We start from the raw sequence: 72,089 nt of genomic DNA, 5'->3' as shown, positions 1-72,089 counted from the left end.
CACTTGTAGGTCAACGTCGTTTTCATTGCTTAACTTGCTCTAAATTAGCAGTAATATCTATTTTTTTATATAGTACTCCCTTCATTCCACTTTTATTGTCATACTTTTCATTTTGGGAGAATTTAAGAAATATGGATAAATTTACAATTATATTCGTTTAATCATGAAGAGTAGGGGGACAATGTCATTTTAATAAGGGAAGTGATAGTTAAAAGATTACAGACAGTGTCATATTAAAATGACATTGTCCCCCTACTCTTCATGAGTAAAATAAAGTATGTAAATAAAATTTGGGATAAAAATGACAATAAAATTTTGGAAAAAAAATGACAATGAAAGTGGAGCATATAAAATATACAATGTCATATTAGAGATAATATCACATAACGAAACTGAAAGTATTCAAAACCCTTGAATTCGGTATTGTATCTCATAGCATATATATATCATATTTACAAAATATAGTTAGCTATATTCTAGGCTAAAATCAATATGAAAAACTGACTAAGATATTTACATGCTAAACAGGAAAAATACATATCATATAAAATATTGACTAATACTCCCCCGCAGTCGGAGCGGGAGCCGGGCAAACGCTAAGACTGGAACGAAAACGATTAAACAGATGCTTCGGGAGGCCTTTAGTAAAAATGTCCGCATACTGGTATTCGGCGGGAACGTGTAAGACCTTGACTAAACCAAGACAGACCTTTTCGCGAACAAAATGAATGTCAATCTCGATATGCTTGGTTCGCTGATGTTGAACAGGATTGCCGGACAAATAAACCGCGGATACATTGTCACAAAAAACGAGACTGGCACGAGTAAGAGGAACATGGAGTTCTAATAATAAGTTCCGTAACCATCTTGTCTCGGCAACCGCATTGGCAACACCCCGATATTCGGCTTCCGCACTAGACTTGGATAGAGTAGGTTGGCGTTTTGAAGACCAAGATACTAAATTATTCCCGAGAAAAACACAATAGCCGGAAGTCGATCGTCGTGAGTCAGGACAACCCGCCCAATCAGCATCAGAATATGCAGTAAGATTATAGGAGGCGGATTTAGAAATGGTTAGCCCATGGTCAATAGTACCTTTGACATACCGCAGGATACGCTTGAGAAATTGAAAATGGGGCTCACGAGGGGCTTGCATAAATAAACATACTTGTTGCACGGCGTATGTGATATCAGGCCTAGTAATTGTGAGATATTGAAGGGCACCTGCTAGGCTACGATACAAGGTTGAGTCCGCTATTAAAGGACCAGCCGTGGAGGAGAGTTTCGCACCAGGCTCAACTGGTGTACTGACGGGATTGCACGAGCTCATGTTAGCTCTTTGAAGAATATCACGGGCATACTGTTGCTGTGATAAAAACAGACCCGAGGCATTGCGGTGTACTTTAATTCCAAGAAAATGATTAAGACGTCCAAGATCCGTCATAGCAAACTCAGATGAAAGAGCTCGAATAATGCGTCAAAGAAGGAGAGCAGATGATGCGGTTAAAACAATGTCATCGACATATAGTAGAAGATAAGCCATATGAGCACCATCCCGATAAATGAACAAAGACTGATCACACACACTACTTCTAAAACCCCGAGACTGAATGAAGGTCGCAAAACGATGATACCAAGCCCGTGGAGCTTGCTTTAAACCATATAAGGATTTAAGAAGGCGACACACATGATGCGGGACAGAGGGGTTAACGAAACCAGGCGGTTGATGCATAAAAACCGTTTCAACAAGATCGCCATGGAGGAAAGCATTCTTGACATCTAAATGATGTATGGGCCAAGAACGGGAAGTAGCGAGACTAAGCACTGTACGAATTATGGTAGGCTTCACGACCGGACTAAATGTCTCCTCACAATCTATACCGACTTGCTGACATTTTCCATTGACCACAAGACAAGCCTTATAGCGTTGTAAAGTCCCATCAGACCGGTACTTATGTCGAAACAACCATAGGCAACGGATGACAGGAGCGTTGGTAGGACGCGGGACCAACTCCCATGTTTCATTGTCAATTAAAGCGCGATATTCATCGGTCAAGGCAGCGCGCCAGTGAGGGTCCTGGAGGGCTAGTTTAGGGGACTTTGGGAGAGGGGAGATGGTAGGGGAAGACGTGGCAACGAGGTTAGGAGGAATGCGAGGTTTGAATATCCCGTGCATAGCGCGGGTACTCATATTGTATGCACGGGTATGTGGAGGGGGAGGTGGGGGAGGTGGTGGGGGAGGGGGAGGGGGAGGTGGGGGAGGGGTGGTGGAAGGTGGGTCAGCTGGGGAAGTGTGTGGTGCAACAGGGGTGGCTGTTTGTGGACTGGTTGGGGCAGAGGATGGCAGGGGGTTGGCAGGGGTACGAGGGGATGTGGGTTGAGGAGTTTCTGGGTCGGATAAAGGCTGGGTTAAGACGTCAATGATGGCAGGTGGTAGAGAGGTGGTGGGTGGGGCGAGGTTATTGGGAGGGTTGACCGAGGAGGATTTAGCAAAAGGGAAGACGGACTCATCGAAGGTGACATGACGCGAAATTATTAGCTTACCACTTGCGAGGTCATAGCATTTGTAGCCACGGAATTCTTGTGGATATCCGAGGAAGACACATTTGGTGGAGCGGGATTGGAGTTTATGATGACGTTTTGAGGACAAGTTGGGGTAACACACGCACCCAAAGACACGGAGATGGGAGTAAGACGGATTTTTATGAAAGAGAGCAGAAGTTGGTGAGCGAAAATGGAGAATTTTTGTGGGTAAAATATTGTGTAGGTGGACAGCCGTGTGCAAGGCATCGACCCAAAATTCCGGTGGTGTAGAAGAGTGGTGAAGTAAGGCAAGAACTATTTCATTTAAACGACGGAGCATGCGCTCGGCCTTGCCGTTTTGGGAGGACGTTTGTGGGCAAGGGAAGCAAAAAACGAGGCCGTTTTGATTGGCAAAATTACGAAATTCATGATTATCAAATTCACGACCTAAGTCACATTGGAAAGCCTTAATGGAGCGTTGAAATTGTGTAGTGACGTATTTTTGAAAGTTAATGAATTTAGTAAATGCTTCGGATTTGAATTTTAATGGGTACACCCATACAAACTGAGTAAAATTATCGAGCAAAAGTAAATAATATTTATAACCCGCTTTGGTTTTTATGGGTGATGTCCACAAGTCACTGTGAATGATATCAAATGGAGCTAGCGTAGAAGAATTAGAATCATGAAAAGGCAAACGTCGATGTTTACTTATTTGACAAGAATGACATAAGGACGAGTTTGATTTGCTATTACAATCAATGCTAGACTCAGACTTAAGAAAATTCAAAATATTGGCACCCGGGTGACCGAGACGGGAATGCCAGACATCGGTTGAGAAAGAAAGGAGATTATGGCTTAACGCAGAGGGCTTCGAGGAGGACGACTCAGCTGACACGGGGTATAGGTCACCGTCACTATTGCTCCTCAGAATCAGACTCCCATTCGCTAAATCCTTCACAGAAAAACCACACGGATCAAATTCAACGGAAACATTATTGTCTTTGGTAAATTGTCGAACTGAGATGAGGTTTTTAATGATTTTAGGAGTGTATAACACATTGTGAAGGTATAGGGTTCTATTTGGGTTTTCTAAGGAAATGTTGCCAGACCCATGAACAGGAAGACGCGCGCCATTACCAACAAATATCGAATTAATTGAGCTAGAATTAAGAGGGAAACGGAACGTACCTGCATCCGCACTCAAATGAGACGAAGCACCTGTGTCCATATAGAAAGGACTAGGAGATTGCATTTGAAGGGCAGCGAATGCTTGGGCTAAATCCATTGGCTGCGGTTGCTGACTATCATCCGTGGCCACATGGGCCTGCCCAAAACCAGCACCGGATTGACGAGAGCCACCACGGGACTGAGAGGACCGAGAGGCAGAGGACTGGGCAGGAGCTTGCCATGGCTGCCACGGCATTGTCCACCCTGGAAAAGTAGGATACGGACAGGGTGGTGGTGTCCACGGTCCTAGCCAGCCAGGCATAGGCCCCCACGGGGAGACCAGGGGAGCAGTGGTGGTAGGTGTCGATTTCTTCGACTGGTTTTGCCCTCCTCCACCGCTGTTATTGCCTTTGTAATTGCCGCGCTTACCACCATTATTACGCTTATTATTGCGCGACGAGTCAGAGGCATCATCCCAATTTCGAGATTCAGTGGAGGGGACATGCGGAGCAACGAGAGCCGTGGCATCCTCACGACTAGACTGACGGTGATTCTCAAGTTCAATCATACTCCGGGCCGTCTCAAAGTTTGGCAGAGTTTGATTAATATACGCGGCCACAGTATCGTATTCTTTTGGTAGACCGCGAACCAACTGAAGAACCAACCGTTGATCGGTAATTGCAGCGCCGACGTCTTTCAATTGTCCAGACAACTCGCGGAGTCGTTGACAATAGGCATCAAAAGACGGAAATTTGCCAAGTTTTAGATTGTGGAATTCACTCTCGAGACCGGCGGCACGAGCGCCCTTGTTGTTAAGGAATATGTTCTTGACTCGATCCCATGCCGCTTGTGCAGTAGAATCGGGCTCAAGGACACGCGGCAACAACTCATCCGACATCGTACCATAGATCCATTGCAATACGTGGGCATCAATTTCATACCACGCATCATACGTTGGGTCAGTCGTAGCCGGAGCGGGCGTACCATCGATGTGGTGTAAAACCTTGTATCCGCGGGCATGGAGCGTAAACAGGTTGACCCATGACGCGTAGGATACTTTGGTGCCGTCTAACACGCGTACCTTATTTTGAATATTGGTGACGGTGTAGACGGGGTGAAGAGAGGATTTTGGCGTGTGAGTGCTCGTATTTTCGCCGTCAACCATGGTAGCGTGAGGCTAGGATGCGGCGAGGGAACGACGTGCTGTTGCCGTGGGCAAAAGCAAGGACACAGGAGGATCGAATAATCAACCTGATACCATGAAAGTATTCAAAACCTTTGAATTCGGTATTGTATCTCATAGCATATATATATCATATTTACAAAATATAGTTAGCTATATTCTAGGCTAAAATCAATATGAACAACTGACTAAGATATTTACATGCTAAATAGGAAAGATACATATCATATAAAATATTGACTAATAGAAACTTAATGAAATGATAATGATCAACTTATCTAACTGAATGACCCCTTATTATACTGAATATATACTTGATTTTACGTAGGTATTGTTGGTGATGATTGAGCATTTGGCTGTCTTTTCGGCATTTCCGAACTTTACATTGATTTTGTATATGTACTACATCAAATATAAAAAATATGGTTTATATTTGCCTTTAAAAGATCGGTAATTATTGTGATAGTCCGTTTGTATAAGCGAGTGGTTTTTTATACAAAATACGAGTAATAATTTTACACTTTTACGTGTTAGTCTGTCTTATTCTATATTTTGTATCGAAAGAAGATGCAAATAAGTTCCATAGCATTATTGTAGCTATATGCTGTGAAAGTAAGAAGTAGAGACGACACTAATTGGTCTTATAGGTGAGGAGTGAGAGTGAGTGAGAGTGAGAGTGAGAGTGAGAGTGAGAGTGAGAGTGAGAGTGAGAGTGAGAGTGAGAGTGAGATATAAATGTTTAGCCATATTTATTTAACAATTTTTACATTTGAAACTAATGGTGTATTCAATATGTAGTAGTGTGGATAGCGTGGGCCCACGGGGGCGCTTGGGAGAGAAGAGAAACAAGCGTTTGCATTTTGTATGGAGTCGCCACCAATTTTTATAGGAAATTTGAACCGTTCGAATACCTCGTGTCATGTCAAGACACAAAGTAGAGACATGAACACTAAGAAATCGTTACCCTTAGCATTCTATATCTAGAATGACTCTCGTGGATGCCAATGAACACGGGTGTTCACAGATATCTGGAGTAAGGGGTGAGGGTACGTATTAGGAAGCTCTTTTGATCGAACACCTAATCCCGCTCGCCTCGATAGCGGCCTCTACTAATGATTAGGGAAGTTATTCGTACTTGATATATCGTCGATTATATGCATGCAATGCAACATCCAAGTTTTGATCCTAGCATGTGAAGAATTAAACTAAGTCGGTGAACAATTAATTTAACATACAATTAATGTCGAAGTTGGGAGTTAATGCTCAATTACATGTGAAAACATACAAATGATACAAGAAATAATGATAAATACAATAAAAGAAAATTACAATAATGAAAAATACATTAATTACATTGGGATAGGCGATTCGTGTCGAAAATACCTTTAAAACGGATAATTTGAGAAAAAGAATAAAAGAGAATGAATTACGACAAAACAAAAGGTGATAATACGAATAATAGTCAATTATACGTAAGCTAAATAACTAAGTCAGGCAGAAAGGGAGTTCAGAGGCAGAAATCAACCAGGAACAGGCGCAGCAGAGCCGCGTCCCTTGGAAAGAGGCGGCGATTCGCGTCTCATTCCTTGGCTCGATTCCGGGTGTGAAGCCGGAATTGCAAGTTGTTAATATTCGTTGGTTAATTTAACGATGGATTTAAATTATTTACTCGGATGAAAGTGATTAATAGGTTATTTAACATATGAATGGGTCATGAAAACAGTAAAACATGGGTGAGGCGGAATTAAGATGGATTAATTACAGGAGTGAACGATATTAACAAACAAAACAAATTAATTGGATTAAACTAAACATGATGAATTAATGAATAACATGTGATGATAAACAGATACAAATATACCAACGATGAATTCCAGAAATTCAATATGAACAAATCGAATTTCTACAACCCGGATTGAATTTAATGACGAAAACCCGCAAATATGAGATTATAAGGGATTTAAGTCGGATTTATGACGAATTATATGCTAATGAATGATGAACGATATACATATGAGATTATCATGCTATTATAACAAAGAATTAACAAACAAACGAAACAAAGACAAATAAAACAAGACGAATTACAGAGGACGAAGGAAGAAGAAAGGAAGCAGAAACTGCGGCAGCCTCACGAAGAGGCGCAGTAGGAACTGCGCTCCTTCGAAGAGGCGCAGCAGTTGCTGCGTCCTTTCTCGACGTTTGTCTACTGAAAATCCGTAAAAAAGGTTTTGAACGCATGGTTTTAGAAATCGGTTTTAATGAGGTATTTTCGACATAAACCTTACAATAGTGGTACAATAATTAAAATACAATAAATAAAAGAGAGATTATACACCCTCAGACTTACATGTTTGACGAAACGAGAAGGACTAAGATATCGATTAGTGATGCTCGACGCGAATGCAAAGAAAGTGCCCTCGTAAGAGGAAAACGATTAGATTAATTAATTAATTAAGTTGATTGATGTGGAGTTGGTCAAATTGGTCGGTCATGCAAACGAGGCTGGTACTCAGAAGGATCCGAGCTTACGTGGTCGAATGTTCAAGCACGTAGACGCCAAAAAGTAAGAACAAAGGTCTAGAATGCAAAGGGAGAAGAGAAGGGCGGACACTCGCGTGAAAAATATGAGAAGCGAAGGCTCCTATTTATACTAATCACGTGAAGGAATTAGGGTTTCAGAGACTCTTTGGAAGTGAATCTCGGAAAGATATGAAAAAGATACGAAAATTACGCAGAAAAGGACCTGGGAAGAGGCGCAGCGGCCACTGCGTCTCTTGGAAGAGGCGCAGCACCTGCTGCGTCTGTTCCCAAGTGGTTTCCTCCTGCGGAAGAAAGATTTCCGTGTTTAAGTTATGGTAGGACGGAATAATTCGGTTTTCCTTAATATCTTATGTGAATATTACGGGGAATTGTTTACCAAAAGATAAAGATTGTGGAATATGGAATAGAAATATCCGGAAAATTCCAGAACATTCTGACTCGGGATTTAACGGTTATCAGAAAATGAAGACGGTTTTAGGCCCGGACTCCAAATGTACTCTAGTTACTGTCAAAACGACCGTATCGGGACGTAGATGACAACTAAGAGGTAGACATTAATATTTGAGCAATCACTTGACGATAATCTTACGAATTGTCACAAATCGTTCCGCGTACCAAACATGCGGCCCAATCATCACCGGGTGGTTTGCGAGAGGTGCAGAAATGAGGTATCTCTGAGCCCCCACTTTGACCGAGGCTTGGACAAGGCGAAAGTCAAAGTATAGCCATCAGGTCAATCGAAGATTACAACCTGACGACTATGGCGACGCGAGGCGGCTCAAGGGGTCTGAGCCAAGGACCTGTCGTCGGGAACATTTTAGAGTCTGTCGACTATCGGGGAGGGTCGTTTAAAGTCCATTAGACTACGTAAGGAGGCTCGCCAGCCATAAGAAGAGACCATACCTGAGACTTCTTCTCGAGATGCTTATGGAGGTGCGTAGGAGCTAAGGTTAAGACCTAAAGGATATATAAGGATTGTGCTAGGGTGTGGGACCCTAAAGGAAAGCATCGACGGGAAGGAGGCCAAGAATAAGTTCAACTTAAGGGTAACTAAAGCTTGAGTATAGGAACTCTATTGGTTTGGGAACTTCTGGAGAACGACACCTTTGTCGAACTCCGCGGGGAAACACGAAATATTGTGAGTAGCAGGACACATGCGGGAACTGCTGAGAGAAAACTGCTTGGGTAGTCTTCGAGAAATAATTGCGAGTCGCAGGACACAGGCGGGAACTGCTGAGGGGAAGTCTTCTTAGCTAGATGTTAATCCTCATGTCTTGAGAGGGATAGTACGTCCGCTTACTCTCGCTGGAGACATGATTGGGAATTATTCTTCATGTCATGAGAGGGAAAGTGTATCCGCTTACTCTCGTCGGGAAACATAATGAAGGTGTGTCGAATTCTGTGAAGGAATAAATGCTCGTTGTGACAAGCAAAAGGTCTTGGAAGAAATAAATACTATGCAATAGTCTGCAGCTGGCTTGGAAATGCGGGCCGGAACGAAAGAAAATCGTCAAACGGACCAAAAGGATAAAATAGCATCGGGGAAGAGGCGCACCAAAGATGGGCCCACAAATAACGAATTCATAACGAATTTTTGAAAATACGTATGGAGGGAACACAAGGAAGAGGCGCAGCAAGAGCTGCGTCTCTTGGAAGAGCGCTTGGCCGCCGCGTCTATTCCCCAAAGTGTTATTTCTGCGTAAAAACGCGATAATCAGAGGCTTATGTTCATTATTTCGAAACACAAATTACACAATCTCTCTCAAATCTTCACCATTTCCGCCAAGGTTTGATCCAAAAGCTTGAATTAATTATGATTAATCGAGTTATGTGTCTCATTCTTGCATTAATCGTCTATATTTGTCCAATTTTGAGCCGAAAAAAATTAGGGTTTATGACCCATTTGATCGAAAATTTGGGGCTTTTCCCCCAAATGCATTTGTCTTGTCAAATTGACATTAGAAATGGATAATAGGTAATATTAGGAACATAACCATATATTTGTCTCGAAATTTCGTTGAGTTTTGAGCCTTTGAATGAAATTTGAGACGGTTTTACAGCTAAACCGTAAATTGCTTCGAAAATAGCCTTAGGATTGCCCATTTGCGATGAAACTTGATATTTGGGATCCTTGAATGATGGGTAAACTTTATACCATCTCGGAATTTTGGTTTGTGATGGCTTTTTCAGGACACTTTTCTAAGGCACAATCGCTGCTATAACGAAATGCTGCCGAAATTTCGGCTTGAACCCGGAACTAAGCTTCACATTAGGCTTGACTTGACCCAAGTTACCACATGAGTGATCGGGTTGGTGGGAATATGGCAAGGATGGCAAGGAAAGAGCGATTGTAGGGTTTCCGAAGGCTCGAAAATCCCTTTAACCAAGGCTTGTCGTCACGTGACGCGGCCTAAATTTGCTTTAATGTTGCAGGTGATGAGGCTTCTACTTCTGGGAGAGCTCCCATGGAGATAGACGTTGCTACTGTCGAGGAGGCTTTGGAGCAGGCCTTCACCGCTACGGTGATGGCTGCTGGGGACGAGGTCCACGAGGAGGAGGCTGTTGAGGAGGAGGAGGCCCCGAGACGGGCCAACGTTGGGCGAGGAGGTCGTCAGCTGAGAGGAGCTCCTGCGTGGGCTGAGACTTGGGAGAGCAGTGCACGCCGTAGGGTCGAGAGGGTCACCTGTCCTACAGGACGGTGAAGAGCTTGGTAAATAGGAATTCACTACTCATTACTCCCCCTCTTTCATTCATTTGTTCAAATTTCTTTCAAATTTTATTCAAAACTAAAGATAGCTTTTGTTTCAAATCACAATAGGAGGCCGGGAATATCAGGTCGTTCTCGGGTTACACGACAGCGATGGAGCACTACGAGCGGCTGTCGGCGGAGGAGCAGGCCATGATCGAGCGCGGAGCGTTCGGTCCTTTGGTGCAGGCCTGGAGGGATATCGCGAAGAGGAAGCTGCGGGCTAACCTTAGCCTAGTCCGCGCTTTCTTGGACCGATTCTGGGATACGACTTCCATATTTCACATGCCTTTCGGTGAGGTGGGAGTCACTCTGGAGGACTACGGCATGATTTCTGGTCTGCCGTATGGGACCGAGGAGGTGGAGTGGCCGAAGGCTGCCATGAGGGTGGACTCGGCCGAGGCGAGGAGATTGATCGGCTGGAACTTGTCGCCGAAGGCTGTCACAGTGCCGGGTTTGGTACCCAGTTCCTACGTTCGAGACTACTTTGCGGGAAAGATCCCGGCGCTGGTGACGATTGACGGGAGGGAGACGACTCCTCCTCCTGTACTGGTGAGCGAGGGCTCGTTTGTGGCTCGTGGTTTCGTCTTCGATTTACCTCGGAGACAAGGGCGAGAGGTTGTCGACGAAGCTTCTTCCCTTCCTTTCTGACCTGAGTTCCCTAGGGCGTTGGGACTGGGTCACTGCTGGTTTTGCGGTCCTCATCCGCTTCATGAGGGCCATGGTTCGCCCGGAGTTGATGGAGAAGGGGACTTCTCCTGGCGCTATCGGGCCTGGACTAGTGCTGGAGGTATGAACCTTCCTTTAGACCAAAGTAAATTCCTTTCTTTATCAAATCATGAAAGATCGTTATTGATTATCTTGCTTTATAGGCGTGGGTGTACTCCTATTTCCTGGGCCTCGCGCCCAAGAGGACGGAGCCACTGGAGAAGGCATATCCCGTGGTGAGGGATTGGGTGATGTGCAGGACGAAGAGCAAGCGTTCTTCTCACAGTGTCTACCGGCGGGACGTGAACGCTCTTCAGCTGGACAGCGTAAGTATCTCACATTAATTCATGTGCTTCTTATATTGTCTTTGAATTGATCATAGGAATGATCCTTGTTTGTCTTATCACAGTGGGTGCCCAGACCTTGGGCGGAGTACGCTGGAGCGCCTCCTTTCGTGGCTGAGGTTCTTCGACCCAGGAGCTCGAGCCGACTGCTGTTGAGGACGTCGATGGGTCCTGTGTGGTACCTGGGCGAGCGCTTGGCTCATCAGTGCTCTCGGGACGTGTTGACGGTTCCCGTCGATCCTTCCAGGACGATGTTCAAGGGAGCCTTCTGAGGCTGAGAGGGAGGCGGACTTGGCTGGTGCCGGTGGTGACGCCCTCCTTCTTCCTGGCGAGGACTACTCGGCGTTCTTCTACGGGAGGTTGGCGTACTGGCTGGTAGTGGTGAGCATCTTTTACTCTTCCTCTTGACTTGATTTTGAGAATTATGATGAAAGATCATCGATTAATGAGAACCATTTGTCTTTGCAGGAGGTCAAGGCGGCGGGCATCGAGCCCCCAGAGTACCCCAAGACCCTCGAGTACACTGACGCGACTGGGAGGACGACGATCTCCGAGCTGCGTGACTTTGACGTAGCTGTGACGGATGCTGGCCTGGATGACTGGCAGCATCTGATTCGGAGGGTAAACCCTCTAACTTTGCGTAATTTTTGTGTAGGAACCCATTTGATTGAGCTTGTTCAATTGTTGAGAATTTCTTTTTGAGAATGCAGGTCGCGCCGTCTCGGTTTGTGGCATTGTGGAGGGTGGCCAACCGGCTGCGAGCTACTGTCGTCGAGGCACTTGTCGACGGTCGAGGTCGTCAGGTATGAACCTTATGCCTATTCCATTTTTGATTTTTGATTTTTCGATTTTGCTTGAAACGATTGACATGAGCCAATTTTGTTGTTTACAGGGTGACCGCGAGCTGAAGCGAGTGATGACCCAGACTCGAGAGGAGACAGCTCGCTTGTTGAGGGAGCTCGAGGTTCGGGACGCCGAGATCGCCATTCTTGCGGCAAGAGTTGCAGAGTTGGAGGGCGACCAGCAGTAGTTTTGTGTAGCTTTTGTAGACTTGCACATTTGGACATCGATTTGGACATTTTTGGACTTTGTTTGGGGCGAGAGCCCCCAGTTTGTTGTACATTTCCTTTGTTGGTTGTATATAAGATGGCTTGAGAGCCTTTGCTGCTGGGTTGCGTTGCTTGTATCTGCAGGTTAGCTCTTAACAGGTTTGGTAGATGACGGTTTACGCCGTCATGCTGCCAAAATTTACATAGAAATCACGCAAAACATACATTTGTATATACATATGGCCTTAATTAGCGCAAAACGAAGTGACTCAAAAGAATGCAAAAAATGCAAAAATTTTGGCGGAAATGACCGGACGGTATGGAGGGTTACCCCCTAAAAAAAGAAAAAAATAGAAATCTATGAGTTAGAAATGTAGAAATGAAATTAAGAAACTGAAATTAATATATACATGTTGAAATTCGGTAAATTGCGAATTATTTTCTAAAATAAATGAATTAAATGAGAAATGTAAAACTAAAAATGAATGAAAGCGAAAATTATTCCCTAAAATGATGAATTAAAATGAAAATTACTTCCTAAAATGAAAATATACAAGTGTGATAAAATGGCGAAAATGTCGATGTCGCCTCGAAATGCGTGCCCACGAAATTAGGAAACCTGAAACATGGTAATCTTCTCGTATTTACCAAAATAATAACCCGTAAGAATAGGAAATTATTCGTCATGGAATTAGGAAAGATCCAACGCGGAAAATCACAGAAGTGAAGCTGAGGAAGAGGCGCAGCATGAGCTGCGTCCCTTTGAAGAGGCGCAGCAGGTGCTGCGCCTGTTCCCAAGGTGTTCTGCTCTGACGGATTTTTGGAAACAGAAATTAGTATAAATAGAAACGCCGATGGAGCTTTTATTCACACAAATCTTCCGTCTCTTCTTCGTCTAATTTCATAAAATTCTCAAAATAATTTTCTCATCATGAATACTTTGGAGATCCGCTTGAAGGAATGGACCAACGAATTTTCGAATATGGAGAAACATGATACATGCTCTTATAATTTTGGGTCTTTGTTGAGTTTAAAGCTCATCAAGGTTGTTAAACCATTCCTGGATGCTTGTCTTGACTATTGGGACCCGAATTACCATGTTTTTGCGTTCCCTGGAGGTGATATTTGCCCATTTCCCGAAGAAATTGCTACTATTGGTGGGTGGGATCCCGAACACTTGCCTGCCATTCCTTCTACTTCGCAAGGGTACAAGAGCAAATTTAGAGACTTGCTTGGATTGACTAGACTTGAGGTGGACCGTCTAGTGACCTCGAAGGGCATGAGGATGTTGGACTTCATAGATCGATTCATCAACAGGGCCGACCCCACCGTTTCTCATGTTGCTAGGCGGAGGGCATTTGGCTTTTGCTTGTTGCATGTGTATGTCTTCCAAGGGCATGTTGATGAAGACTTGAGAGGTGATCCCCGCCTTCTGGGCCTTGTTGAGCAAATGGAGCTGCGCAGGAGCCCAGCTTGCTTATGCTTAGGGGAGATGCTTTTGGGCTTGGATAATAGGAAATCCAATCGTGATCTACCGTATTTGGGAAGTCCCGTCATTCTGCAGGTAAAAGACATGTTTTTTTTTTTTTTTTTTTTTTTTTAAATACCTGCTTTTGGGTAGGTTTGGCTTATGGAACAGCTTCGATTGATCGAGCCCCCAGTTCATGTGCTTTCCTATCATGCCCGCTCGATTGCGATGAGGACGAGGTTGTACATGGTGGACTTCACTCGGGTCTGTGATTACTGGAAGAACAAGCTGAAGAGCGACGATGGTCCCTTGATTAGGTGGGTTGTATCGTGGTGGCACCTCAAATCTGTCACTGGAGTGTCTTCTTTGGATCCTACTAGGTCTGTGCGCATTCCTGGATTGGAGTTTATGGTGTGCATCTTCCCGGAAAGGCTGATGAGACAAGTTGGGCTAAAACAGACAATCCCGAAGCTTGATACCGTCCCTTGTTGCTATGGCGCTTACTACGGAGAGCCGAAGAGAGTGGGCCATTAAATGGGCCCAAAGAAACATGTGGTTCTTGAATTTCTCCGCTAATGCCTTGTGGGTGTCGGATTCTTATCTGCGATGGAGAAAGGCTACTACTTCGAAAGAGCGCGAGAGATTGAGGAAGCGCGAGCCCGTTGACTACAAGGTACGCGAGGTAGAGAAAGAGAAAGAGAAGCATCTGACAGAGGGAGAAGAAGAAGCCGGGTTTCAAGTTATTCATCCTTCGAAGAAACCAAAGACTACTCCTGTCGCGGAAATGGTGATTGGCAAGAATGGAAAGTCTAGGCCTCGAGAAAGACCGGTTGTGATTAGATCTGAAGTGGCGCTAGAGCGTCCGGCTCGAGGTCGTGACAAGAAATATGACAAGAATGACAAGGGCAAGGGGAAGATGGAGGAATAGCCCGAGTCCTTATTTATTATTTGATTATTATTATTATTTATTGTTGTAATAAAAAGGTGGGGTTTTTTAGAATCCTAGCCTATTCTATTTTTATTATGTAGCGTACTATTAGAAAATGGATGAAATAAAAAGGTTAAATAGTTATGAAACCGTTGTGATTTTCTATTTATTATTCTTGTCGAATTCCAAATGCAATGCAAATGTCCTTCTATTTACATTTTAGATATAATGGGTTGAATTCTGTGAAGGATTGCCTACGTATTCACTTAAAAAAATGAAATCAAACCCTTGCGCGTAGTTCGAGTAAATGTAAAAGAATAATTGTTCTAAGCAAGAGCTTGTAATGAACTTAGAAAATAAGCATGAGCTTTTTGCTTACTCCGAAGTGCAAATTTAGTTTATTTGATGATACGAGGATGATAAATTTGTCAAAATGCAAGAGCACAGTGACATTAGCTTATTTCAGCTTGGCCAGGGGCCATTTATTTAGTGCCACAAGAGCGACACGTGGGGTTCCGCGAGGCGTGTTTTCGTTCCTATTCTAGGCATAGTACCGTTTTAGTTGGTCAAGGTTTGTTGGGTTCGAAAACTCATTCCCATCTAGGTCTGTGATTCTAACCGCACCCCTTGGGAGTATGGATTTGACTAGAAATGGTCCGGCCCAATTAGGGTTGAATTTTCCCCGTGGGTCAACAGGTAGAAGAGCTCTAACCGATTTGAGCACTAAGTCTCCCTCTTTGATGTTTCTTGGCCTAACCCTTTTGTTGAAAGCTCGTTTGATACGTGCTTGATATGTTTGGACATTATGTAAGGCGCGTAGCCTACGTTCATCCAGGAGTATGAGTTCTTCATATCTATCCCTCTTCCAATCGGCTTCCGGGATTTGACTTTCGAGTAAAATACGCAAAGATGGTATTTCTAGCTCGACTGGTTGTACAGCTTCCATGCCGTAGGTCAAATAGAAAGGAGTAGCCCCAGTGGGCGTCCTAACAAATGTACGATACCCCCACAAAGCAAAGGGTATCTTGCTTGGCCAGTCTCTATAGTTGTCAATCATTTTCTTAAGAATCGTGACAACATTCTTGTTTGCCGCTTCTACCGCGCCGTTAGTCTGTGGTCTATAGGGCGAAGAGTGGTGATGCTTAATCTTGTATTTGGCTAGCAATTGCTCGGTCTCGGCTTGGAAATGTGATCCGTTATCGCTAATGATCTCATGTGGGCAACCATATCGACAGATGATGTTGTTTTGTATGAACTTTGCCACATTTTTAGCTGTAAGACTAGTGTAGGAAGCCGCTTCTACCCATTTGGTGAAATAGTCAATTGCTACTAGGGACGAAACAAAGTGACCTCCCTGTCCGGTACGGGTTATCTTCCCGATTATGTCAATTCCCCATGCAGAAAATGGCCAAGGGGATGTCATTGTATAGAGCAATGAAGGAGGGACATGTTGTACATTCCCGAAGATTTGGCAATTGTGGCAATGTCTTACATATTTGATGCAATCGGATTCCATTGTGGTCCAATAATACCCCAAACGTGTGATTTTCTTCGCCATCATGGGCCCACTCATGTGAGGACCGCATTCTCCATCGTGGACTTCTTTCATCACCTTTCGTGCCTGTGAATGATCAAGACAACGTAGGACTACACCAAGAGGTGTTCTTTTGTATAATTCTCCTTGCATGAGAACGTATTGGGAAGCTAGTAGGCGTATAGCACGTTGTCCCCTTTTGTCCATATCCGGTGGATAGGTACCATTAAGCTTAAAATTCAGGATTGCTTGGAACCAGGGTTCCTGCGCGATTTCCTCTTCATCGGTGATTTGGTGGACATAAGCCGGCTCTGACCGTCATTCGATGCACAAAGGCATTTCCACCATGTGATCCGACATATTAATCAAATATGCAAGTTTCGCAAGAGCGTCTGCAAATTGATTTTCTTCCCGAGGTAGGTGTAGGTAGGTTGTGTAATCAAAGAATTGGGCAACTTGGTCTATTCTGGGCTGATAAGGTGCGAGGCTTTCGCTTCGAATTTTCCAAGGTCATGTAACTTGGTTGATGATCAGTGATGAATCCCCATGTACTCGGAGGTTTTTAATGCCTAAGCTCACTGCCGCTTGTAGTCCAATGAGACAAGCTTCGTATTCTGCAGCGTTGTTTGTCACCTCGAAGTCGAGTTTGACAGCAATTGGTGTATGCTCGCCTTCTGGAGAAATGAGAAACACTCCTATTCCAAATCCTCTTAAGTTTGATGCTCCATCAAAGTAAAGGTCCCAGGAGTCTACATCAGTTTGGAGTATATCCTCGTCTGGAAATGACCAAGTATCTATTGTTTGTGCGTCATTAATGGGATTTTCTGCGAAAAACTCGGCGGCGGCGCGACCTTTTATAACTTTCAGCGGCACGTATTTGAGGTCGAATTCTGAGAGCATTAGGGTCCATCTTGCTAGGCGTCCATTGAGGACGGGTTTCTCGAAGAGATATTTGACTGGATCCATTTTGGAGTATATTTTGACGGAATAGCTAAGCATGTAATGGCGTAGCTTCTTCGTTGCCCCCAAGAGCGAGGCATGTCTTTTCGAGTTGTGAGTATTTGCACTCGTACTCCAAGAACTTCTTAGTAAGGTAGTAGATATCCCTTTCTTCACTTCCTACAGTTTGAGCCTGCATGGCGCCCATGGCTGTTTCGGTTACTGTGAGATATAAACCAAGAGGTTGATCTCGTTGTGGTGGCATGAGCACTGGTGGTTTAGCCAATATCTCCTTTATTCGGTCGAATGCCTTTTGACAATCATCATCCCACATGGTGTGGTCTGTTTTCTTGAGTTTCTTGAAGATAGGCTCACAAATCATCGTGAGTTTCGATATGAATCGACTTATATCCGCACTTTTCCCGGGAATCCTCGACTTCTTTTTTTTGTTTGAGGTTGTGGCATTTCGATCAGAGCTTTGATTTTGGAAGGATCTATTTCTATACCTCTTTGACTAACGACGTATCCCAGGAGTTTGCCAGATGTTACCCCGAATGTGCATTTCTAAGGATTGAGCCTCATGTTGTAATTTCGTAGCCTTGCGAAGAACTTGCGAAGGTTCGCAATATGCCCCTCTCTTTCCTTGGACTTGACAATCATGTCATCTACGTATACCTCAACTTCTTTGTGCATCATGTCATGCAAGAGTGTAGTTGTGGTGCGTTGATATGTAGCTCCGGCGTTGATCAATCCAAACGGCATGACCGTATAACAATAGGTTCCCCATTGGGTGACAAAGGCGGTCTTATGCATATCTTCCATGGTCATTTTGATTTGATTATAACCCGCATACCCATCCATGAAGGATAGTAACGCGTGGTCAGCAGTATTGTCCACCAATATGTCGATGTGAGGTAGAGGGAAGTCATCTTTTGGACTTGCTTTGTTTAAGTCCCTAAAGTCAACACAAACACGGATTCTCCCATCCTTTTTGGGTACGGGTACTATGTTGGCTACCCAGTCAGAATACTCGAAAACTTTGATGAACCCGGCTTTGAATTGTTTTTCAACTTCTTCTTTAATCTTGAGAGCCCATTCTGTTCTCATTCGTCGAAGCTTCTGTTTCACAGGTTTGAAACCTGGCTTGATCGGAATTCTATGTTCAACGATATCCCTGTCGATCCCTGACTTGTCTTTGTAGGACCAAGCGAAAACGTCTTTGAATTCATTTAGGAGGTCTATGAAATCGGCCCTTTCGGTAGAGCTCAAGGTAGTCCCTATCCTAAGTTCTTGGGGTTCTAGTTCGGTTCCTACATTGATGGGTTCGGTATCTTCTATTACTGGTCCCCCTTCCCCTTCCTGCAGTATTTCTTTGGCTATATAGGGAGGTATTTCGATCGAGTCTGGGTCTTGGTCATCCTCAGTATCATCGTAAACAGAATTGCACTCAAGATAACACAAACAAGAAGCGTAACCCGATTTATTCATATTAAAATTTGAGTAAAGTTGAAACAAAGAAGCCAACTGATCCATGGTCGGTGGCGGCAAAGGGACGATGAGTTGGGGCATTTCCCGAACTACTGTGACTACTCGAGGCTAAGCTAGGAGAAACAAAGGGAGTGGGGATGACGATAGGAGGAGACTCTCTAATGACTTCTCTAGACTCCGACTCTGAGTCCGACTCCGAATCAAACTCATCGTCTTCTGGTTCTCCTTTGAACATCTCTCTTTCTCCAGTGGTGAGCTTGAAGAGTCTTCCTTGATTGTTGGTCCACTTGATTGATTTTCTCCATCCTTTCTGCTGTCTTGCGTTGGTTTCTGTGATTAACGTGGTGGGGTTGAAGCGATCGTCTTGAAGTATCATGGTAATGATCTCATCCTGCGCGGCCCTAACAAATCGATCTTCTCCGAACAATAGGCTAACGGCTTGTTCGTCTAAGCAAGGTGCTTGACGGGTTTTGACGGTAGGAACCATTTCTGGAGGGATAAAGTAGCAATCGTGAAAGATCTCGATTCCGGCTAGCTTCCTCTCGAGATAATGCCAAGGCTCGGGAAATCCGTGAAAGAGTTATAGACTTCCTTCTTGAACAAAATACCCATTTAAAGTAGGGAGATAGGGTCTCATTTGGACTCCTACATGCTTGCAGTTTTGGACTTGAGCGAGCATTTCGAGAACTTCTTCTTTAGTGGGTTTGTACCCTAGTCCAAGTGGTATCCTCTTCGAGTTGCCTTCCTTGTATGGTGCGAAGGTGTTTCTTCGAGTAGGGTTTAAAGGCATTCCAGGGAAGTATCCCTGGGTTTTGAGCATGTGGTTGACCACCAAGTTAGAGTAGGGATCATAGTATAAGGGTGCCAACTCACTTTCTATGACACTTACACTTTGGAAGCCCCCAAGTTCGTATACGGGATTTGCAAGGAATTGATTGTTCGACTGTTTTTCGATTATTGCCTTGATGGGTGACGAAGTGATCGTCACTACTTTGCCATTTAGTGGGATCTTGATCTTTTGATGAAGGGTGGATGTTACCGCTTTGGAAGCGTGAATCCACGGCCTTCCCAGAAGTATGTTGAATGAAGCTTCAATGTCCACTATTTGGAAGTTAACCTTTCGTTCAATTGGCCTTGTGGCTATGGTTAGGTTAACAAGTCCTACCACCTTTCGTCGTGTACCGTCATATGCACGCACACCTTGATTGGTAGGGGTCCAATCCGACTCTTTCATGCCTAGCTTGTATGCCGTTTTGAGGGGTATGACGTTGACCGCGGAGCCATCATCTACCAAGGTCATTGGCACATTCGTCTTTAGACAAATGACAGTGATGTAAAGAGCTAAATTGTGACTGGCGCCAAAAGGTGACAAATCTTCGTCTGAGAAAGTAATAGGATTGCTTAGCTTCGGTGATTCTTGGAAGACCAAGTTGACTACATCTTCGGGTGTCGAGTTATGTGCTACATTTAATTTGGCCAAAGCTTGCAGTAAAGCTTGGCGATGTGGGAATGAGCTTGCTACTAATTGCCAGACTGAAAGATCAGCCTTCGTCTTCTGTAATTGCTTGAACAAATGGTCAGTGGAGTCCTCTTTGTTATCATTTGGTGTGACAACGTTAGTTGGACCGTTTTGAGTAGTGCTTTGATATGGACGACCCGAACGAGTTAGGTGGTCCACATCTTGGTCTTCACCATTTTGGACTATTTCTTTGACTAGGGAGTTTTCAATGAGATACTCGTCCTCATCATCGTCGGCCCAAACTCCATTGATTGCAGTTAGCTCTCTCATTCTCATGATTTCATCTTCCAGTCGTATGATTTGATCAACTAGTTTATCAACCACGGTGACTACTTCTTGCATAGTGGCATTTTGAGAGAAGATTAGTGGCACATGTTCTTTTGGTATTGCGTTGGGATCGCGTAAAGTTGTCACCATATTTTCTAGTTCCCAAACTTGCCCATCTACACTCCTTGCCCATATGATGAAGTCGGAAATGGTAGGGGAGATAGTAGAGTAGAACCTTTCATTCTCGATTGCGTAGACTTCGTTTTCGATTGGAGAAATGAGGTGTGAGCAATCTAAGGTAGATTCATCACTTGTGATCACTAGAACTCCAAGAGGATTCTGAGTGTTGTTGGGTTTACCTCCTGGTGGTATTGGCAATCGACCATCTTCAATCATGTCTTGAAGCACGTTTTTCAACTTGTAGCACTTTTCTGTGTCATGTCCCTTGCCCCTATGGTATTCACAGTACGAGTTCTCGTCCCAGAATTTGGATTTCCTTTCGGGTTCGGGAGTAGGCCCAATGGGTTGGAGTTTACCTTGCTTCATTAACCTTTTTAGAGCGTTGGAGTAAGTGTCCCCAAGATTTGTGAATTTCCTTGGTGGGGTACTTTTCTTGGATGGCTCGAGAAGGTTAACTTCATCGGTCTTGCTAGTAGAGCCGTACGAACGGCTTGTTGAACCTTGATATCCTCGACCTACCGTTTTGGACAAGAGTCATTTACGGATGTCATCTTCGGTCCTTGTCCCTAGTACGGTCAAGTCCTTAAAAGTTTTGATGATTTGGTACCTCAAATGATTGGCATAGATGGGTTTGATATTATCCACGAACTTCTCCACAAGGGTAGCCTCATCCGGGCGTTCAACTAATTGGGTACTAGTCTTCCTCCACCTACTTAGGAAGTCGGTGAATCCTTATTTGTCATTTTAGGTAAGAACCTCTAGAGTACGCATGTTTACTTGGATCTCGGCGTTATCCGCATATTTTTTAGAGAACTCAATTGCGGCATCTTCCCAAGTAACGACCTTCTTGTGATCTAAGGAGTAGAACCATTGCTTCGGGATGGTGTCAAGAGATGAAGGAAATATCCTTAAGAACATCTCGGGTTTGATGCCTTTGATAGACATGTAATCCTTGAAGGCACGGATGAGGTTCAAAGGGTTCTCGTGTCCCTTGAATTTAGGGATATCCGTCATATTGAAGTTGGTTGGCAATTTGGAATTGACGGCCTCATACTTGCGATTGTTCTCCCTATAAATGTCATCCCCCTTTAGGTACATCAATTGCTCCTCTAAGTATTGGAGTCTTTTCTCAGCTACAGTCATCCCCATGAGAGGATTTTCATCCTTGGATGCATTATCAGAGTCACCTATTACTTCACTTTCATGCGGGGGCAACCTTCCCTCTACGGCATAGATACGGCCTTCGATGAGCTCAAGGCGGTCATAGACTTGATCTAGGGTAACTTGCATTTGGGCTAGCGCGGCTAGGATTCGATCATTACCATCTTGAATTTGGTGGAGGTTTGTTTCGCTGGATCCGGGCATATTGAAGACTGGATAAGAGATCGGCGACGAATCAAAACACGATCGGCCATTCTAACACACTTGCTAAAAGAAGAAATGTTTTGACTCGTGAAGTGGGTGTGTGCCACTTATGTTGAGTGAGCTTTGAAGAGAGACAAGGTTTTTTGAAAATGTGTGTCCCAGTCAACTATAGTGTAGTTGTAGGAGTGGACTCGAAGTGGGGTTTTGAAATGGGCTTGTGGCCCAAATTTTGACACGACAAACGGACCGAGTTTTGACTGGATTTTGCGCTAATTGAAGGCCTATTTCGAAATTTTGGTTAAGAAAAGGATTTTGATTTTTGTAAAATCGTCATGGTTTTATTTAGAAATGGTGATCACGTAAGGTACAAACATTTATACAAGCATTATAACGGGATGCTGAGTGCATTAAAAAGGATTTTGGTTTAAAGGGTGGGTTGCCATACCGAACCATCAAACCCGAAGTCTGTGGAGAGGCTCGTACCAAACAAGAGTAAGGCCGATTCCTAATCCATTTCCTCAAGTAGTGAAGGCCCTTGATACAAACAAGAGTAAGCATCATGGTATGGATGACGTCAATCGCTATCCATCCTTAGGCCCAAATAAGAATTAGGACCGTTTAGACGGGACGATTGGTCGAATGGGTTGGGTTGGGCCTAGGAAGGCCGAATAAAACGGTCTAGGAAGACCGAGTTATGAAAACCGACAATTGTCTTGTACAAACTATTCCCTAACCTTGTTCAAGTTTCACCCTTGCTCCACGTAAGTGTATTATTGTAATACTCCGTATTTATAAGTCTTGGGGTACTCTATCGAGTAGCCCTTACTCTGTCGAGTAAGGGTAAGTTGCGAAATAAAATAGTTTCTGACCTGTTGGGTACTCGATCGAGTAGCTGGGGCACTCGATCGAGTAAGGGGGTACTCGATCGAGTACCTTGGGTACTCGATCGAGTGTCCGGTTTTACGGGGAGTTTTCTCGGGTTTTGTTAATTATGCGATTAAGGTATTTAAGTTTCGTCGTCATTGTTTTAAATCACTTTTACAAAACCTAATTTCCTGTTTAAGAGAGAAAGCAACAAGTTCATCTTCCTAATCGCATTCTTAACAATTCCCGGAGTTCAGACGGTCAGTTCTTGTCGTTGTGTATACCGTTGAGTTCCTTGCGTCGAGGGTAAGATCTACATACCCTTTTTATTGTATTTCCTTTGATTTGGTTAAACCCTAATTTAGAGATTGGGGGTTTTTATGTGTAGTATGTGATGTGTAGCCTCTATGTGTTATATGATAGGAGGAGGGTTCATAGAAGAGGCTTTTTGACTCCAGAAGAGAGACCGTCGATTGTGTGCATACCAGGTAGGATTTCCTACTCAGTATTAATCCCATAATGGGATATTGGTTGATGTGTTGTATTTGGTTGTTTGATATAATAATTGTACTGTGATTGTGGTTGTGATCGTTGTTGATGGTTCGCGAGGCGTGGCCTCGGCTGAGTGGGGTCACTTGCGGGAGTGACTTCACGCCCTAGTTTCGCCCTTCGTGGAACCCGCCACGGAAGGGGATGTGCACATTAATGGACAGGGTTATCGCTCACTATGTGGAGCGGGGATTTGGTGGGTGCAGTACTGCGGTCCAACATGGCAGTGGTGGTCCAAAGTGGACGATCGAGTATTGAGATGATGGGAATTGGTTGGTTGTGTGTGTGTGTGTGTGTGTGTGTGTGTGACAGTTAAAGCTGTCTGTGTATCTTATTGTTGTTATACATATTGATTGTGTGATTAGTACTGACCCCGGTGTTGTTTTGTAAACCTGCGGTGATCCATCCAGGGGATGGTGAGCGAGATATTGAGCGGTATTGAGATGAGTACTTGGGATAGCCGGGATGCCACGACATGATGATAGGAGTCTTCCATTGTAGCCTTTAGTTTATTTACATTTCAGTTAGAACAGTCATTTTGAAGTAATGTATCGTACTTTTGGTTTGGTTTTGAGGATTGTAACTATTCGCTAAATTATTTATAATAAACGTTGTTTCTTTATTGTTGTTTGATTATCATTGCCTCGGGTAACCGAGATGGTAATGTCTTCATACCTAAGTGGTCCTGGTAAGGCACTTGGAGTATGAGGGTGTTACAAATGGTATCAGAGCGACGATCCCGAAACCTGTAACCAATGAACCTAATGAACATAGGGAGTCAATTAAAATGAACCCGGGGTAAAAGTTGTAGGAGCTAGTGCAAAGGCTTGGGAGACGTCATTAAGTCGCAGGGGTCGCCCTACAACTTTGAACCGGTCACATGGGGGAAGTGTTTGTCGAGTCGTATGTGTGTTTGGTTAACTTGTGTACGGATGTGATGGAATGTGTTAATTGTTGGGTGTTGAAGTAGAAAGTTGAGCATGTGAAAGAAAATGGTGATATGGGGGGAACTTGCTGATGAGATGATAACATGTTGGATGATTTACAATGTGGCATTTAATAACATGATTAAATGATCTCGTAGATAGTAGAAAAGATGCGTAGCATGTTTATTATGATATAATGTGGTTTATAAAGTTTAGCATGTTAGCATATGACGTAACATGCGGGTAGCTTTTATGAATTAGTGTTACTCGATCGAGTGGGGACCGACTCGATCGGGTGGGTTTTAGCGATTTTGAGTCCGAATCGAGTTTTGGGGCACTCGATCGAGTAACTAGGGGTACTCGATCGAGTAGAGGGTCACTCGATCGAGTAGCCTAGATACTCGATCGAGTAGGTAAGAGATCGAAGGTCCTGTTTGGGGTCGAAGTTTGGGTACTCGATCGAGTACGTGGGGCACTCGATCGAGTAGCCCGTTACTCGATCGAGTGTGTTTGGGAACTCGATCGAGTGGGTCCGGGTGGCGTGTTTTCGTGTTTTGAAGTTTAGTACGTATGTTCATATCTACCCTTTCTTATATATGTATAGTTTCAAGATGCCGCCCAAGAGAAACGCTTTGTATGCGAGAGCCGAGCTTATGACCGTGGATGACATCGTTAAGATGTTAGAGCACCAGGATGCTCTTACCGAGACCCTAAAGAAAGTGAATGAGGACAAGAATAAGGATAAGGAGAAGGAGGTTGATCATTCGAAAATCAGCCTTTACATTGCGAGGTTTAACCCGAAGGAATACAAGGGAGTTGGGGAACCTAACCTTCTTGATAGTTGGCTGAGAGAGATGGAGAATATATTAGATTTGGTTCTTTGTCCGATGAGATGAGGTGGAACAGCTGCGTTCTATCCGAGGGAGGCGAGCAGGCAAGTGGTGGGATTCGGTGAAAGTGAGTGCTAAGGAGATATATGCAAACCAAGGCTTACCTACTATACCTTGGGAGGAGTTTCGTAGGGCTGTGAGGAAGGAGTTCGTACCGGAACATGTGAGGAGTAAGATGAGAGAAGAGTTTGATGGTTTTAAGATGATCTTGAGATGTCGTGAATTTGAGTACTATAGGTCGTTCAATGAGAAGTCTAGGTATCCGAGGATATGGGTTTGAGTGAGGAGAACCTGGCATTGAGGTTTGAGAGAGGGTTGACCCCTAAGATTATGGACAAGTTACCCGTGGGAATCCTTATGAGATGTTAAGGAAGCTTATGAGAGAGCCGGGAGAGCGGAGAGGTTGGTGGAGATGGCTCGGGAGAGGTTAGGTGGTGAGAAGAGGAAGTCTGAGAGCGAGGGTGGTGGCCAATCTAATCACAAGAAAGGCAACCACAATCGATCTAAGAGAATTTTCTTCCGGGTCCGGGTTGATCTTTGGGGCTTCCTTTGGGCGTGGCCGTGGAAGTGTGAGTAATAGTTGGGGAGTGACTGCTATATTGTGTGGTGGTGTAGGCCACAAGAGACATGAGTGCACAAGTGCACGGGATCTTTCCAGAGACCTGCGCAGAGCTTCGCGAGCAATGACCGGGCTGGATCATGGCCAAACCGGGAAGTCGAGTTACCGAGTGGAGGCAACCGCAACGGCGGTAATTCTTATCGAAACCACCAGCGAACAACAACAACAATCAAGGGTCGGGTGCTAAGCCGACCACATCGCCTAGTATCTTGTCCAGGGAGGTGGGCGGAAGACCGATGGCAAGTTATTCATGATGGAGAAGAAAGCGGTGAGGAAGATGCGCACGTTATCACCGGTACATTCCTTGTTAATGGTATTCCTACCTTTGTTTTGTTTGATTCGGGGGCTTCTCGGTCGTTTGTGTCTTCGAGTCATGTAAAACAGTTGGGTTTGAGAGTATATGAGTCTGTTAGTGAGCAAGTTTTCATACCTTCGGGTGAGTCCGTATCGTGTGGGAGATTGTTCAGGGATGTATCTTTGATAGTTGGGCAAGTTGATTTCCTGTAGACTTGCTAGAGTTTCCTTTTAACGGTTTTGAGATGATAGTTGGGATGGATTGGTTAGGAAAGTATAAAGCTAAGATAGACTGTCATCAAAAGAAAGTGTCTTTAAGAGGCCCTAAGGGTGTTAGTGTGTCTTATCGTGGGTTTCTAGTCAAACCCAAAGTTAAGTTGATTGCACTTTGTTACCTTGAAGTCTTATCGAGGAAGGGGTGTCCTCGATCTGTGCGCGTGAGAGATGATCGGATAGAGAGTCCGACGGTTGATGAGATACCGGTGGTGGGGGAGTTTGCGAGATGTTTTTCCGGAGGAGATTCGGGGTTGCCACCGAAGAGGGAGATAGATTTCACCGTTGAGTTGAAGCCAGGGACGGGGCCAATCTCTAAGGCACCGTACCGTATGGGTCCTAAGGAGATGGAGGAGCTTAGGAAGCAGTTGGATGATCTGATAGAGAAGGGATACATTAGACCAAGTGTATCGCCGTGGGGAGCACCAGTTCTTTTCGTGAAGAAGAAAGATGGGAGTTTGAGGTTATGCATAGATTACAGGGAGCTGAACCGTGTAACAATAAAGAACAAGTATCCTTTGCCAAGGATAGATGACCTGTTTGATCAGTTGAGTGGTGCAACAGTCTTTTCTAAGATTGATTTGAGGTTGGGGTACCATCAGGTGAAGATTAGAGAGGTGGACATACCAAAGACAGCTTTCACGTCGAGGTATGGCCATTATGAGTATGTGGTGATGCCGTTTGGGTTGTCTAATGCGCCGGCAGTGTTTATGGATTTGATGAATAGAATCTTCAGACAGTTCTTGGACCAGTTTGTAGTGGTGTTTATAGATGATATCTTAGTCGACTCTAAGACTAAGGAGGAGCATGAGGAGCATCTGAGGATCGTGTTGCAGACTTTGAGGGATCATGAGTTGTATGCTAAACTGTCCAAGTGTGAGTTCTGGTTAGAGAAAGTTGCTTTTAAGGGGAATGTAATCTCTAAAGATGGGGTAGTGTGGATCCGGCGAAGATTGAGGCAAATGACAAAGTGGGAAGCAGAAGAATGTTCCGAGGTTAGGAGTTTCTTGGGTTTAGCTGGATACTACAGACGGTTCGTGAAAGATTTCTCCAAGATAGCTAGACCGATGACAGCGTTGATGAGGAAAGAGAACAGTTTTCGTTGGGATGAGAGTTGTGAGACGGCGTTCCAAACATTAAAGGAGCGTTTGACCACAGCTCTGTCTTAGCATTTACTGAAGGGAGCGAGAACTTTGAGGTTTATACGAGATGCCTCGAAGAATGGGCCGGGATGTGTGTTGATGCGAGAATGGCAAAGTGATTGCCTATGCTTCTAGACAATTGAAGCCTTATGAGGAGAACTACCCTACTCATGATCTGGAGTTGGGTGCGGTGGTGTTTGCTCTCAAGATTTGGAGACATTACCTTTATGGAGCAATCTTTAAGGTATTTTTCTGATCACAAGAGTCTCAAGTACATTTTCACGCAGAAGGAGTTGAACATGAGACAGAGGAGGTGGATGGAGCCGATTGGCGATTATGACATGGAAATCATCTACCATGAAGGGAAAGCCAATGTTGTAGCGAATGCTTTGAGTAGGAAGAGTGTACATTCCCGTGTACGACTCTATCTTTGATGAGGGTGAGAGATGAGGTAGCGAGTTTTGGGATACATATGATGCAGAAAGGAGATGCCATGGGTGATATGACAAGACATCCGGAGTTTTATGATGATATTCGGGGTAAGCGAGGCTTTGGATCCTAAGATAGTGGAGTGGAGAGCGGAGTAGAGAAAGGGACAAGTGTCCCGATTTTCTATTCATACGAGATGGTAGTTTGAGGTTTGATGGTAGGTGGTGGGTTCCTAATGACGAGGAGTTGAAAAAGACTATCATGACAGAGGCACATTGCACACCATATTCAGTTCATCCGGGTGGAGACAAGCTATACAAGGATTTGAAGAAAACGTTTTGGTGGCCTGGGATGAAGAAAGAGACAAAGTGAGTTTGTGTCCCATTGTTTGACATGCCGAGAGAGTTAAAGGGGAACAAATGACGACCACAAGGTAAGATTCAGTCTTTAGAGGTGCCTGAGTGGAAGTGGGAATCCATTTCCATGGATTTCATTGTGGGTTTGCCAAAGAGTCAACAAGGTAACAACATGATTTGGGTGATAGTGGATCGTCGACCAAGTCATCTCACTTTGTTCCAATGAAAGATACATGGACTAAGGCACAATTGGCTATGGCCTATCAAAAGAACGTGCTTAAGTTACATGGAGTCTCTAAGGACATAGTGTCTGACAGAGATGCGAGGTTTATATCGAGGTTTTGGAAGGAGTTGCGGGAATCGTTGGGAACAACTTTGAAGATGAGTACTGACATTTCATCCCGCAATGAGGCAGGCAGACCGAGAGAACAATTAAGACACTTGAGGATATGTTGCGAGCTTGTGTGATGGATTTTGGTGGTAGCTGGGAGCAGAGGTTGGACTTGATAGAATTCTCTTACAATAATGACTATCACACCAAAGTATAGGTATGGCACCGTTTGAGGCTTTGTATGGGAGGAGATGTAGGAGTCCAATCTGTTGGGACGATAGTCGAGGCAAAGTGGTTTTAGGACCAGAGATGGTGCATGAGATGGTGGAACAGATTAAGATGATCGGGGAACGGATGAGAGCAGCCCCAGGATCGACAAAAGAGTTATGCGAGATCTACATCGTCGGGACATAGAGTTTCAAGTTGGGGACAAGGTTCTTTTGAAAGTGTCTCCTATGCGTGGGGTTATGAGATTTGGGAAGAAAGGCAAGTTAAGTCAGAAGTTTATAGGGCCTTATGAGATCTTAGAGCGAGTTGGGGAAGTTGCTTATCGTCTGGCTTTACCAGCTGCGTTAGAGAGAGTGCATAATGTGTTTCATGTATCGCAGCTGCGGAAGTATGTGAGTGACCCGTCCCATGTGTTGGAGGCAGAGAGCCTAGAGCTAGATGAGTCCTTATCATATCTTGAGGTGCCTAAGCAGATTCTAGACCGAAAGGTTAGAAAGACTAGGAGTGGTGAGACAGTTTTGCTTAAGATCCTGTGGTCTAACCACGAGACCGAGGAAGCTACATGGGAGCCAGAGGAAGCTATAAAAGAGCGTTACCCTTTCCTTTTTGATCAGGTATGTATGGTTACGGGGACGTAACCTTGTTTCTTTTAGGGGGGTAGGAGATGATCGCGAACAGTTTTTAAGAGTTTTATACCCCTTTTATATGCTGTGTCGGGATGTTTGTCGGGATGAGTTGGGTTAGTATCATGTTTTATGTGGAATTTTGTTTTGGTTGCTGAGTCGGGAAGGTTATGGGAGTACCTTTGTTTAGTAGTGGTTTGAACTTCGGGGACGAAGTTCCTTTTAAGGAGGGAAGACTGTAATACTCCGTATTTATAAGTCTTGGGGTACTCTATCGAGTAGCCCTTACTCTGTCGAGTAAGGGTAAGTTGCGAAATAAAATAGTTTCGACTGTTGGGTACTCGATCGAGTAGTCTGGGGCACTCGATCGAGTAAGGGGGTACTCGATCGAGTACCTTGGGTACTCGATCGAGTACCTTGGGTACTCGATCGAGTGTCCGGTTTTACGGGGAGTTTTCTCGGGTTTTGTTAATTATGCGATTAAGGTATTTAAGTTTCGTCGTCATTGTTTTAAATCACTTTTACAAAACCTAATTTCCTGTTTAAGAGAGAAAGCAACAAGTTCATCTTCCTAATCGCATTCTTAACAATTCCCGGAGTTCAGACGGTCAGTTCTTGTCGTTGTGTATACTGTTGAGTTCCTTGCGTCGAGGGTAAGATCTACATACCCTTTTTATTGTATTTCCTTTGATTTGGTTAAACCCTAATTTAGAGATTGGGGGTTTTTATGTGTAGTATGTGATGTGTAGCCTCTATGTGTTATATGATAGGAGGAGGGTTCATAGAAGAGGCTTTTTGACTCAGCAGTAGAGACCGTCTGATTGTGTGCATACCAGGTAGGATTTCCTACTCAGTATTAATCCCATAATGGGATATTGGTTGATGTGTTGTATTTGGTTGTTTGATATAATAATTGTACTGTGATTGTGGTTGTGATCATTGTTGATGGTTCGCGAGGCGTGGCCTCGGCTGAGTGGGGTCACTTGCGGGAGTGACTTCACGCCCTAGTTTCGCCCTTCGTGGAACCCGCCACGGAAGGGGATGTGCACATTAATGGACAGGGTTATCGCTCACTATGTGGAGCGGGGATTTGGTGGGTACGGCTGCGGTCCCCCACTGGCGGTGGCTGGTCCAAAGTGGACGGTCAAGTATTGAGATGATGGGAATTGGTTGGTTGTGTGTGTGTGTGTGTGTGATTAAAGGCATCGTGTATCTTATTGTTGTTATACATATTGATTGTGTGATTAGTCCTGACCCCGGTGTTGTTTTGTAAACTGCGGTGATCCATTCGGGGATGGTGAGCAGATATTGAGCGGTATTGAGATGAAATCTTGGGATATTTGGGATGCCACGACATGATGATAGGAGTCTTCCGCTGTAGCCTTTAGTTTATTTACATTTCAGTTAGAACAGTCATTTTGAAGTAATGTATCGTACTTTTGGTTTGGTTTTGAGGATTGTAACTATTCGCTAAATTATTTATAATAAATGTTGTTTCTTTATTGTTGTTTGATTATCATTGCCTCGGGTAACCGAGATGGTAATGTCTTCATACCTAAGTGGTCCTGGTAAGGCACTTGGAGTATGGGGGTGTTACAATTATCCCCAGCGGAGTCGTCAAACTGTGGACAACGGGGGCCCACGGGGGCGCTTGGGAGAGAAGAGAAACAAGCGTTTGCATTTTGTATGGAGTCGGCACCAATTTTTATGGGAAATTGGAACCGTTCGAATACCTCGTGTCATGTCAAGACACAAAGTAGAGACATGAACACTAAGCAATCGTTACCCTTAGCATTCTATGTCTAGAATGACTCTCGTGGATGCCAATGAACATGGGTGTTCACAGATATCTGGAGTAAGGGGTGAGGGTACTTATTAGGAAGCTCTTTTGATCGAACACCTAATCCTGCCCACCTCGATAGCGGCCTCTACTAATGATTAGGGAAGTTATTCGTACTCGATATATCGTCGATTGTATGCATGCAATGCAACATCCAAGTTTTAATCCTAACATGTGAAAATTAGGCTAAGTCGGTTAACACGTAATTAGCAAACAATTAAGGTCGAAGTAAGATTTAATGCTCAATACGTGGGCATCAATTTCATACCACGCATCATACGTTGGGTCAGTCGTAGCCGGAGCGGGCGTACCATCGATGTGGTGTAAAACCTTGTATCCGCGGGCATGGAGCGTAAACAGGTTGACCCATGACGCGTAGGATACTTTGGTGCCGTCTAACACGCGTACCTTATTTTGAATATTGGTGACGGTGTAGACGGGGTGAAGAGAGGATTTTGGCGTGTGAGTGCTCGTATTTTCGCCGTCAACCATGGTAGCGTGAGGCTAGGATACGGCGAGGGAACGACGTGCTGTTGCCGTGGGCAAAAGCAAGGACACAGGAGGATCGAATAATCAACCTGATACCATGAAAGTATTCAAAACCTTTGAATTCGGTATTGTATCTCATAGCATATATATATCATATTTACAAAATATAGTTAGCTATATTCTAGGCTAAAATCAATATGAACAACTGACTAAGATATTTACATGCTAAATGGGAAAGATACATATCATATAAAATATTGACTAATAGAAACTTAATGAAATGATAATGATCAACTTATCTAAGTGAATGACCCCTTATTATACTGAATATATACTTGATTTTACGTAGGTATTGTTGGTGATGATTGAGCATTTGGCTGTCTTTTCGGCATTTCCGAACTTTACATTGATTTTGTATATGTACTACATCAAATATAAAAAATATGGTTTATATTTGCCTTTAAAAGATCGGTAATTATTGTGATAGTCCGTTTGTATAAGCGAGTGGTTTTTTATACAAAATACGAGTAATAATTTTACACTTTTACGTGTTAGTCTGTCTTATTCTATAATTTGTATCGAAAGAAGATGCAAATAAGTTCCATAGCATTATTGTAGCTATATGCTGTGAAAGTAAGAAGTAGAGACGACACTAATTGGTCTTATAGGTGAGGAGTGAGAGTGAGTGAGAGTGAGAGTGAGAGTGAGAGTGAGAGTGAGATATAAATGTTTAGCCATATTTATTTAACAATTTTTACATTTGAAACTAATGGTGTATTCAATATGTAGTAGTGTGGACAGCGTGGGCCCACGGGGGCGCTTGGGAGAGAAGAGAAACAAGCGTTTGCATTTTGTATGGAGTCGCCACCAATTTTTATGGGAAATTGGAACCGTTCGAATACCTCGTGTCATGTCAAGACACAAAGTAGAGACATGAACACTAAGCAATCGTTACCCTTAGCATTCTATATCTAGAATGACTCTCGTGGATGCCAATGAACACGGGTGTTCACAGATATCTGGAGTAAGGGGTGAGGGTACGTATTAGGAAGCTCTTTTGATCGAACACCTAATCCCGCCCGCCTCGATAGCGGCCTCTACTAATGATTAGGGAAGTTATTCGTACTTGATATATCGTCGATTATATGCATGCAATGCAACATCCAAGTTTTGATCCTAGCATGTGAAGAATTAAACTAAGTCGGTGAACAATTAATTTAACATACAATTAATGTCGAAGTTGGGATTTAATGCTCAATTACATGTGAAAACATACAAATGACACAAGAAATAATGATAAATACAATAAAAGAAAATTACAATAATGAAAATTACATTAATTACATTGGGATAGGCGATTCGTGTCGAAAATACCTTTAAAATGGATAATTTGAGAAAAAGAATAAAAGAGAATGAATTACGACAAAACAAAAGGTGATAATACGAATAATAGTCAATTATACGTAAGCTAAATAACTAAGTCAGGCAGAAAGGGAGTTCAGAGGCAGAAATCAACCAGGAACAGGCGCAGCAGAGCCGCGTCCCTTGGAAGAGGCGCAGCAGTTGCTGCGTCTGTTCCTTGGCTCAGTTCTGGCTGTGAAGCCGGAATTGCAAGTTGTTAATATTCGTTGGTTAATTTAACGATGGATTTAAATTATTTACTCGGATGAAAGTGATTAATAGGTTATTTAACATATGAATGGGTCATGAAAATAGTAAAACATGGGTGAGGCGGAATTAAGATGGATTAATTACAGGAGTGAACGATATTAACAAACCAAACAAATTAATTGGATTAAACTAAACATGATGAATTAATGAATAACATGTGATGATAAACAGATACAAATATACCAACGATGAATTCCAGAAACTCAATATGAACAAATCGAATTTCTACAACCCGGATTGAATTTAATGACGAAAACCCGCAAATATGAGATTATAAGGGATTTAAGTCGGATTTATGACGAATTATATGCTAATGAATGATGAACGATATACATATGAGATTATCATGCTATTATAACAAAGAATTAACAAACAAACGAAACAAAGACGAATAAAACAAGACGAATTACAGAGGACGAAGGAAGAAGAAAGGAAGCGAAGGCTGCGGCGGCCCTCACGAAGAGGCGCAGCAGGAACTGCGCTCCTTCGAAGAGGCGCAGCAGTTGCTGCGTCCTTTCTCGACGTTTGTCTACTGAAAATCCGTAAAAAAGGTTTTAAACGCATGGTTTTAGAAATCGGTTTTAATGAGGTATGTTCGACATAAACCTTACAATAGTGGTACAATAATTAAAATACAATAAATAAAAGAGAGATTATACACCCTCAGACTTACATGTTTGACGAAACGAGAAGGACTAAGATATCGATTAGTGATGCTCGACGCGAATGCAAAGAAAGTGCCCTCGTAAGAGGAAAACGATTAGATTAATTAAGTTGATTGATGTGGAGTTGGTCAAATTGGTCGGTCATGCAAACGAGGCTGGTACTCAGAAGGATCTGAGCTTACGTGGTCGAATGTTCAAGAACGTAGACGCCAAAAGGTAAGAACAAAGGTCTAGAATGCAAAGGGAGAAGAGAAGGGCGGACACTCGCGTGAGAAATATGAGGAGCGAAGGCTCCTATTTATACTAATCACGTGAAGGAATTAGGGTTTCGGAGACTCTTTGGAAGTGAATCTCGGAAAGATATGAAAAAGATACGAAAATTACGCAGAAAAGGACCTGGGAAGAGGCGCAGCAGCCACCATGCGTCTCTTGGAAGAGCGCGACATCTGCCGCGTCTGTTCCCAAGTGGTTTCCTCCTGCGGAAGAAAGATTTCCGTGTTTAAGTTATGGTAGGACGGAATAATTCGGTTTTCCTTAATATCTTATGTGAATATTACGGGGAATTGTTTACCAAAAGATAAAGATTGTGGAATATGGAATAGAAATATCCGGAACATTCCAGAACATTCTGACTCGGGATTTAACGGTTATCAGAAAATGAAGAAGGTTTTAGGCCCGGACTCCAAATGTACTCTAATTACTGTCAAAACGACCGTATCGGGACGTAGATGACAACTAAGAGGTATACATTAATATTTGAGCAATCACTTAACGATAATCTTACGAATTGTCACAAATCGTTCCGCGTACCAGTCCGCGTACCAAACATGCGGCCCAATCATCACCGGGTGGTTTGCGAGAGGTGCATAAATGAGGTATCTACAAGTAGTAGATGCATATGTGAGTATTGCTTTTGCATTTTATTAACTACAAATTAGGAAAGCATTAAATTAAAGTTGGATTAAATTTATAGTGTCTTATAGTTGGACTATTTTGTAGTGTCTTATAACCAGATATTTCATTGCCCATTAAAACATATACCGATGACAAATTAATTAGTTTGTTTATCTTGGTGTGAGATGCGTCATAAATTTGATACAATAATAAAAATGAATAGAGGTATAAGTTACTAAGGGAGAAACATCTTTCGACAACCTTTTTTAAGATTGTAATAGCATACAAATATATTTACTATAAAATACTATAACAAAAAATGCTCGATACATTTTTTGATATTATACTTGTGTGTAAAGAATCTTTTAACTCGAGTTTAAGATGCGACTATTTAGAATAAGATACTAATCCGTATTTGATAAATTGGAGTATGCGGAGCATGAGTTTGAATATCTTACTGAGAAAATGAAGTCTATTACGAGCTTGTAAGATCAAAATTTGCGAGTTATGATATTGTTGTTGTCTGCTGATAAATGCCTACTAATAATTGATGATATACAATCAAACTGGAGCCAAGCCAGTAAATAAAAAAGGAGCAAATGTACATGTAGAATATGTGATAAGTAGCTAAAATTCTTCGAAGTATTATCATTAACTAAGATATAAACCATATACTAAAGTCACACTACATCATAAACGTACATCATAAACGATCCCGTGATTTTCACGGGCAACAAAACTAGTTGAGAATAAAAAAGCTAAAGCATTATATAACAATCCACTAAAGCAAAATGTGTGTTGTTAGAATTTACTTGCAATCCTAAGTTATTCTACTTATTCTACTATTATAAGTATTTAATTGGGAGCATAAAGTTTTAGACCAAATTGAGTTAGGTTAGAGACAAATTACAATAATACTCAGTAATGATATTATTGTATGCTACATGAATAAGTTATTCAATTGTATAACTAGTTTTTTTACCCGTGAAATTCACGGGATTTTCTATGTTGTGCAATGAGAAATGTTGGTTCAATATTACTTATATTTTGTGTAGTATAGTATATAATAATAAGGCGAAGATAGTACATGAGTACAATCTATCTAATAAAAAGTCAATGACAAGAAATCATTTGTTCTCTCTATCAATTTGCTCTAAGTAACAACATTACAACACTATTGACATCGGATAGCATGCGATGGGCGCTAACGAATATGACGAACTAAACTAAGCTATCTCCTTTGTTTTTCATTCTAATTTTGTAGCAATATCCTCCAATATACTCCATTTTTTTTGGCAGCTGTAAAGGAAACCCGTCTTACATAACCATGGCCCGTTTAGCTAGTCGATGGGCCACTGAATTAACGTTTCTAGGGATGAAACTAAAACTAAGACAGTGAAAAAAAGGAAAGCAAGCTTCGATGTCTAGAAGGATTCCTTGAGTCAAGTGGTGTCCATTCTCCACTCATGTGATCTGGAATAAGATCTGTAGGCAGTCGGAAAACACGTCCAAATGATGAAAACCATTAGTCCTAGCCCAAAGAAGTGCTTCACGGATACCTTTTGCTTCCGCCTGTAACGCTGATTCAGACCAAAACCCTTTACCACCTTCATAAATAATAGTGCCAGCCGAATCATACGCCACCCAACCCGCTGCTGATCTTAGAGAGTTCCTCCAACCGGCATCCACTTTCACCCTAATTGTATTACATCCATGGCCCGTGGCAATCGGATAAATGGGTATGCACTCCTTAACTTTCTCACGCACCTCATTAAACGGTAGATGTACACTATAATCATCAAGTCTTGGCCTCCCAAGAGAAGACTCAGTCGCAGTAATCGCATCGGCAGCTATCCGTGATTGCATCTTGAAAAAAGCAGCCGGAGAGAACTTGCAATCTCTAAAGACAAGGTTCTTTCTATTGCACCAAATGCTCCAAATGATGGCGAGGAAGTGAATAATCAGCCGATCCCCATTATCAATATCCGAAAGATAGTTAATCCAATTAACTATCCAATCACCGATATCCACATGACTATCGTTACGAGATCGTATTCCAAGACTAGAAGCAGCCCAATTCCGTGTGACAACTGCACAATCGCGGAACAGATGATTCACTGTCTCCAGGAAGTCATTACCATAACAGAAGCGACAATAGGGATCTACATTGATGCCTCTTTTCATAAACGTCGTTCTATTCGAGATAGAATTAGTAATAATTCTCAAGATCAAGACTTTCCACATCTGAGGCCCAGGAAGTTTCCATAACTTCTTCCTACAGAAAGCAACACATACCCTACTAGCTCTATCTAAATCCTTTTCTCTACATGTCTTATTCAAATGATCCTCAACTGCAATCCCATAACCACTTTTCACCGAGTAAACTCCAGATGTCGAATGCTTCCAATAAATTTTATCATTAGGTTGTGAAATACACAGAGGGAGGGCTAGAATTTTAGACCTCCATTCATCACCAAACAGATCATAAATAAGATCCGTGTCCCACTCACCCGAAACTAGGATTAAATCCTTAACCCTTGAGATTCATAGCAGACAAGGCTTGCGACGGAGTCAGATCAGGATTCATAATAGGTGTCTCCCCATTCACCCAACATGTGTTTTAGATGCTGAGGTTAGAATAGTAACCCACTTTCCAGGCACAGTTCGGAAGAATGAGTTTGAGTCCTAGAGCTACGCTTCTACATCCCCATGAAAGGTCTGAAGTTTGCTTGGTGGTCATATTCTCTGGCCCAAAGGACGGAGGAAGAACTTTATCCCGAAAGATCTTCCCAAAGAGTGATTTCTTGTTACTAACCAACTTCCAAGCTTGCTTAGCGAGTAATGCCTGAGTAAGGCAAGGGGCATTCCTAATCCCAAGACCGCTTCTGCTTTTAGGCAAACTTAGGAAATTAAAATTACACCAGTGCACAGTCTTAGACGATCTCAATCTTGCCCACCAGAAATGTGACAAAATGGAATTTATACATCATTTTGATAGCCCCATTAACAATAATAACCTAAAATGTGAAGAAAGAGTTTATCAACAAGAATTACCAACCATACGATTGTCTAAAAGTCGTATACATACTTAGAGTTTTGTTCTATGAAAATATTAAAATAAGCATGAAACATTATTAGATAAATATGCAAGAATGAAATAGCAAGATAGACTTATTTGGCTCTCAAAGATGATTGTTCGCACTTTTATCGTGTGTTGCTTTTATCCTTTGTAAATATTAAGTAATTAGTCAAACATTTGGCATAACTTGGGTTTTTCGTCACACATATAAGCATAGAATTCCTCCCTTTAGTAGGAGATTATAACTGTAAGATGAATAGTTAGTTTCTTAAATGTCCACACATTATGCACTCTATCCATTTATTCAACTATTCGTACCATAGACTTTTCGCGTTATTTTGGGTGATGCCTGTAAAACAATGAAGTAAAATTAGTATCATAGACATAAATTATGCTTTTATCTAATTTCTATAATCCTACCAGATACTTTTATTCTGTTCTTCACTAAAGGGCAGTCACCGTACATAGTTCCAAACAATAAACTACTCGGGAAAAAATCTTACATATAGTAGTAGTGATGAAAATTTCATTAGATGTCCATCAAATAACCTAATACCCAGTAAACCGTTAGACTATGATAAATAAGATGACTTTTTAAAGCCTATTTATATTAGTATTAGTAATACTCCATGTATAAGCTGTAAACAAACACCGAGAAGAATGTCATTAAGAAAGCACAAGCTAGGTGGAATAGCTTATCAATATCCAACAATTAGCAATCAAACGTACAGTAAGAATTTGAGAAAAACAAGCTAAGAGCTAGTTGAATGTGATTGAACATTGAATCTCGTAAATTTGAGTTTCCAATTTCCTTGTTGCGGAGGTATACAAAGAGAACGAACGATTTTTTTTTTCTTTTTTTTTGGTGAAAAGAAGCGGGAATAAACCAAACAAACTAAAATATAAAAGGAACTAAACTAGAAAGTATAAAACGGAATGTAACAAGGACGAGCTGCTCCGCCTCCATCTTGTTGCAGCAACTAAAAGTGTTGCGCTGTCATGTCACCCACTTCCACAACCCGAAGCTATTGACTTTGTGTCACTTCTTCATTAGCCAACCAATCAGCACACGAATTCGCTTCCTGAAAAATGTGTTGGATTTTAACTTGTCATTCGGAGTCCCGAATAAAAGACTTACATATTTGGATTAAATGTGAGTGAGCTGAAGGGTACTCTTGATCCTTTGTTATAAAAGTCTCCACCACCGGCGAATTCGTTTGGATAATAATACGAGGAAATTTCCATTCCAATGCTAGCATCAATCCCCGTCTCAAAGCCATCAATTCAGCCCGCGTCACTGAAGCAACACCTACATTTTCTGCAAACGCCACAATTATTTGACCTGAAGAATCCCGAAAGATTACCCCACGTCCGACAAACCCGGATTCCCTTTCGAAGCTCCATCAATGTTTAAGGCCACCCAACAGGAAGTGCAATCCAACGAACAAAAATTTCCTTGTATATTCGCTCCTTCGATTTAATACACAAATCTAATGACTCCCTTGCATTCAATACTTCCCATATCCGTTCCATGAGGAATGTATAAATATTACTCGGTGTGGTATCAGTACGACCAAATATACGAAAATTCCGCCATCTCTATATCCATCATACTACAACCGAAAACAAACTAGGCAACGACGACACCTCCCACGATTTTTAACATTTAAATTAAAGACAACCCATTCCCTTATGTTCATTTTAATAAAAAAAGGATGGTAATTTAGCACAAGGAAACTATTGCCATATCTTTAAAGCCTCTCGACAATCCCTCACAAGTGTAACACCGACTCCTCCGCTTCACCACATACGCCACACAAAGGGTCCTCGGTGAAACCCCTTCGAGTACGGTTGACATTCGTCATAACTCGATCATGCATAAGAAGCCACAAGAATAGTCTCATTTTTTGTGGCACCCAAGTCTTCCAAGGAAGTTTCCAATAGTTCTCAATTTCATTGGTAGGGGTATCCCGAATAAGTCTAATTGCAGATTTTATCGTGAAATAACTCGATGTCGTCTCCGCCCAAAAGAATTGATCTTTATTATTTGCACCTGTCATTAATTCATATGAAGCAATGTTTTGTAGGATTTCATTTGAAAAGTATTCCGCAAATAGTTCTCATTTCCAACCCGACTCCGCCTCCCACATGTCAGCCACATTATAACCCATCAAATGTGACAGAATCGAAGCAACAATTAGCTCTCAAGTGGAACACTGGTCACCCACCTCTACTACCAGAAATTTGTAGAAAGACCATTTCCTACGTCAGAGCCTATCCCTCCTTTAAGAACCTGTACCGCTTCAATAATACCCTTCCAAACATTCGAGCTCACTTGTTTCGGTTTGAACATGAAAGACTTCGTAGAAGATGAACGCCATTGATGAAATGTAGAAGCTTTGTTATGAATGTCCTAGAAACTTAGAGAGAGAAAATAAGGGTAAATAAAGTTTGTTATGTATTATGAATGAATAAGTTAATAAGTTATAAGAAGTCAAAGTTATTTATACTACTCACTAATAGAAAGTATCTAGACGACTTAGTTAACCAGGTTCATGTATACTAACAGAACATCCCAAGATCAGCTCTCCCCTTGCAATATTTATGGCACAAGACTCTGGCCCATAGCGAGTTTGGTTCAGTTAGTATCCGCTACCCAAAGCTTAGCCATGAATGCTACATTTACCTGATGCATTAAACGAATTCCAAGACCACCATTAGCCTTTTCATTGTGGTTTTTTTTTTGTTTATTGTACCGCCTTTTTCTTTTATTTCTCAGTATAGACATGTTGTACATGTTAGTAGTGAAATGTGACAAGTAGTGAATGAGCTGACGTGTCACTTTAATAGAGGTTCAAGAAATTTTTTTATGTTATTGTATAGATTAAAGTAAAATCTTAAATTTTTGAAATCTTGCTTTTAATAATCCTTATATAAAACGATATTTAGAATTATTATTGTAAAACAATATTTAATTTTAATTAATTTAATTCACTAAATTACCATTCACTACTACAGATACAGGCTATAACAACGGTTAAAAACCATTGTTATATAAAAAAGCGGACGTTGTTAAAGCGTCCGTTGTAAAAGGTTTTAACAACGGTTGGTTTTCTTAAGCAACCCGTTGTTAAAACTATTAACAACGGTTTTAAGTATCAAAACCCGTTGTTGAAAGTGTGACTCAATTTTGCTGGGAAAGTTATAACAACGGTTAATTTACAAGGAACCGTCATTATAACTAAAGACAACGGGTTGTATCTACATAACCGTTGTTGTTTGTTTTTACAAAATAAAAAAAAATTAAATTAAATATTACTAGATGCATGCATAATTACGGGGCCCGTTATAATTCCGATGCATGCATTATTACCGCCGCCATCCATCCTGATCTTGTGCATATGAATGGACAATATATGGAATGAGAAGGGTTTACATTAGATTTGAAGCGAGGGGAGATATGATGATTATGGCACAACTTCCTAAACATGCATATATTATATTAATTAAAAAACAACTCAAAGGACACATTACTTAGTATAAATACATACATTATCTCAACCACCATTCCATTATCTCACTATCTTCAAACCCTAACTGCTAAAACAATCTCCAACTCCTAATTAATCTTTCAAACTAACAACTCCAAAGTTCATCAACAAAATGAACGATTACATCCTTAAAACTCTTACTATGACCGAGCACAACAACAGCTTCATCCGCCGGTTGCTCCACATCGAGGACAGTTTTAAGAGCTATTTTGTGGATGCTCAAGCCGCACTCAAGGACGCCAAAAGAAATGGCTTGACAGAGCAGCATTTGTTGCAGCTAAATGACGATATAGCAACTGCTGAACGAAACCTCCAAATAGCTAAGGAGGAGAGGAGGGATATCATAGAAGAGAATAAGACTCTCTATGAAAATATAAGAATTGCATTTTTAGAAATGTAATTCTTTTTTTAATTTATGTATTTATATATATATATATATATATATATATATATATATATATATATATATATATATATATATATATATATATTAATGAATTATTAATTAAGTTTATCATGCATTCCTCTCTATCATCTTGCTTCTTCTTTGTTTTATTTTATTTAATTTGTTTTACGAGCTAATTAAGCGAATAATAACATAATAATGATCGATAAAAACCCATCATATATACATGCAAATGAAATAATTAAAAAAAGAAAACAATGACGATGAAAGACGATGAAACCAACAAAGTGTGGCGGGATTTACGATAATTAGAGAAAGTAAGAGACGATGAAACCAACAGTGACGGCGAGATGATAAAGCGACGATGAGAAAGAGAGAAAGAGACGATGAGAAAGAGACGATGAGAAAGTGTGTTTGCTGTGTTTGTGTTTGTGTTTGTGTTAGGTTATGTATGTGTTTTGTGGCATTAGCTGATCTGTGTTTGTGTGGTTTATAGTATGGAAATTATTGACAACGGTTGTTAAACAACAACCGTTGTTAAATAATTTTTAACAACGGTTGTAAATCAACAACAGTTGTTAAATAAGTTTTAAAAACGGGTTTAAAAATACCCGTTGTGATTACTTTTCACTAACTTTGCGCCAATTTTGCGCCAAATTATTAACAACGGTTGTGCAAATTTAACCCGTTGTTAAAACGTATGACAACGGTTATATAACCATACCCGTTGTAATTAAGTTTAGTAAAAATCGCGCCATACATTCTACAACGTCTATTGTGATTTTCGTGCATAAACGTTGTTAAAGGGGCGTTGTAGTTGCCTGGATTTGTAGTAGTGATTACCTTTCAGTTTTGGGTGAGAAGGTATCAAAGTGTTTTGTAGATAATTTTACAATTAACCCCACAAAAAAAAACCATCTATGGGTGATAAACGTGATGCAAGAGTATGTATTATTAAGTATGTTGGTTTGTTAGAGATTAATCTCTCATTATTTTTGGTTTATTTATTCTTTCTTAATCATTAATTATAATTTCAATTTTAGTTTTTTTTACTATATTTGAGTTTAAAAATAACAAATAACTTATGACTTCTGTATTTTTAAGTTGGTAGATTATATCAATTGAAGGTTTGTTACAACGAAGTTAATCAACTTTTTAATTACTCCTTGAACACATAATGATTGTTATCAATCGATTCAAATCTTACGATCTAAAAAAACTTGACCAGTTATGATATCAAATAAAAGAAAATTGAGACAATTTAGGATAGAAGAGGCATTGGTTGCTTTGTGGTGGACATATGAGCATAGACATTTCTATAATAGTTGCAGCAAATGACTTCATCTACGTGCTAAATGCAATGCAAAATGGTAGCTCATCAAGATGTCATGTAGACCTGATAACTTGCACCCATTTTTAATAAAATCATTCTAACTCGACTATATTTGACAATTGACCGATTAGTTTATTTTGGAAGATTGACAGAAAAATGTTCAAGTCTATTAAAGAAATGTCAACCAAAATATCATACACGGGTACTGTGCTTAAAAGTACGGCAAAACACAACTATTCTTTATAATGTATATGAATGATATCAACTAGCAAAAATATTAAACATAGAATGATAAGAATGATGATTTACGACTCCTTGCGAAAGATCATTTCTCAATAAATTATTGAGTGATCACTTTTTTTTGTCACCCTTAATATTTTGTTGGTACCACTTTGATGACGTCAGGGAACAACTTTATTTGGTGCCTAATTTTATGCTTTTAGTACTCTCTTTGAATTTTAGGAATTACTCATTTGATTAAAGTAATACTCACAAATCTTACAAAGTGGAGTAAAACCTAAGGTACTACATATTATGACATTCATTAACACCTTTTTACTTTCAGTACCTAATTTTGTGATATTGGTGCCTTTTATATCATTCTGGTATCGTATTAAGGTGGTCTCTCAGAAGACCTACTTATATTACAAAATTCGATCATTAAAGCAACATTGACTAAGAGAGTTTTTAGAAAACTTGAGTAAGAAATAGTTTTGACAATACTACCCACGTAAAAATGACATGTTTGACAACTTGATTAAAATTAGTAGATAAAGGTGATTTGGTATCTTATTAATGGCTATGTGGACATTTTAGGTTCTCAATATGGATCAAGTGTGGGAAATTCAAGTTTCTGTGTATAATATGTGTGCTGTCTAAAAGTTACGATCAAGACAAACTATTTTATAACCTAATTGACACACAACCCGGGCCCAGGCTTGAATTCTAGTAATTGTCATTTTAGGCCGGATTAAAACTTACTCCCTCCTAGTCACTGTTTTGCTCCCTTTCTTTTGGACATAAAAATTAAGGAAATAAATTTGGACCACACAAAATATTATACCCTACTTAGAATTGAATTTGGACCACACAAAGGTTTTCAAATAAGGAAAGGGAGAACAAAACCCGACTAGCATGGAAAAGGAAAGAGGGAACAATACGCCGACTAGGAGGGAGTATTTGTTAAATGGGTTCATGTATAATCGAGGTTTTTTTTTATAAAAAAACTTGAGACACAAAGTAGACATGTATAGTAGTAAACTCCTTACTACCAGGGTAAAAGTGATAAAGCGATAATACACATGGGTAAAGATGCGAAAAACAAAAAAAAATATTATTCGTAAGTTTTTTGTTTTAAAAGTAAAACAATCTATGAATACGCTCAACTTGTAATACGCTTGCAGGGGCGAAGCCAGGATTTTAAATCTGGGGTAGCAAATATAATAAGCGTAAAATTATTTAAAACGATATGAAAATCCCAAAAAGTGTCTTGCTTTGCATATAAAAGAACTCGAATTCAACCTCAACTAAACAATCGTTGAACCCGACAAGTTTAAAGTTTTTATTATGTAATTCAACAACTTATCTTCATTTTATTTTCCACAATAACTTTGATTATAGTTTTGTGATATAAAAAAGTGTAACCACCATTGCTATGTACTACCTCCGCCATGATAAATAGTTATATATTTGATTTTTTGCGAGGTACATTTTGAAATATAGATAATTATTGATCGAAACGGAAGGAGAAATACGGAGTAGACTTTGATTTTCATATTATAACAACAACTTATCTCCATTATATTATTCTATAAGAATTTCTTTTTTTGAAGTAAAAAATAAAATTGTTAATAATTTTGATAATGTACTTCTTAATTCACAAAAAATAAAAAGGTAACCCATTTATAAAGCAAAAATTACAAGTAGCTCAAAGGGAGAAAAGTTAATAATTGAATATTTGTATTTGCTATTTATGGTCGTCATTGGCAGCTTAATGGAATATAAGGCAAAAAAAAAATTAAAAGAAAAAATAACAGCATATTGCTTCTTGTGAGGGTCGAACTCCGGCCAACTAAGTGGTAACCTAAACCCTTTACCACTGATACACTTAACTTCTTATGCCTAGATATGAGCTTCGTCCTAATTATCTATAAATGACCAGATTGGGGTTGCAGATCTTCATCGTCCCAACTGAACTTTTTTTTTCTGGGGTAGCACATGCAACCCTTTGCTACCTGCTGGCTTCACCTCTGTACGCTTGTATAAAAATACATAGTAATAGAATTAATCATACAAAATCAGAATATCCTATTAATATGTCTATGCAAATTCAAGAAATATTATACCCTTTGAAACAGAAATAGAATCATTAATTATATGGAATGTATGGCCCAGTTGTAAATATGATATAATGAAACTCAATTATTGAGTAATTCATTTAGGTGGAAAACTTTGGAGAATCTCTTAGGGTGGCGTTTGGTTCGGAAAAATAAGGGAATATAATCAAGAAAGGGAAAGAAGGGGAAAGGAATGAGATTTCCTTTGATTATTGCACGTGTTTGGTTAGTAGAACATAAAAAAAAATACAAATCCACTACATACCAACAACCACTACAAAAAGTCAAAAACCACCGGCACGTACAACCACTGCAACCAACACCCTCACCGGCAACTCCCCTGATCCCCCATCACCGTCGTCGGCGTCCTTGGTGTTATGATCTGTTGGCGTTTTAGATTGGGGGAAGGAGTTTTAAAGGTGAGGCTACGGCTTGGGTGACCATTGGGAGAATGGGATGGGCTAACGGCGATGGTAGTGTTGCTGGCGTTGGCATCAAAGTGGTGGGTATAATAGTTGACGATGGTCGGAGATAGGTGTGACAGTTGACACTGGTGGGTATGAGTGATAAAAATGGTGGTTATAATGTTAAGGGGGAAAGGGAATAGGTTATCTGGGAGAAAAAAAATTGGGGGAAAGGGAATGAGAAAATATGGTAAACAAAGTACAACAAAGGGTTCCATTGCTTTTGATTCCCTTTTCTGAAGACCCCAAATCAAATGCCCATTTATTCTTTTAGTATAAAGAGGAGTTATGTGTCTGTCTTGCTACTTTTGTAGTTGATCTGAAAAACCTTAATAATAAAGTATTCTTTTACTGTCATAGAGAAAAATGTGGAATATCAATTTTCAGATCAATAATATAAAAAAAATTTATTGTTTCAATGTATATATGAGTATTTAGTGTAGAGCTATATCTTTTAGAACTTCAATTAATTATTTCACTAGAACATAATGTTATTTATTTGGTTAGTTGTATCTAATGAATTTATGAATTTATATGTTTGATAGTTAATATAAAGAATTGTTTTAATAGAATTTAATTATTTAATCAAGATTAAATCATATGCCTTCTGACAGTTATAAAATACTAAACAACTAATGAATTCACATGCTTTGTAGGATGAGGTGTTTGGTAGGTTCTCTCGGAATGAATTGAAATGGTTTAAATGCATTGTAGTGTTTGGCTGATGTAATTTGAATTAGATTCTACTCCACTTTTACAACTTGAAATCACATAATCACCTTTTCCATAACTTTCAAACTCATTTATCTGTGTTATAAATTTAGAAGAACCAAACAAATATATAACAGGGCGTACAAGGTTTAATACACATTATCAAGATATCACATTCTAATCCATTTCATTCTAACAACCCATAGTAAGTTTAATGAAGGTAGTGTATCTAATTTTAAAGTATAATTTGTAGTCATTATGATTCATTAACTTATCTACTCGGTCTATGATTACTATTATATAATCTATAAATATTATTAAAAGGCTAGCCTAAAAATGCTACGTAGACAATGCCACATGGGATGAAAAAAAGCCACGTACACAATAACAATGTGACTTGGCAAACTAATATGACATGGATTATCCAATTTATTATTATATTGCATTAATTTAAAATACTTATTCCCTTTAAAAAACTATCCATATTCCATTAGCTTTAAACTTAATTAACTAAAAAAAACTACAATAAAAAAATACGCATTAATTATAAGTTAATAATTTCAAGATATTTCATATGGAGTAGTATTATTTATATGTATTCGAAATAAAAATAAAAATAAACTGAATACATAAGAAATTAAGAACGAAGATGAATAAATGAAGTTAAAAACAAAACAAAAATTGTATTGTCACTAATTAACTACTTGTTTTTAAAGGCATTAATTCACTATTGTTGCTACTATAACTTTGTTGTATATAGAAGATGTTTTACAGATATACTTAATCGACAAATGAGTATTAAAGATCATATAATATATTTTTTTAGGAAAATATAAAATATATGGAAAAGAAAATATTTATTTAATTTAGTAATTTACAAACAAATTCTGTAAATACTTAAGTGAAATTAAACACTAATAATAGAATTTTAAAAGGGTAGTAATACCGTGTATTTAGTTCATGAAATTATTTCACGTAAAGGATAAGGTTTTGGAAAATATAAAATATATAGAAAAGAAAATATTTATTTAATTTAAGTAATTTACAAACAAATTCTGTAAATACTTAAGTAAATCTATACAATATAGTTAAAAGGTTAGATTAAAGCATTTAATTTAATTTAACATGGCATTAGCATTTAATATTTTATACCCCATTAATTTCTATTAATTTTTATTGATTATTTAATTATTTATTAATTATTGTTAGATTATTGGTTATTTGATATAATTCTTATAAAAAAATGAATGATTACTAAAAGTCCTTACAAAAATGTCATTACATATTATGTAACATACAAATAAAGAAAATCAAAAGATATAATTAATATTCTTAAATTAAATGTATATATTAAAGATTTGATGAGCTAAAAAAACCAAAAAAAGATGTAACTTACCAAAATTCACATAAAAGTTTCATAATTTACAATTATATTTCACATTTTAATTGAAATTTTTGGAAGAGAACATAGATGTTAGTGAATCGGTTAAATTTTTTCATATTAACACAGCTCATAAAATTAAAGTACACATTTATTTATTTCTTTAAAATCTATATAATAAATAGTATAAAAAGGCTAACATTGAGTACATTTTTAAATGACATGTGATATAACCACATGATTTCAAGAAGTCATATTACAAGTCTCATCATCATAATTATTTTCTTTTATGTCCCCTAATATTTATTCTTATAATTACAATATTAGAAAAAATTAAAGAAGACAATAAACTTTTTATCTTCTTCCACTTCAATACTTTATTCAATTCACCACAAGCATTTAACCATACTTTTCAACTTCTTTCTCCATAACTCATTTCTCAAGTTTCTTTATAATGATTCATATTTTTAGTTTACCTTAAAACTTTTGATGATATTATGACTTCTTAATTACTATTTTTTTTTCTTGAGATGATAATGTTTATTCCATGAGCACAACAATTGACATGCATTTTTATTATAGTTTTTTATCAACCTACAACTCATTTGTTTTTCTCATGTTCTCTTTTCCATTATAAGATTTTACTTTACTGGTCAAACTCATTTGATAATATTTTAAATATACTCGGTATATCTTATGCAATTTTGTATTTCATGTACAATTGATTTTGGCATAATACTAATTTGTACAATTGATTGAATTTTTAGGACCATGACATACTTAGAGATCAATACGTGCAAATGACAATCGACAAGTATGTGGATTTTTTAAGAGGATGATGTTTCTCTTTTTTTTTCCTTGGAATTGTTTTTTTTTTGGGAGATTTTCCTATTTTAATTATTAATACAAAACTCATTTGATAATATTTTACATATACTAGGTATATCTTATGCAATTTTGTATTTTGTGTAGAATTGATTTTGGCATAATACTAATTTGTACAATTGATTGAATTTTCAGGAGCATGATATACTTGGAGATCAATACGTGCAAATGACAATCGACAAATATGTGAATTTTTTAAGAGGTAGCATGATGTTTCTCATTTTTTTTCTTGGAATTTCTTTTTTTTGGGAAATTTTCCTACTTTAATTATTAATACATGACAATCGGTTAGTACAGAACACAATTTAAGAATTATCAATTTTTTTTATTTCAGATATTAATTCATTATCAGTTAACACGATAGTTGATGTTGGAAGATGTATTCATATGGATGATCAAATCTGAAGGTCTTGAATGGAGTAATCACCATTATATATGAGGATGTATTTTTATATCGTTGATCATTTTAATTGATATTAGCCTATCTATTTTTGTTCCAATAATTATGCTAAGGTTTTTAGCCTATTAGTTATTTTGGGCCTTTTAGTTGTAGTGATAGTATCGACACAATATTGACGGATAATTCTTACAAGATAAAAAAAAAAATCAAATGATAATTAAATTTGAAATGGAGAGACAGTATTCAATGTATTCAATTACTATATTAGTCTTACTTCATTCACTTTGTTAGGCTATTTTTCTTTTAGCTATTGAAGGACAAAAACTTGACCGCGTTTGGTAAATTGGCAGTTAAGAAACTCCTCAATCTCCGGAGCACCAATATCTTGAAGTTACATAATACATAACCCATGTATAAGTATTAATCATTGATTTCTATATAAACAACTTATGTCTATATACATGTAATTAGTCTATTTAATTTGAGTATGATGAATTGAGAATGCAAATCATTACTGAATTTACGAGTTAGCATAAATCATGAATCATCAGAGCAATGAGCAACGTCATCCGTTCAACATATACATTCAAAAAAACTCTCTATTAAATGCCTAAATCCCATTAATTTACTAGGTTGTTAATAGAGGAGAAGAAGAGTTACTCATGATTAGATTTTTTTTTGTATCTTTTACAAAGACCCACATTTTAACGACAAATACAATGCCTCTATTCTCCACTAATCTCATATTATTATTATTGTTTATATTACCGTGTTATTATGTTCAATCTCATAATTTACATCCTATTTTATCTCTGCAATGTTTTCAAATCAAAATATATTTTATACAAGTGGTATTAATAAAAAAAGGAAATTTGTATAGGACCCGTGATTTTTCACGGGTTTCAAAACTAGTACTAAAATTAAAAACGTTGATAAATGTGTAAGTACGGATTACATTGGTTGTTATGTTTTTAGATAATATGTAACATTTTTTTATTTGAGAGAAAAGATAATACGTAACATGCATACAAAGTCAAGTATGAAAAGAAGATGATAAAATATATAAGTGAAAATATATTGTTTCTCACCTTTTGAGTGATATAATCATAAAAATGCCAGAAAAAAACAACCACTAATTTTAATTGAGATAAAAATAGTCATAACCACTTATAAACTTATCTTTAAATTATAGCTACTTTGCGCTGATACAATTGATGGGTTCTTTTTGCTTATGTTGCGAGAAAAAAGATGGTTGTATCCACAAAATTAATCATGCTCCTAAAACTTTGTGTTGACTTCTTTAAAAATAAAATCTAACCAAATATAGATATACCAAAGTTATTTGATTGACAAGCAAGAACAATACAAAGTACAACAAGTAACTAAAATGCTTCGTCAATTACCTCATATTAAAGATTGTGTCAACTTCAACTAAGCAGATTAACAATGTTTATGTAAGTATTCAATATTTTATATGATTTTTTGGGAATACATGCCTACTATCATATAGAAAGAAGTAATATACGCAATTAAAGTATGTTTTTTTTATGATATGCAATTCTTCTGAAAAATAGGAATTCTTTAATTTATCTACAAGAATTTATAACTACAATGTAAAGTTTAATTATATGTAATTAATATGCATAATAGATCAATATACACATACTATGAGTTAGGATTCTATCAAAACTTATTAAACATACCACATTAATGGTAATCATAGCCTCCAAAAGTTAAAGTATGTGATACTTGTTTGGTCGTTTAATTTGTTTAATGTTACATGATAACAACTAAGAATACAATATATGACCAATTTATGCAGGCTACAACCTTCTAAAACGTATTGAAGAAATGATTTAGGCTAATAATAGAGCTCAGGAGAAGACAAAGATAAAGATAAAGGCAAAATATATTTATGAGTAATGAAATTTCAAAAATGAGTTTGTTTTAAAGAAAGATATAGATGCACTGTATATAATTACGTGATTACAAGAATATTGATCCACAGTTCATTTTACCTTCGAAAATGTCTACCTCTCCTAAATCACAAAAGTTATCACCAAAGAGTTCAAAGTCTCCGAGGGCTAAGGTTAAAGAAGATTCAAGCAAAGAAATTTCACCGAAAAACAATAAACATTCATATTCTAGAAGATATTGGAGACCTAAAAAAGGTAAATGTGTATTTCATTATAATGTTAATATTTGCTTTCGATATCGTATTATCAACTTTAAACAATATTATTATTATTATTATTATCATTTTTTTATTATGTTAATGTTTAGCGTTTGTAAACAATATGTATTACATTTTTGTAGGTGGTGCAGGTGGAAAGGGAACTTGGGGAGGTATATTAGATACGCAAATAAGCTATGCAACCGATCAAAATGACCCAAATTACAATAGTCATGAGGTAAATATTGTCTTTTTACTAGTATCATATAATTTTTCTAAGTCACTCATAATTCTTAAATGTAAATGTCATAATAATGAACATTAAAACAAGGTTCTGAAGTATGGAATTCGATCCCATCATACATATGGTCTCATCACAAATTGGCTGACCAATTATTACTATGATAGAAAAATAATTATGGACCGACTCTTCCAATTTTTGATTAGTTTGCACATTTACATAAAAAAATAGATAATTTACAGTTGTTACAAAATCAAACTGCATATAAAGTGAGCATATTTTGTTCTAGGAAGTTGAGTTTTTAACTCCAAGGAGAACTAGTCAAGCATTAGAGCAGTATAAGAAGCGAGCAATTGTTATTATCGAAGAGTATTTTGCTAATGATGATGTTATATCTACTGCAAATGAACTGAGTGATGTTGGGATGCCAAATTATGATTATTATTTCGTCAAGAAACTCGTTTCAACGGCCATGGATCGACATGACAAGCAAAAAGAAATGGTTGCAGTTTTATTGTCATCTTTATATGCAGATGTGATAAACCCTGCTCAAATTTATAAGGGATTCACAAAATTAGTTGAGTGTGTTGATGATTTGGCGGTAGACATTCCTGATGCAGTAGATATACTATCTATTTTTATTGCAAGGGCTATCGTGGATGATATACTTCCACCTATATTCTTGAAAAAACATCTTGAAAAAATGTCTAAACAATCCAAGGGAATTGAGGTCCTTATAAGAACAGAGAAATGTTATTTATCTGCTCCTTACCACTCTGAACTGATCGAAAATAAATGGGGAGGAGACAAGAATAAAACAGTGGAAGATGTTAAGGGAAAAATTAGCAATTTGTTAAGAGAATACATTGTAAATTATGACAAGAAGGAAGCATTTAGATGCATAAAAGAGTTGAATATTCCATTTTTTCATCATGAAATCATAAAACGCGCCTTGATTATTGCAATGGAGAGGAGACAAGCTGAAGGCGAGATATTAAACTTGTTGAAGATGGTTGCTCAAGAAAACCTAATAAACTCAAGTCAAATTTCTAAGGGATTTAATAGATTGATAGATACTATAGATGACTTGTCATTAGATATACCAAATGCAAGAAAAATTCTACAATCTTTGATTTCAAAATGTTCATCCGAAGGATGGCTTTCAGCTTCTTCCTTAAAGTCATTTTCCTTAGAGCCAAATAAGGTGTTTGTTGAAGAAAGTATTGCAAAATCATTCAAGAAGATAGTTCAAACCATAATTCAAGAGTATTTTCTATCAGGTGATACAATAGAGGTCTATAATTGCTTGGAATCTGAGAACTATAGCTCATCCTCTGAGCTTAATGCCATATTTGTTAAGAAATTGATCAATCTAGCCATGGATCGTAAAAATCGAGAGAAGGAAATGGCTTCCATACTCCTTTCATCTTTATGTTTACCACCTGACGATGTTGCTAATGGATTCATATCATTGATCGAGTCAGCGGATGATACATCTCTAGATAATCCAATAATTGTTGAAGACTTGGCAAAATTCATTTCCAGAGCTATTGTTGATGAAGTAATAACTCCTTCTCACTTAAATGATATAGGAGCCCCATTTATTGGGTTGCATTCAATTGGGAACAAGATCATTCAACTTGCAAACTCACTTTTAAATGCTCGACTATCAGGAGAACGCATTCTAAGGTGTTGGGGAGGTGAAGGTAGTAGAGGGAACGGGTGGGCAGTAGAAGATGTTAAAGACAAGATTGAGAAATTGTTAGAAGAGTATGAATGTGGAGGTGATATAAGAGAAGCATGTAGGTGCATAAAGGAGTTAGGTATGCCATTCTTTCATCACGAAGTAGTGAAAAAAGCATTAGTGATTGTAATGGAGAAGCGAAATGAGAGATTATGGCGGTTACTAGAGGAGTGTTTTAATTCAGGGCTTATAACCGTGAATCAGATGACAAAGGGATTTGGAAGGACTGAGGAATCTCTTGATGATTTAAGTTTAGATGTGCCGGATGTTAAACATCAATTTTCGCGGTGTTTTGCAAAAGCTAGTAGTTTAGGATGGTTAGATCATACGTGTTTTTCCTTCAAATCCTTATACAATGATGAAACTGATCATCTTCATGATAATAAACCTAACCTACATTAGTTTTTTAGTTAATACAAATATGAAAGCAGATACTGCTATCGATACATTTTGAGAAATGGTATCCTGTAAAAAATTTAATTGTTTTAATTGTATGTTTTCTAATTGAGAGATGAACCTTACATATACAAAATAACAATTATAAATTGTTTTCAACTTAAGAGGGTAATATATAAAACAAAATTAAATTGTACCCTTTTTTCTTCCTTATTTCTAAAAGTATAAAAATCTCAATCAATTGATTTAATTGTAAGCTCGTGAAATATTATCGAATCATTAACAATGAAATAATTCTCTTCAAATTGTAAAATTACGCACATCAATGTTGTTTCTTTGATTGTACTTGCTACAAAACGTTTTTATTTCTATGCATATTGACGCATTATATGTAAAACAATGTACTAGTAGTAAAAAACAATGTACTAGTAGTAAATGTGTCAATGTAGAATCAATTTTGTTATTATAGAGTTCAAAAGTAAAGTCTTTATCTTAGAGTCCGGCTTTTAGTGGCATTACATTTCATAATTAAGAAAAAATGGCATTATCTTAGAATACGGTTTTGATATTTATAACAAGTAAGCATTGTTGAAATATATATATACTCCCTCCGACTCAGACCAAAGGTATTACTATAAACGGACGACCCAAACCAAAGGTAACATTCCTTATTTGGCTCACAATATTGTCAAGTTGTCCTTATGCTCATTTGATATTTACACAAAATGTCATTACATATTTCACTACCAATCCACAATTAAACCCACAATTACATGGCCCCCAATTGTTCTCCTCTTTATCCTTAGTTTTTCTCTCGTTTCTTAAATTCTCTAAATTTCCCTTGTTACTTTTGGTCTGGGTTAGAGGGAATAGTAAACTGCATCTAAATAGCATGGAACTGCTATTGTTCCGACGGTATCCATAAATTTATAAATCTGTATATATAATCAAAATGTAAGACAAAGCAATCTATTAGCCATGTGTCAAGCATATTCCATTGCATATAACCACTTGTTATATACTCACATGAAAAGAATAAAGACGAAAAAACAATTGGAGGTCTCGTATGTCTGGGCCTTTCCTCAATTTTTCATATGGTTGTACACCTGTACCTTTTATTCAATCAAAATTAGTGATTGTGCGAAGTATCTCAGATGATCGTTATATTATCAGATAAAACTATTAAAGGTTAAAATATGGAAGCATAATCTCTTAATAGAACATAATCACTCTGACAACCAAGTTAAAATTCGTTTCCAGTTAATATTATGAAAAAATGGCTATAAAAAGCATGTTTTTTATTAAAAAAAAATATCATCGTCTTTTGAATGATTTGAGTTTACATCTTCCATTCATCTTCTTAGTTAATATGAAATTATATTGTTCTTTTTTCCCTCCTCACCTTCCTTTTAATATTAATTCAAGATCAAACTATCTAATATTTGAATCAACATGATAGAAAAATGATGTGGCTTAGGGGACTAGTAAATCCACAATTGAGCATGAAGTCTTGAAGAATCCCCCAATAATTGTGTTCAACGAGCTCCATAAATGACTCATTTTTCCCTTTGACATGAGTGATATTGCACTATAAAGCTTAGGGACAGGCAATAATGTTGCCTGGTTTGCAGGACAATTTAAAAATACCAAATGACTTTGAAAAATTCTGAATTTTTGTGACAATTAAGTTATAATATCAAACTAAAATTGTACCAAAACTCATGAATTTTGCGGGAATCTAAGTAATTTTAATATTGACTGAAATAGTCTGAAATTCTGAGATTGTAGACAGCTGACTCAACTGAAGTATGGGACTTGTTTATGTAAGAAAATGATATAGTCAAGATCCTAAATTTCCACAGAAGATTCACAGGAAATCCAAGATATTAACTTAGCAAACTTAGACTCAAATTCACAACAAACACAAAATTAAAGTTTAAGAATTGCTCAACACAATTAACTGAACCACAGCCAGACACATGTTCAACTTAATAATGTCAAACTGACTTTGATCAATTAACCACAGAGATCACGGGTTAGTTATCAGGCCATAGATTCAAACTACAGCTTAACACAAGTTTGAAAGAAATGAGAGAAGTCTCAAGGCTAATTTTTTCATTCAAAATAATTTGCCTCAAACAGTTGAGACACGGGTCCTTATATAAGCCTTGTCTTGCTTTACAATTCGAATAACCTAGCATCCAAGGGCCAAGATTTCTCTTAGGGTGAGTACAAACAACATTAATATATTACAAGCTAGAATTGAGGTGAATAAGTAAAATTTAAAAGCAATGGAGTAAAAACAGACTGAAATAAAGCAGGCTGCAGACTGATATTTGTCCATTGTGCACAAGTTGCTGTTATCTTGTTGGCTAGCTGGGTACTTTCTAAAGTCAAGACTTCTTGTAGTTTTCTGTAGTTAATTTCGTGGAAGAATGGTGCAGTGGTCCTCCTGCATCAGCCTCACAATTATCTCGCCAAAAAGAGAAAGAATGCTTTATGCTTTATCAATCTTTTCAGCAGCATGTGACTGGTTGTCCTTGCTTGTTTTTCTGTGCTGAATTTGCCTTTGCATTTCTTGGCTGATCTTGGATGTTTAAGACTCATGATGGACTTAGTTTAGGCTCATCCCAGCTGGCCATATTGGCAGCTGAAATTTGGACCTAGTGAACCTCTTAATAGGCTGTGTTGGGGGTGGAACATTGGATGTTGCCTGGACTTGGTCTGTGGCTTGGTCAGGGTTGTGAACCCCTGATTCAGCTCCTGTTGCAGATATACGTGGATTTTATTTGCTCCTCTTAGTTTATTATGAGGATTTCTCACAGGGTACAACTCAGAATTTTATAGGTTGATGAGTAAGTGCGAATAGGCTATTAAATCTATCTTCTGAAATTATAAAGGTATTTGTAAAGTAGTTTAAAATTTTAATGTTACAAATTGTGGTGTTTAGGATTATGCGATTTATAATAGGCTTTGAAGTTAAACTTATGTTGTGATCATATACCTTATTGAGGACAAACAATATCAAAGTCAGTTCCTTTAATTTAATTTTAAGTTCACATTAATTTCAATCTGTAGTTAGCATTCCTAGCATGATATGCATTTTCATAAGTACCAGTATAATATTATGAATTTAGAGTCTTCGTATATTTAGAGCCTGAGATAATCTCAACTTCATTTGTTCGTATTGGGCTGTCACGAGAGGAATTCAATTTGAATATGATAGGATGTCGCAACCTAATCAAAGATACCCTAAACTTAGCTAACAAATTAATGTAGTAAAGTAGGGGGTCGGACACAAGGAAACGGGAATTGCGTGGTGAATTGCTATGAGTATAATTCTATCTAGGTCGATTCAATTGGTTGATTGGTTTAATTGTTAAACTTGTAAATAAAACGATGTAAAATATATATGATAAAAGAGTCCAGGGGAGTCGGCTCACACATGAAAATATATAGATGATTATGTTAAACTCGGAATAGATAATATTGTCAATTGTTTAGGTCTTATGACAACCACCTCTCGGCCTTATTGCCAACCATAGAACAGGTCCTAACGAGCTCTCGCTATGGCTAGGTCGGTCTACTAAAACATGCTTAGTCTAATTCATTTTTGTGCCTCTCGACTTATAAAAGTGAATTAACAAATTAATCAAAGACTAGATTTCATGCCCGGGCATTGCTCGGTTAATGTCGAATGTAAATACATAATACTCCGCATTTATCATAACATTTGTGAAGCATACGTATAAACAAAAATTTTGAGTTTGTCACCTAGGGAAATTCAAGGCCAACGTTATTAACACAAACATCATTCATATATAAGCTTAATAAGATGAGTTCATTCCTGTCTTACCGTTAAAAGGGGTCAAGCATCATCTGCTTCTACATATAAGATCATTTCTAGGCCAATGTATGGTAGAATGATTCTGAACTCTCAATCAGTATATATGCCAGGAATTTTAAGTTGTCATGTGCCCAAAACTTATTCGTGAGTAGATTCATAATCTCCTAGTAGTTCTTCATATCTACCTCTATGCATTATATAAATAGCACAATTGTTTAAGCCTAACTTTGATGTTGTCCTTCCAGTTTTATGATCTTATTGTCAACACGCTAATTTTATTAAAGTCTATTAAAGTTATTTATTAAAAAATTTCACTGATAAAGAACATACTAATGTTAGTCACTTTAGCCATTGGTTCAGAAGCTAACACAGATAAGATAATCACAAAATTTCATTTAAATCTGTCTTAAGCTCAAGACAACCTATTTTTATGTGATGTGACTCATTCAACGTTAGCTAAACGACTTTGTTATAAGCTTAACGCGGTCTTAAGCAAAAGTAACCTTAGGGATAATAATAATAAAGTGAATAAAATACGGTAAAAACGATGATCCTTTCAAAATTTGTTGAGACACGTGTTAAATCAATCAATGACGACTTATATTCTCATGTTTCTTTCCTATTCTCAAATAATAGTTGATTAATTTTGTAATTGTATTATACAATATCTTTTCTTGTTTATAAAGATTATTTAAGACTAATCTTAAAATTTGATATAAATTTAGAGTTTGAACTCCCAGCAAACTCGATCATGTGTTAGAACGAAAAGTCTACAATTTTATTATTTAAATATTTCTTTCTTTTTTGCTTTCGTTTGTTTTTGGATCTTGTGGGAGACGATGGTCCATAATCTAGTACACCTATTTGGTATTGTATGCTTTATTTCATCGTAGAGCTAGTATATTGAGATCAATGTTCTATTTCTTTACAAGCTTATGACGTGAGACAAATGACCAAGTGGGAGTGGTAAGTGGGAGAAGGTTCTGAGAGGTCACAAGCAAGATAGTCCCACCAGTCATCAATCATCATACTATAATAACTGGGCTCGCTACCTTTAGTACAAACGGTTATCTTTTATCTGAACTCCTACTCAAAGCTAAACACACAAAATCCCATCACAATTCTCGCTTAACAACCACTAATGATCAAATTTTTAAGTAAATGTGTGCTCAGTTAGTAAATAATAATTGTCTGATTATAAATCATTATTGTCCGATTTGATCGCTTACATACCGGCGGTAAACAAAAAATGTGTTTTGTGTAGGGACCAATACAAATTACACCTAAACATGTCCCTTAAATATCTTACGATAGTCCTATGATTCGGTCTACATTTTTCTTGCGCTCTTATAGAAAATAAAATAATTTACGCAATTAAGAAAAAGATACGGAGTAAGGAAAATCATTTGTATCGTTTATGTCTTATTTCATTAAGAATTATTAAACATTTGAAATTACGATAGAACACTAAATTATTAAAAAGAGAATATATATCATATTTATCATTACCCATAGTAAATCACTTAGGATCTCCATAAAAAATATAACCAATCCACATACATTATCTTTATTACTCAACTAACTCCAAAAATTCACTACAATAACTCCTTAAAAAATATTTACCTTGATAATTGATGAAATATACGAATTGTGTGATTATCAGTCGTTGTTTCAAGGAAAAAATATTAGTAAAATAAAAAAAAACAAATAATGTATTATAACAATATATAATAAGCTCTAAAAATTATATATATAGACAAAAGCACATAGTCAAAAATTGCTTAGCAAGATCGATGGTGAACATATGCAGAATTTAAGAAAACAAAGAGGTTTAAAATTACACAAACATGATGCATGGCCGGCTTTCTTGTTTGTTATTTATAATATTTGTTTAGAAAATATGTAAATTAAGAAGTATTCAACGCGTACTGAAATAGGTATACTGATAATTCTATCTTTTAGTTTCATTATTATCATATAGTAATAATTAAATTATCCAATCGTAAAATAGTTGTTATTTTAATGTATAATTTTATACATATAATTTATTGAACAAAAGTTATAGCCAATAATATCGCTCGAAATATTCCTCTTTTAAGTATATATATTGATAGTAATGAATTATCAAAGATTAGCAAATAAAACAAGCATGTGATAGAAACTAGTAAACAATATTACATCATCCTAATTTAACATTTACAAATATTAATCATGCATGACTTCCCTATTCCCTAGACAAAATAAACTACTCACTCATATTAGAAATTAAACTAATAACAATATATGAAATGGTAAACATGATAATAATCGAAATATAAGTAAATAAAATTATAAGAATTAGAAATATGCTAAATAAAGATGACATACGAATTAGTGAGATGCTAAATGAAAGGATATGTAAATGAAATGCTAGAAATAAACTAATGATGATAATAGTTGATAATGATATGTAATAACAAACTAATATGATATACTAATAACTAAATTGCAAACTATAAAACAATGATAATGAAGAATGCAATAAAGAAATAAACAAAAAGTGGAAATTACCGTAACAAGAGAATTAGAACTTGAATAAAAAGAATACAAGTGACAAACCCAAGTAACTTCAATGGAAAAATTGTATTATAAAGAACCAAATGCTTAAGTAATATGTTTATAGCAAAGGAAATTGTTTAACAAAATGTAAACTAATATGAAAACTAAGAGAATTGTGTGCTTAAGAGTATATGGAGAATGTAAAAGATGGTAAAAGATATTTCTAATGACGGACTTTAGCATCCGATATATAGTTATATAAGGGCGAAACGTAAAATTCAATGGGCATGGTCAGCCCGATCGGGGACGAGTGATTTATGATATAATGCCTTAATTCCATGATTAATTAGCATATGACATCCTATGTTCCGACTTAATGCTCCATAATTCCTCCGGTTTAGAGCATCATTTGGCATCCTATGCTTGCTAATTGACTTGGTCTTCTTGGACTTTGCTTTGGGCTTTATTTGATTTCTTTTTCTTGCAACAACCCATGTCAACTTTCATGCTTGAGATTTCTTTACTCGAATTTCTCCAAAATGCCCTTCCTTTTGCATGATCTCATCTCTTTTAGCCTCGTGAGCTCTTAGTGCTTGCGCATTCGACGCAAAAACTATAAAAGCTACATTTCCTAAAAAATACAATAAAAAATAGCAAAGACACTAGAACACTGAATTAGCTCACAAATACACTAATAAAAGTGTGATATTCAATTAAAAACGAGCTAAAATAGGGGGTAAAATCGTATAAATTAGACACATTAAACTCCTCCAAGCTAAACCCTTGTTTCTCCTCAAGCAAGCAAACATATCCCATCAATTGCAATATCCTAAAACAATCTATAAGCATCATGATTCAAATTCCGAAACAACATAGGCATAAGGATAATGCAAAAACATGGATGAGATTTACATGGTGGCGTAGCATGAATGAGTTCAAATCAACTTTTCATCCCTTGCATGATCCTTTTGACTTTGGACTTTCACGATTCACTCAAAACTCAATTATATGTGAAAGGATTTTTATGTGAGTAGCACTCACCTATCCTCGACTCATGAGAGTGTGCCCTCAATCTAATATGGTAATAATTTTAAATCACAAGTCAAAAACAATCAAAATGCAAGCATATAAAAGAAGCCAAAGGGTAAGAAGAAGGCAATATGTAATGGGTAAGAACGGAGATCATATGAATTATGGTATGTGGAGCTAAGTCAAGCTATCAACAACCAAATGAAAGGATGCTCAATCCAAAAATAAACCCAATATTTCAAAACAAATAGTAAGAATACTCTCCCAAAAATTCATGAATAAAACATGAGAGTTTCTTAATTCAACTTCTTCTTCTTTTTTCAATTCAATTCTTGCTTCTTCTTTTTTTCATTTCTTTTTCACATCTTTTTTTTCCATTTTCTTGCATTCTTTTTCATTCTTTTCTTTTCAACTTTCTTTTCTCATTTTTTTTTCACTTATTCCTTTAATAATCAAAATCCGGAAATTAGCAATTTCGGCATAACCAAGCTCACAAAGACTCAAAATAAAACATATCCCAAATGAGCACTCTAACACCAATGACATAGCTACTAGCTTAACAAGGTAGGCACGTGTATAATGTAGCTAGATGAATTTTAAACATGTGTAAGGAGGGGCTAGAAATGGGCAACAAAGTCAATGCTCATAAGAGATTAAAAAAAGACCCACTACAAGAATTCAGTTCTCGGGCGACTAAAATAGGCGACGGATAGGTGTCGCTAAAATAAAATTGGCGACCGAAAATAGTCGTCCATCTGTAGTCGCAACTCTTAGTTGGCTAAATAACTCGGGCGACGGATTTAAGTCGCCAAATTGGCGACGTATTATTCAATCGCTAATTAGCGATGGACAAGCGACTGACACCTGTAGCAAAAAATAGCGATTGATACTGTACGTAGTCGCCATTTTGGCGACTGAAAAGGGGAAATTGCGACTGAAATTAGTCGCTAAATTAGGGACGGAATACAATAAGTCGCCTTCTTAAAAAATGGAACAGTCCCTTAGCGACTAATATTTGTCGCCAAATGAGTAAAATCAATCGCCAAAATGGCGACGGAATGGTGTCAGTCGCTATTTCGTCGCCATTTAAAAAAAAATGAAACAGACCCTTAGCGATGGCCTTCAGTCGTCAAAACTCCGGTTTCAGACGCCATTTAATCATTGGTTTTGCCCGGAAATTTCCATTTATCTTGAACCTATTTCCTATAAATTGAACCGGCATTTAAAATGTACAATCCAACAACGTCACATTTTATAAACGATACCTCAAATCCGAATCCAACTTATTACAAGTTACTAACTAATAAAGTTTGGTTCCAAATCCCAGTGACCAAGTCACAAAGCTAACTATCATGTCCGACAAATCAAACCTACAACTCAAAAACACGGCAAAGTAGATCCCGCTCCACTACCGCCTCCTCCGGAAGGATCTTAGGGTCTTGATTTTGTGGACGCCATCCCGGGTTGCAAGACGAGAAATAAGTAGTCATCAACTCTATTTTCTCCTTCATTTTCTTCAATTCTTCATCCTTTGCGGCCTCCCTTTCTTCCCTTTTTTCCCTTTCCACCTTCCTTTCTTATCTTTCGGCCTCAAGTGTAATTTGAAGTTGAGACACGATACTCGACATATATGTTTGCTTTTGAGAGGTCGGGGTTCCCGAATTAGGTCGGTCGTAGTAGATTTTCTTGCCGTTCCGGTTCCATACACCTCCCCCTTATTGAAGCCATCCACTAAATCAAGCCAAAGTTCATTATCGGGCACGTCGGGGTTCTTCTCTTTTCAAAGTCTAAATTTAGCCTAAAAAATGAAAACGTTAATGATTAGAGGTTATACTTATATAATAATATGTAATCAAAACACAGCGGCGGAATTGTTTGATACTTACATATAAATCTTTATCCTTCTTCGAAGTGAACACCCTTTTCCCCTTAGGTCCTTCTTTGGTATGCGTCTCATAGAAAAGCTCTGGAACCGTAGGCATCTTACCCTTATTCTTGACCGCCTTCCGAAAAAGAAAAACAAAGGATAAATTATAAAGACTAATTAATACTTTAACTCCTAATATAATCTCAAATATAATCTAACTTATATATAAAATTAAATATACGACGTACACTTGACATTGCTCGATCATAGAATGATTGAGAACCTCCGTAGTGAGTAGCATAAACGTGGCCATCTTTCTTTCCTCTCCTTTTATTGATTTGTGCTTGAACCGACTTCTCCTTTCGGGGGTATTTCTTTTGTCCATCAATTCTTTATATGCGGTTCCTATAATCAAAATAAATTTAAAATATTAGTGTTTAATTAAATAGATAAATGTGACGATAATTTAACTAATTAAATAGAACCATAAAAAGTAACTAAATACCTTCCATAAACTGAGGCATTTTCTTCCTTTTAGAAACCTTATACATGTTATCCTTAACCTCTCTGTGCCGATGTGATTATACCTCTCCCAAATGACACGCTCTTGTTCCTTAGGCCAATGAAAGTGTTGCTACACAAAATAAAATTTTCGTTAGAGAACACAAATCACTAATTAATTAGAATATATTTATAATAATTATTTAAAAACAAACTCGAAATTTATTGAACCATCCCTCCTTATCTTCTTCACTTGCATCTGACCAACAAGTAATACCCCTGGTCATCTTTTGCTGAGTGCTAGCGGTAACTCCCCGAACTACTTTTTTGGAATTAAACTTGAAATTATACATGTTAAATACGAATGTAGATTAAAAAATGTTTATATTAAAAATAAAGTCAACGACTAATAAAAATAAATAAAGAGAAGTTCTTACCAAAGACCCATAATGTCAATAATGATCTTGCCATCCTCGGTGTATGTGATAGGGATCCCATATTCCGAAACCTTCTCCTCCTCCTCCTCCTCCTCCTCCTCAGTCTCCTCCTCTAAAGAATGCTCAACCTATGTGGTCTCCTCCTCCTACTGCGTACTACGACCCCCACTAGAGTCGCCTCGCTGTCTACCATCTCGACTACGTGCCATTATAAAACTACAATTGAACAAATAAAATTGTTAGAAAGTGTTAATTAAAATAAAACAAAATAATATAACATAGTAACATAAAAAAATTAGGGATATTCTCTCGTGTACCCCTAAATTTTTTTGTTTTCTAAGATGTACCCCTCTTTTCTTGCAAAAAATATTTTGACCGTTAATAAATCTAGGCTACAAGTTAAGAATACGATACACTTTTTTTTTCAAATTGACCGTCTTTAAGAGGTCTTCGGTTTAAAAAGAATTCACCGACGTCTCAACTCATAATCGGGAATTATGGTCGGTCAAAGTTTATTCGTTTAAAAGTCGGGAATTACGAGTCCAAAAAGCGGTGAATTTTTTTCTCAAATTCAAGGCCTTGACGAGATAATTGGTTTGAAAAAAAAATTATCGTTTTCTGAACTCTTAACAGAGAATTATTGTCAATCAAAGTTTTTTTGTGAAAAATGAGGGGTAAATTATAGAAAACGAAAAAGTTCAACGGTACATGAGAGAATATCCCAAAAAATTATTATAAAACACAATAACAAATAAATTGATAGAAAATTTTTGTAAAAATCAATACCAAATTATCTTTCGTCATCATCTTCATCATCATCATCACCCTCATCATCATCATCATCATCATTATCATCATCATCATCATCATCATCACCATCCTCCTCCTCCTCCTCCTCCTCCTGATCATCCCCCCCCTCCCCCCAAATTATCTTTTTCCTCTTCTTCCAACTCCTACCCTCCCGCTTCTTTCTCATTCTCATGAATGATTTCATCATCAACTGGAGATAAAACAGATTTTGATACAATTTCTTCTTGAAAAAATGTTGTATCAAATTTTGATCTAGCCTTTGTCTTAAAGACCGCTCACCATTGCCTTTGATGTTTATCATTATTCGTGCTTGGATAAGAAGCAAAATACACTTGATGAGCTTAATGTGCGAGTATAAACGGATCATAAGTCATGTATGTTCGGGTATGATTAACGTCTATGAGTTTGTAACGATCATGGACACTTATTCCGGCTACGGAATTATCTTTCCATTCACACTTGAATAAGACGGTTTTATAAGCACGTCCACGCTCATTATAGCACAACTCAAGGATATCCTCTAATATGCCATAATATCTATTGTCATCAAGGGAGGAAATTATAACACCATAACTGCATCTAACCATCCTCTTCCATTAATTGAATGTATGGAAATTAAACCCATTAACTGACTACCGATTCCATGTTTTAACCTTTCGTGAAGGACCTAAGGCCAAACTTCTGACCAAATCATCTTGGATATTGCACTCAATGACATGTTTCCGAAACCATGATGGAAATTGATCCTCTTGCTTATTCCAAACATCATTCTTGCTCACAATAGGATATTCTTTAATGAAATCGTTCACAAATTGCATTTCATAAGGCTCCAAGATTTCACAATTATAAAGAACGTAAAGGTGAGCACGATTATATTCTTTGTCATCCAAATATCTTGTCTCCCCACTTGATGAACACCCTTCATCATCATGAGTTTGGAAACACTTTGGTAAACTTGTGTCTACTTCAACGGCTTTATCAATATTTAAGTTTTTTGCTTTGGTTTCTATAGTTTTTTCGAAGTAAAGAGAGCAAAAATTTGCAATCTCTTCCGTTAAATACGCATTGCATATAGAACCTTCAACCCGAACTTTATTACCAATTTTTTTTCCTTCAAATGATTAAGAAACCTATACATGTAATTAAAATGAAGTTATTTATTTATTATTAGAATAAACTACATAAATTAATAATATTTATAATTGCAATACTAGTTAATTCTTACATACCTTTCAAATGGATACATCCACCTATATTGGACGGGCCACCAACTTTTGCTTCATAAGGCAAATGGATGCTCCATGGACTTAAAGAATGAAGGAGGGAAGATCGTCTCAAGTTTACATAAAATAATTGGAATTTGGTCTTCAAGACGAATCATGTCATCAACCGATATGGTGGAAGAACACAAATCTCGGAAATATTGACTAATCTCGGTAACTGCATTCCACACGGTAGTTAAAAGTAGATGTTTCAATGCAACGGGTAATAGGTGTTCCATAAAAACATGACAATAATGGCTTTTCAAACCTTGCAACTTCAATTTCTTAGAATCAATACAACGTTTGAAATCCGATGCATATCGATCAGGAAACTTCAACTTTCCTAACCACTGACACAATGCCTTCCTTTGAGCTTTGACAAGAGCAAAAATAGCTTTCGGCTTAGACCCGTCCTTACGAATGTGAAATTTGGCACGATCACAAAATCTCTTCAACTCTTTTCTTGAAGCAATAGTATCTTTAGACTTACCTTCTAAATCTATAATCGTATGAATGAATTGATCAAAGAAATTCTTCTCTATGTGCATTACATCCAAGTTGTGCCTGAGTAACAATATATTCCAATACGGAAGGTCCCAAAAAATGATTCTTTTAAACCAACCTCTCTTCTTTTTCTTCAACTCTTTAAATTCTTCTTCAGTACCATCGACAGTAGATGGCAAATCACATATCAACTCCTATAACTCATCCCCTGGAAGCCAATCCGAAGCATCATCAAGCACCTCCTTACCTTTAATAAAAGTTTTCTTGTTCCTTCTATGTAGATGTGTATCCGATAAAAAGGTTCTATGACAATCAAACCAACTTATTTTCTTAGAATTAGGAAGCCAAAATGCTTTGCTCTTATCCATGCAACAAGGGCATGTCTTTTGTCCTGTGGTAGACCATGCAGATAGCATACCGTAGGCGGGAAAATCATTTATGGTCTATAAAAGTGAAGCTCTTAGTTGAAAATTTTTCTTCAAGGGCAAATCATATGTTTCCACACCAACTTCCCACAAATGTTTCAACTCTTGTATCAACGGTTGTAAATAAACATCCAAATGGGCTTTTGGGTTCTTAGGCCCGGGAATAATTAGCAACAAGAAGATAAATTGCCTTTTCAAACATAACCAAGGTGGTAAGTTGTATGGCGTGATCATCACGGACCAACACGAGTAAGGTTTACCAAATTGGCTGAAAGGGGCAAATCCATCCGTACATAGGCCAAGTCGCACATTGCCGGTTCCTCGACAAAATCAGGGTAAGTCTTATCAAAACGCTTCCATGTACGGCGATTTTATTTGTGCCATCTCATTTGTTCAAAAATGTTTTTTGTTGCATACATTCTTTGAAGTCTCGGAGCAAGAGGAAAATAAATTAATTGGTTTTGTGATATTGGTTTCTTACTCTTTTGACCCGTCTTATTACCCTTCTTGCCTTTTCCCTTCAAAACAATATCTCCCTTACTTGTCTCATATCTACCCCTTTGACATTTCTTACACTTGTCAACCAAAGCATCATCTCCCTAAAAGAGTATACATCCTTCAGGACATGCATCAATTTTTTGATGCGGAAGCTGAAGGCTTTTAACTACTTTTTTGGTATTATAGAAACTTCGGGCCATGACGTTATTATCGGGGATAGCGTCCTCAATAAAAGATACAATAGCATCAACGGCATTAAATGGCATATTAAACTCATATTTCAAGGTTACTATCCTAGAGGGGGCTTTTAACAATGACATTCTGCTCCCTTCATATAACGGTTTTTCTGAAGCCTGTAACATTTCAAAAAAGGATTTTGCTTGTGGGTTTGGTTCTTGTTCAATGATAGGTTTGTGGTTGTCATTATTAAAAGTAGTAAATTCCAAAGCATCAAATACCATATTTCTATATGGGTTATCATTTTGTTTGGTTTGAGGTTGCTCGGTAATTGGAGAATATGGTTCTCCATGACAAATCTAATTATAATAATTTGGAGAAAACACATTTGTATAAAGATGTTCTTCTACTTGAATGTAATGAAAATATTTCAAGTTTTTGCATTTAGTACAAGGACACCTAAGTTTATTTTCTACCAAAATCATATCCATCTTGTTGTTTAGCAAACTCAATAAACTCAAGAACCCCCTTTACAAATCTACCGGTGGGACGTTTCCTCTTATCTACCCTATCTTCGTACATCCATTTGCGTTATGATCTCTTCATTTTAATTTAAAAATATTCCAGAAAACAATTTTTAACAATATAATTCATACAACATTATACTTCTTAGTTTTTAACAAGACTAGCAATTTACTAAACTAGTATTTATACTAACATTATATTAACTTGGTAAATTCAACAATACTAACATTAGACTACCTTTAATTATACACTACAAACATTATACAATACTAAAACTTTAATTTCATTGGTAAATTCATCAATACTAACATTAGACTAAATTTTGTCAATTAAGTATACTAACATCATTAAAATCACCAATACATTGTCAATTACAACCCTAATTCAAATAATATTACCAATTTTACAAAAACCTCCCAATTCATATTCACCCTAATTATCAATTTATACAAACCCTAACTAATTAAACATCTTAGCAACATCCAAATAACTAACTACAATAACAAACTCAACAAACAAATAAAAAACTACACTATAATTATCATATACTAACAACACTAATACTAACTAAACTAAAATTACCAAACTAAATCTACCTTAAAATTAACATACTAAGAACATTAATATACTAAATAAACTAATTACAATGACAAATTAAACAAATTAAACTAAACATAATCTAAGAAATTGAAATTATGTACCGGTCTAAGGAGGCTCTACCTTACCATTTTGTGGCTTGCCAAAGTCAAGATCAAGCCTAATTGGTTCAATTTTCATCTTCTACCTACTATGTCAAGACATCCCCATAAAGCAATTATCCCATCAAATAAGAATGAACCATTAGCTATTAGCTATTAATAGGATAAGCGAGAGGGCATAAGCACAATTACCATGACAAAAAGTAGGCATAACCAAGCATAAGAAGCAAAAAGCAACAAAATTTTCTCAAATTTTCAGAATTTTCTACAATGCAAGCTACACTAAAATGCAAATGCAATGCCCCCCTCCAAGCTAAACACAACATTATCCCCAATGTGCTTGAAGCCCTTCCTACCTTTTGGTGCTTGACCTCAATCGGATCCCGATGCACCATCTTGTTGAGAACTACCACTTGGGTTACCACTTTGGAAAGGATTTCCATACTCACCAATATTTCTTCCACTACCAAGTCCTCCTCTATAGCTACCATAGCCTCCATATCCACCATAGCCTCCATTAAAAGCCCCCACTCCATAATCCGGACTGGGTGCATAAGTACCTTTCGCTCTCAAAGAAACTCAATTTCCCCATTGCTTCTTAGTAGTAAATATGACTTGGTGAAATGTTGGATCATGCCATTCCGGTTTATCTCTCATTTCGACATCCTCCACAGTATTTGATGCCTCCGCTTCAACCATTCTCCTCTTAGAAGGACCTTGCTTGCTAGACTTTTTAGGTGCCATGAAATTTCTGAAATTTAAGACAAAAATGTCATCTTAAGACAAGCAAAAATTCATCCAAACAAGTATAATAGAACAAATTAGTGAACTAATTCATCCTATAAACAATAATAGAGCTCAATAAAACCAATTTCTAGCTTATGTAAGTGGCAAATCAAATTCCCCCAATTTGAGTTAGGGTTTGAGAAATTGGGTTTTAATTGATTAAATTGAATGAAATAAAAGAGAAATGAGATAAAAACTTACTTGTTGATGATTGATGAACAAACAATGAATCTTGATAATGAAATGATGTTTTGATGTGATTTTAGGTAGAAAACGAAGAAAATAAAGAGAAGGAAGAGCAAGGAGTACCGTCGGGTATGAGCTTGAGAATATGAATGTCTTTAACTTATCCCGTGTATCAAATAAAACGCCAAAAAAATAGGAAATTACGTCCCCGATCGGGGACAGTCCATCCCGATCGAGGTTAACCAAATCTAGCGAGTTTGACTTCCTCTAGCGGGTTTGAAGCTATCCGATCATTCCAAGCCCACCGCGGCCATGCTTCCAAGGGTATCACTACTACCCAAATAAGAGTCACAACCTAATCAAAGATACCCTAAACTTGGCTAACAAATTAATGTAGTAACGTAGGGGTCAAACACAAGGAGATGGAAATTGCGTGGTGAATTGCTATGAGTAGAATTCTATCTAGGTCGATTCAATTGGTTGATTGGTTTGATTGTTAAAATTATATATAAAACGATGTAAAATATATTTGATAAAAGAGTTTAGGGGAGTCGGGTCACACATGCAAATATATAGATGATCATGTTAACCTCGGAATAGCTAATATTGTTAATTGTTTAGGTCTTATGACAACCACCTCTCGGCCCTATTGTCAATCATAGAACGGGTCCTAACGAGCTTTCTCTATGGCTAGATCGGTCTACTAAAATATTATTAGTCTAATTCATTTTCGTGCCTCTCGATTTGTAAAAGTAAATTAACAAATTAATCAAAGATAGTGATCAATTATCAAAGATTAGCAAATAAAACAAGCATGTGATAGAAACTATTAAACAATATTACATCATCCTAATTTAACATTTACAAATATTAATCATGCACGGCTTCTCTATTCCCTCGACAAAATAAACTACTCACTCATATTAGAAATTAAACTAATAACAATATATGAAATGGTAAACATGATAATAATAATAGAAATATAACTAAATGAAATTATAATAATTATAAATATGCTAAATAAAGATGACATACGAACTAGTGAGATGCTAAATGAAAGGATATGTAAATGAAATGCTAGAAATAAACTAATGATGATGATAGTTGATAATGATATGTAATAACAAACTAATATGAAATTACTAATAACTAAATTGCAAACTATAAAACAACGATAATGAAGAATGCAATAACGAAATAAACAAGAAGTGGAAATTACCGTAACAAGATAATTAGAACTTGAATAAGAAGAACACAAGTGACAAACCCAAGTAAATTCAATGGAAAGATTGTATTATAAAGAACCAAATGCTTAAGTAATATGTTTATAACAAAGAAAATTGCTTAACAAAATGTAAACTAATATGAAAACTAAGAGAATTGTGTGCTTAAGAGTATATGGAGAATGTAAAAGATGGTAAAAGATATCCCTAATGACGGACTTTAGCACCCCATATATAGTGATAAAGGGTAAAACGTGAAATTCAATGGGCATGGTCACCCCGATCGGGGACGAGTGATTTCTAATTTAATGCCTTAACTCCACGATTAATTAACATATGACATCCAATGCTCCGACCTAATGCTCCATAATTCATCCAGTTTAGAGCATCATTTGGCATCCTATGCTTGCTAATTGACTTGGTCTTCTTGGACTTTGCTTTGGAATTCACTCAGATTTCTCCAAAATCCCCTTCCTTTTGCATGATCTCATCTCGTGTAGCCTCGTGAACTCTTAGTGCTTGCGCATTCGACAGGAAAAGGCTATAAAATCTACATTTCCTACAAAATACAATAAAAAACAAGCAAAGATACTAGAACACAGAATTACCTCATAAATACACTAATAAAAGTGTGATAT

General features: G+C 37.9%; 2 protein-coding genes across 3 annotated transcripts; one reads left to right on the top strand and one right to left on the bottom strand.

Annotated features, from left to right (window-relative positions):
• Positions 1 to 36,502: 36,502 nt before the first annotated feature.
• LOC141607395 (uncharacterized) lies at positions 36,503 to 37,778 on the bottom strand. Its single transcript, XM_074426747.1, has 2 exons — positions 37,689 to 37,778; positions 36,503 to 37,438 (listed from the first exon to the last, which is right to left on the bottom strand). Exons 1-2 carry the CDS (start codon positions 37,776 to 37,778, stop codon positions 36,503 to 36,505), a joined length of 1,026 nt encoding a protein of 341 aa, XP_074282848.1.
• Positions 37,779 to 51,073: 13,295 nt separating this feature from the next.
• On the top strand, positions 51,074 to 54,274 carry LOC141608916 (MA3 DOMAIN-CONTAINING TRANSLATION REGULATORY FACTOR 2). Of its 2 annotated transcripts, none has more exons than XM_074428238.1 (3): positions 51,074 to 51,755; positions 51,901 to 51,995; positions 52,288 to 54,274. In XM_074428238.1, exons 1-3 carry the CDS (start codon positions 51,611 to 51,613, stop codon positions 54,142 to 54,144), a joined length of 2,097 nt encoding a protein of 698 aa, XP_074284339.1. In that variant the 5' UTR covers positions 51,074 to 51,610; the 3' UTR covers positions 54,145 to 54,274. The 2 variants fall into 2 exon arrangements, with proteins under 2 accessions (XP_074284339.1, XP_074284340.1); XM_074428239.1 differs by having other exon boundaries at positions 51,646 to 51,755; positions 51,910 to 51,995.
• Positions 54,275 to 72,089: the final 17,815 nt, after the last annotated feature.

Source organism: Silene latifolia, chromosome 10, assembly GCF_048544455.1.
Source record: "Silene latifolia isolate original U9 population chromosome 10, ASM4854445v1, whole genome shotgun sequence".
Lineage (NCBI taxonomy): Eukaryota > Viridiplantae > Streptophyta > Magnoliopsida > Caryophyllales > Caryophyllaceae > Silene > Silene latifolia.
This window is presented reverse-complemented; position numbering and strand designations above follow the sequence as displayed.

Coding starts and splice junctions, on each gene's coding strand:
- LOC141607395 (XM_074426747.1), bottom strand. CDS start 37,778: ATGACCACCAAGCAAACTTCAGACCTTTCATGGGGATGTAGAAGCGTA. Junction 37,439..37,688: donor TTCCGAACTGTGCCTGGAAA/GTGGGTTACTAT, acceptor ATTTATTGGAAG/CATTCGACATCTGGAGTTTA.
- LOC141608916 (XM_074428238.1), top strand. CDS start 51,611: ATGTCTACCTCTCCTAAATCACAAAAGTTATCACCAAAGAGTTCAAAG. Junction 51,756..51,900: donor ATATTGGAGACCTAAAAAAG/GTAAATGTGTAT, acceptor ACATTTTTGTAG/GTGGTGCAGGTGGAAAGGGA. Junction 51,996..52,287: donor CAAATTACAATAGTCATGAG/GTAAATATTGTC, acceptor ATTTTGTTCTAG/GAAGTTGAGTTTTTAACTCC.